This window comes from Phoenix dactylifera, unplaced genomic scaffold (genome assembly GCF_009389715.1).
Source record: "Phoenix dactylifera cultivar Barhee BC4 unplaced genomic scaffold, palm_55x_up_171113_PBpolish2nd_filt_p 000424F, whole genome shotgun sequence".
NCBI classification, from domain to species: domain Eukaryota; kingdom Viridiplantae; phylum Streptophyta; class Magnoliopsida; order Arecales; family Arecaceae; genus Phoenix; species Phoenix dactylifera.
Window position 1 is genome coordinate 317,171 of NW_024067861.1, and position 72,089 is coordinate 389,259.

The following is a 72,089-nucleotide window of genomic DNA, read 5'->3' on the forward strand; positions in this document are numbered from 1 at the left end:
CTCTAGGTGCAGTTAACGTGTGATACAGTCCTACTATCGTGGATCCCTACAGGGCGGAGGTCATGGACAACTCGTCAAACCCCATCGTCTGTCATATGTCAAGATTTATTCGACTTGAGTTCGCTAATGGAAAACTCTTTTTCCACTTTATATTACTGCCCTGGCCAAGGTCTTAGAACTCAGTCTAACAAATCACATAGGATCACTCCTCTTCTATCAAGGTCAATAGATTCCTTATAGGTGCATACCCTACTCCTACAGTAAACTTACTGCAGCCAATCTACACTGCATGGACCCATATGGCTAGAGACCATGTATGTGTGCAGTCAAACTACAATAACCTCACTGTGAGTAGCCGAAGCACCGCAGGTCAAAGGATCAGTCACACTACTGCAACATCAAGCAAGTCACTGACGAGTGGATAGACATCCAAGTGACTTCTTGTCTTGGTCACGCTCAGTACCCTTGTTCTCTAACAAGCACCTACACTATCACTTCAGTGTCCCTACACTGTGGACTCAAGTCTCGTCCATCCAGAAGGAAAGTGATCTGTGCACTGATCGGATCGATCACCGTCCTCGTGATGATCCATTGATCAGGAGCATTTAGAAATTAATCACCAATGATACATGCCTTAAATTCTCAACTCTTGAGAATATGTATCATCATCTTATTAATTCCTTGGACGATTCATAGACACATAAATAATATGAATGAAAAGATGCCTTTTATTTATTCAATAATAAATAGTCAAGTACAAAATTATGTCCCTAGAATCAACAATGTGTCAGCCAAATTGGCTTCTAGGGCATACATCTAACAATCTCCCACTTGCACTAAAGCCAATTGGTCATATATCTTAGGCCCATCTTCTCAAGGTGGGCTTCAGTCTTTTGCTGACTCAGCTGCTTAGTGAACGGGTCTGCCACGTTATCCGCGGAGTCTACTCTCTGCACCTCTACATCATAGTCGCGTATGAAATAGAAGCGCCGCTCTATGTGCTTGGACTTCTGATGAGACCATGGCTCCATAGCTAGTGCTATGGTGCCAATGTTATCGCAGTATAGTGTTATGGCATCTAATGACATTACACCTAACTCTGCAATTAACTTTTAATCAGAAGGTTTCCACTGCACCCTTAGATACGGCTTAACATTCAGCTTCTAAGGTAGAATCTATAATGATCGGTTGTTTGGAACTCTTCCAATTTACTGAACCACAATTGCACATATTCTGATGTAGACTTTCTATCATCAATATGTGTGCATCCTTCTACCTTCAACTCTAATCTTCTCCCAAAGACCAAGAACATGTCCTTAGTTCTTCTCAAGTACTTAAGACTGTTCTTCACAGCTATCCAGTGCTTCTTGCCTGGATCCGACTGATATTTGCTTGTGACACTCACAGTAAGAGCTATATCAGGTCGCGTACACAGCATGGCATACATGAGGCTTCCTATTGCCGATGCATAGGGAATCTTGCTCATGCGTTGAATCTCTTCAGATGTGTTGGGGCACATCTTCTTGGAGAGATGAATTCCATGTCTTAGGGGTAAGAGACCCCTCTTGGAGTTTTCCATGCTGAACCTCTTCAGCACCTCCTCTGTGTACATTTTCTGTGAAAGGCCAAACATCCTTTTAGATCTATCTCTATAGACCTTTATTCCCAAAATATAGGATGCTTCCCCAAGGTCTTTCATGGAGAATTCTTTTGACAACCAGACCTTGACCGAGGTTAGCATGGAAATATCATTCCCAATCAGGAGAATGTCATCTACGTACAACACGAGAAAAACGACAGAACTCCCACTAACCTTTTTGTAAACACACGGTTCCTCTTCGTTTTTGATGAAATCAAACGTTTTGATTGCGTCATCGAACCGAGTGTTCCAACTCCGAGATGCTTGTTTTAGTCCATAGATGGACCTTTGCAGCTTGCAGACCTTGTGATCTCCATCACTGGAAGTGAAACCCAAAGGCTGTTCCATATAGATATCTTCATCAAGATATCCATTCAGGAAAGCAGTTTTCACATCCATCTGCCAGATTTCATAATCATGAAATGCTGCAATGGCAAGCAATGTTCGGATGGATTTTAGCATGGCTACAGGTGAAAAGGTCTCCTGATAGTCAATGCCTTCGCGCTGACTATACCCTTTCGCCACAAGCCTTGCCTTATAGGTCTCTACCTCTCCATCCGAACCTATCTTCCTTTTGTAGATCCATTTGCATCCAATAGGTACAATACCTTCTGGTGGGTCTACTAAGGTCCAGACTTGGTTGGAATGCATGGAGTCTAACTCTGATTTCATAGCTTCCAGACATTTCTCGGAATCGATATCAGATATCGCCTCGTTGTAGGTTTTGGGATCCTGTATGTGATCCCTATCTCCCACTAGGAACATTTCCTCGGTATCCTCTTCTAGTATACCTAAGTATCTATCGGGAGGATGGGAGACCCTACTTGATCTGCGAGGTGGTTGAGGGACATCGTGTACTGGCTCTGTATTAATGGGTTCGATAGGATCCATGACTCGTTGCTTTTCAGAGACTTTCTCTTCAAGCTCAATTTTCCTCCCACTGCCTCTATCAAGGATAAACTGTTTTTCCAAGAAGATGGCATGACGGGTCACAAACACATTGTGATCCTCTGAGACGTAAAAATTGTATCCTAATGACTCTTTAGGATATCATATAAAACGAGCACTTATGATCCTAGCCTCTAGCTTGTCCGCCTGTAGTCTCTTGACGTGGGCCGGACATCCCCAAATCTTGAGATGACCCAGACTTGGTTTCTTACCATGCCATATCTCATACGGTGTGGTAGGAATGGATTTAGAGGGAACTCTATTCAATAAATAAATCGCTGAAAATAGGGCATCTATCTAAAGAGAGAAGGGTAAATCAGTGAAGCTCATCATGGATCGGACCATATCCAATAGAGTCCGATTCCTCCTCTCCGACACTCCGTTGAACTGAGGTGTACCAGGAGGAGTCCAATATAAAACTATACCATTCTCCTTGAGATAATCATGGAACTCTCAACTAAGGTATTTACCTCTTGGATCTGATCGAAGAACCTTAGTGAGTTTTTCTATATGTTTTTCTACTTCATATTTAAACTCTTTGAACCTTTCAAAAGTTTCATATTGTGTCTCATACACATATCCATACCGTGAATAATCATCGGTAAAATGAAGTAAAAAATTACAACCCCTAGCCTGCACATCGAATGGGCCACACACATCAGTGTGTACTAGGGTAAGTATTTCAGTGGACCTCCCTGTGTCCTACAAAGGATAATTTGGCCATCTTTCCTTGAAGGCAAAATTCACAAATCAAATATGACTCGAAAGTCAATGAGCCCAAAAGCTCATGTTTCTCCAATTTGTTTATTCTGTCTTCTCCTATATGGCCAAGCCTGAGGTACCTTAAATACTTTAGATTTATCTCATTTTTGGATCTATTAGATCCTATGGTATTCACTGTTTGCTCAGATATATTCACAGATACATCCATATGTATGTGATAGAGACTGTCAATCTTAAAATCATGTTAAATCAATTTAATTTTTCAAAATAAATAAAAATCTTTCTATGCTAAATAAAATACAGAAATCAAATTTCTGCTAGCAATAGGTCACAGTCCCTAAGTATCCTGAGCATATCTGAAAAACCTTCTGAAGGTCTGTCACCCTTCATGTACTTTTATGCTTCCCATGTATGTAGGACAGTTCCTCTTCAATGGGCCGTCCATGATGCAATTGAAACACTTTTCCTTTGCAATTGGCTTTTTTCTTGGAACTTCCTTACTTGGTGTTTTCTTAGTCTTCTGCTTCTTCGCAGGCTTCTTCTTCTTCCAAATAGACCTCTCTCTTGAAAAGTAGAAACCAACTTGACAGCGAAAACGATGCCCCTTGAACTTCTTCAAGGTTCCTAAGGTAGTTACCAATTTATTTAACAATTTCTATTTTAGTGCATACAACCTTGTTCATATGGTAGTTTACTATAAACTATTCATATGAAGCTGGAAGGGATGCGAGGATCAAATCGTTTGCAATTCCTTGTGCATGGTCATTGCCAAGCTTCTCAAGCTTCCTAAGTCTTTATCATCGGTCAAAACCATGATCATGGACAGACTGCCCATCGTTCATCTTGGCTTTGAAGAGCCTCTTGGGACACTTCAAACGGAGTGCGGTGACTCTGATCACCATACAACTTTTGCAGGTATTTTAATATGTCCCTGGCAATCTTTATGTTCTCATGCTGGCATTGTAACGCATTTGGACATGGGATGCCTTTGTGCAGCACCTAACTTTATTGTTATTGTTTTCCACTTAACAAGCGTCTTACGCTGATCAGTGATCGGACGGATTGGTAACATGGGGATTCCATGGTCTAGCATATATCCAAATTTCTCACAATTGCAAAACTATTTTTGAATTTGCTGAGCCAATCTTATAATTGGGTTTGGTCAAACGGTTTTTCTATAGGATTATGAGTTAAGAGTCTAGAAGCTGACTTTATAATCCTCAGAGAGTAAAGATTCTAGTTAGACTTTTTGTACTTGATCCTAATCTGTTCTAAGGTCTTTTAGAACAAATGTAACTCCCACTATTTTCTCGAATCCCTCACACTCCCCTGGTAGGGGAAACGGAAATCCCACACGACTAGAGGTTTCTAGTGGGTACTGCGGTCCACCGATTTACATGCCCACCTCACCTAACAGTTATTGGGTGACACATAGATGGATGAGTGTACAACTCTTGTACAATGCTTCTCAAGCATGTAGCAGTGTAACTTGGTCTCTAGCATGAAAAAACCTCACCTAACAGTTATTGGTCCCATTTCTTAGTTAAGTCAGACCCACCGTATAACCGTAGGAATAAAGTCGTCATTGGATCCTCACCTAAACAGTTATTGTGCCCAACCCCCACCTTTATCCTACAACATCTCATGTCTATAGAGAGGTCAGCCCCCCGATGCAACTTGACCACTGTGTCCAGCCGAGACAAATCACATCAGAAAAGGCCTTAGCAGCTCTAACTACAGTGGAAGACCTATTGACTTAATATTGGGTTAATCAGGTCTTAGTGTTTGCAACTTGAGCCCTTCATAAGAGGTAATCGAACAATTGACCAGGTAAGCAGGTGGGAGCTCCCCTTACTCAGAGGAGTAAGGTCCTAATAAGGTAAACCACCTTTCATGCTTCCTAGACACCAATTAGATCAATTAATCTAATATGACTTGCTCATGTCGTTCACTCTCGACTTGATTGAGGAGGTTTTGATTTAGGTCTCAATTGGGTTTGCTACATCATATGTAAACCTATCTACCCGACTCGCATTCACATCACATGTAAACGCACATCACAGGCAGTTATAATCGCAGCATCAAATTAAAGCTAAACTTTAAATAGGTGATGATCATGGATTCTAATTAGGTCGTATTACAAGCACATGCACATCAATCGATCAAGTGGTCTTCAACTCTTGAATTGGTTCCAAGCCTCCTTGATTCGATCCTTGATCAACTCTTGATCCCATCGCCATCAACCGCTTAGATCACCTTTCATCTCATGCTTTGCTTCAGCTGATCGTCGATGTACATCACATTACCAGAAATACAACTAGATGTAAAATAAAAATAAAAATAAATTACATCCCCTTTCAGGAGGCACGCAGGCCTCTCAAAACATCAACATAAGATGCATGCAAGCATCTAAAAAATTACATGACATCACAGATCAATCGCAGGTCATTACATTTGATACCAAAAGGGTTTGAATCCTATGATCATCACCGTATGCAACAATTATAATTTTCAGATCTGAAAACTAACTGATTATATCATGGCATAGGTCGCTGATCATGCTAATCATGATTCTAAACTTTGTAATCCCATTAACAATGTAATTAGAATCATCTTTTATCACATAAAAATCAGCATGCAAAAATCAGCACCCCTGAAAAATCTGCATGCAGATTTTTTTCAGCATGCATGATCATTCAATTTTCAGATCTAATAAGCCTTTAGATATTTTAATTCTTACCTTAATCTACGAAGCCTAGGCTCTGATACCACTGTTGGGAACCCGCCCACGCCGCTGATATTTTAAAAATTTTTCAGATGGCAGCGGAATCGGCATGCACGGGATCTACGTTCATCGCATGAACGTTGTTTCGAGACCTTTCGTAATTAGGTAAGAATTAAAACTTTTAAAACTATTAGGAAGATCAGATCTTCACCTTGCGCGGGTAGATGATCACCGCAAATCTGAATTCGTGGTTTTTGGAAGAGGGTTCGCTTGAAGCCGTTCAAACGTCCGGCCTCTACGGGTATCCACACGAAGCAGGATCCGATCCAAGCTTTCTATCTCACCGGGGTGCTAGCTCCCTTGCAGAGATAACTTTTGATGGCTGATCTCCTCTCTTTCTTTCAACTCATGAATGTACTTGAGAGGAGGAAGAAGAAGGAAGAAGAAGAGGAAGAAGCAAGGCCCCTGCAGCCTACTTTCTTTTTCCTGCGTTGGAAGGAGGAAAGGAGGAAGAGGAGGGCGCCATGGCTTCTTTTTCCCTTCTTCTTGCTGGCGGCTGAACCAAGGGAGGGAGAGGGTGGCCACGTGATGGAGAGGAGGGGGATTCCTATATTTATTAGGTCAGCCCCCAAGAGTCCTCCTTTTATAACATCTAGGGCTCCTACAAGTTAGGAGCCCTTGATGTATTACCAAGAGGGGCGCCGGCCCCTCTTGTTGCCGCACCAAGAGATCCAAGGAGGAGGGGCGTGAGCCCCTCCCTCTCATGTTGCCCTAATCCTCATCTAATGAGGATTGGGAGGCCCTAATGTGGTTTAGCCTTAATCCAATTAGGCTTAGCCCAAGGGTGAACCCAATTTGGATCCAATCTAGGCTAGTCCTAATCCAATTAGGACTTGAATGAACCATGACTCAATTGAACTCTTCAATCCTAATCCAATTAGGAGTCATGTTGATTCATTAGATTAATAATTAATTTAGACTTAAGGAATCCTAATCCAATTAGGATGTATTTAATTTTAGTCCTAATCCAATTAAGACTCTATTTGAATCCGAAGTCCTAATCCAATTAGGATTTCTAGGAATCCTACTCCAAGTAGGAATCCAATTTTAATTCAAAATTCCTAATCTCATTAGGATTGTAGGAATCCTATTCCAAGTAGGAATCCCAGTCCTACTCCAACTAGGATTCCCGGTCCTAATCCAATTAGGACTCTAGGTATCCTACTCAAAGTAGGACTCTTGTTTCAAGTCCAATTAATTAATTCCCTTTGTTCCTTCTTCAACTTCTTATCAATCAAATTGATTGCTTGTGATTCCTAATCACGATTTCAACCATCGGATCGGTCAATACTTCTAGTGTGTGTGACCCCATAGGTTCTATTCTGACTGGTAGTGAGATATATTGTGATCTCTATCTCAATATCATTGAAAACTCCTTTCAATGGGTTGGAACGATTCCAACTCAACTCATTAGGATTTATCGATCATCAAGATAATCCCTATGAGTCCCACCATCCACCAGTGACACCTAGCAGCATGTAGTGGCTACCCAGCAGAATGGAATGATGAACCTCTAGGTGCAGTTAACGTGTGATACAGTCCTACTATCGTGGATCCCTACAGGGCGGAGGTCATGGACAACTCGTCAAACCCCATCGTCTGTCATATGTCAAGATTTATTCGACTTGAGTTCGCTAATGGAAAACTCTTTTTCCACTTTATATTACTGCCCTGGCCAAGGTCTTAGAACTCAGTCTAACAAATCACATAGGATCACTCCTCTTCTATCAAGGTCGATAGATTCCTTATAGGTGCATACCCTACTCCTACAGTGAACTTACTGCAGCCAATCTACACTGCATGGACCCATATGGCTAGAGACCATGTATGTGTGCAGTCAAACTACAATAACATCACTGTGAGTAGCCGAAGCACCGCAGGTCAAAGGACCAGTCACACTACTGCAACATCAAGCAAGTCACTGACGAGTGGATAGACATCCAAGTGACTTCTTGTCTTGGTCACGCTCAGTACCCTTGTTCTCTAACAAGCATCTACACTATCACTTCAGTGTCCCTACACTGTGGACTCAAGTCTCGTCCATCCAGAAGGAAAGTGATCTGTGCACTGATCGGATCGATCACCGTCCTCGTGATGATCCATTGATTAGGAGCATTTAGAAATTAATCACCAATGATACATGCCTTAAATTCTCAACTCTTGAGAATATGTATCATCATCTTATTAATTCCTTGGACGATTCATAGACACATAAATAATATGAATGAAAAGATGCCTTTTATTTATTCAATAATAAAAAGTCAAGTACAAAATTATGTCCCTAGAATCAACAATGTGTCAGCCAAATTGGCTTCTAGGGCATACATCTAACAATTACTCCGTAAGGAGTCCCAATAGAGGTATGATAACCTCGGAGGATTGCACCCTATCAATTACTAGCAAAAATAATAATTTTCTTTTGATTTAATTAATTTTTTTTCTTTCTTTTTAAATTTCAAATTTCGAATCTCAGAATTCAAATTTTGAATTTTAATTTTTTTGAATTTCTTTTTGGAATTATTTTTTTTAATTTTAATTTTTTTTTGAATTTTAAATTTCAAAATTTAATAACTACGAAATTATTAAAAAAATAATCAAAATAAGAAAAATTAATAAAAATAAAAATAGAAACTAACTATCGGAGTGCGTTCACTCCGGGCATCCAAAATCCGATTTGATCTTCGTGATCGTTCTTACTTCTCGATTTGCCTCTCCGGCAACGGCGCCAAAATTCTGTTGTGCGATTCCTGTTTACTTAAAAATATGCTAAACAGATCGTTGTTAGAACCGACAAATAAAGTTTAAATTAATTTAACTATTACCTGTTCTACTCGAAGAATAGTGGTCGTAAGAGGTCGATCTACAGGGAGGCGATTGGAGTTGCATTAAAAAAAAAGTTCACTCGGATTCAAAATCATTTTTTTTTTTGAATATCAAAATAAAAACATTACGTCGGGGATGTTGAATATTTTCTAATTGAAAATAAACAAAAGAAAAACTTTGCAGTTGAAATTGGATGTAGTTTAAATTAATTTCAGAGTTATCTTAAAACTAAAAATTTCAGAATACATAAAATAAATTGCGGAGATTAAACTAAACCTAGAGCATGGATAGCATAAAAGAAAATTAATAGATTGTATATGAAGCAAACATTAAACTAAACCTAAAACACGGATTTCATAAAAGAAAATTGATTACAAGAACATAAAAGAAAATCCTTGAAATAAAAGGAACCAACAATTCGGTTGAACACTTAAAAAAATTAAAATAGTATTTTCTTCTTTCTTCTTCTCGGAAAATAGGGCTTCTCCTCTGTTTCTTTGCCTCCACCCAACAGAACTCTCCTATGTTTCTTGGCCTCCACCCCAACCGAGCACACCCTCCTTCTTCTTTTCCCCTCCCTTTTATAGGTCCCCACCAGAGATCAGCCACATGGAGAGGAGGAAGAACGGGTGCCTGGGATCTCGGGAACGTTGATCACGGACTGCTGGGAGGATGCGGCTTCCGTGATGAACGCAGACGGGTGAAAGAAATGGCATGAGGGGCTGCTGGGAGGAGCCGATCACGGATAACTTGGAGGCCGCCGCGGGATCGACGGGAGATTGCGGACGTGATGCTGTGATTTGGGGGAGAATCACGGCCGGCTGGAAATGGAAGAAGTTGGTGGGATGGATCGCAGAGGAGGGGCTGGCCGCTGGATTGATGCTTGGGCTTACTTGCGGAAGGTGGGGACGCAGATCCGGGCGCTAGGGCGCTGCGGGATCTTTGCTGGGGAGGTGAATCGTCCGGGATCGCACGCGGAAGAGGAAGGATGCTGGGGCTTCCTTCACAGATGCAGGATCGCTGGGAGCGTGATCGACGGGGTGACTTGCTGGCTGGCACGGACGCGGGACCGCCAGGATCACGAAAGAGGGGGCTGGGATTTCAAATCCGGCTCGGACGCGATGCTGGGAGCTGAAGCGGAAGGTGGGGACGCGGGCTTCCTTCTTCGGGCGCTTCATGATGGGGTTTGACTCGTGCTCCACTTTCATGATGGGATTTGACTCTTTATATGAACTCGAACTAGTGGAAACGGTGAAAGCATTAAACTTTTTACTTAAATTGTTCACTCCAATCACCAGATTGGACATGACATTTTTGATATCTGGATCTACTTTTATTTCATAATTACCTGGTTTTCTAGATTTGAACTCATCTCTATTTACTTCCTCACCATAGCTACTCCAATTTTGGGCATTCTCGGCTAAGTCAACAAGAAATTCATAGGCTTGATCCAGTGTTTGGTTCATGAACCTACCCTTGTGCATGGACTCGATAATGTTTCTATGTGCCGGAAGTAGTCCTTTATAAAAGAAGTAGACCAGATCAGCCTTATCAAGCCCATGATGTGGGCATTTGACCAACAAGTTATGGAATCGTTTCCAAGTTTGGAAAAATTCCTCTTCAGATTTTTCTCTGAAAGTTCTTATGGCATCCTTAATTTTTTCTATTTTAATCATGGGGTAAAATTTTGCCATGAACTTCCTAGATAGTTGTTCCCATATTGTGATGGAATTTGGGGCCAGAGAATATAGCCATGCCGCGGCTCAATCCTCTAAGGTCATTGAGAACAATCTCAATTTTACACTTTCTTCATCTAAATTTTGATTTTTGAAAGTTTGACAAATTGTCATGAATTTATTTAGATGAATGTAGGGTTGCTCACTTTCAAACCCATGAAATTTGGGTAGCATATTTATTATCGCAGCCCGAATTTCAAATTGGGCTGCGTTATTTATTGGCAACACTATACATGTAGGTGGACTAGCGGATACAAGAGCGAATAATTCATTCAGGATTCTAATATGATCACCCATTGTAGAGATTGATGGTTGATCAATAATTCGTTGGATGTGACGATAATTTTTTCCAACCTCTAGGTTGAATGGTGTTGACTTACCCCTCAATAACCTTCTACCATGCATACATTATCCACAACTAATTAGACTCGACTTCTAAACGAAATCCTAAAAGAGAAGAAGAAGGGCTAGACCAAGATGACCACAATCAACACCACACAAAGGATTGGCTCTTTAATCTTGAGATTAAAGAAGGTTTCGTAGCTTTTAATATAGTTGCACAAAGATTTATCAGGTTAAAAAGTTTCTGAAATTCTCTCCTAGATTAGACATCTCTAATCTCCCTTCTAGATTAAGCTTGAGCTTACCAGTTAAGCGATCCAGAAACCAGTGACCAGAAAAGTTCCGGGGTGTGTGGTGGTGCCAGAAGGGATACATCAGTACCACAATACCCGTAACAGTTCTTACTGTTGTAAAACTTTTCTAGACATCACCAATTACTAAATTCTTACTAGAGTGGCGTTCAGCTACTTCTTTCCAAAAGCCTAATTGAGCTCGAAAATCTTAAGGCCAACGTCTAATTGATTTTAATTTAATTTGGCTTAGGATATGTATGCAAGGTGGTGATTTTTGGGCTAAGAACAGATAATGACTTCCCGACCTTATCTTTTTAATAGGTTTTGCCTTTAAATTATTTTATGCAAATGCTTAATACTAAATGCAGCAAATACTCAATGATTTTTTTTTTAAAGTTTATGGAATGTCATTAGGTTGTACTGATTAAATGAGCAAGCAAAAATTTTTTCTTTTTTTTGTCTTTTTTTTTTTAAATTTCAAATTTCGAATTTCAGAATTCAAATTTTGAATTTAAATTTTTAAATTTTAGAATTTTGGAAAAAAAATTGAATTTTAAATTTTTTTTCAAAATTTTAAATTTTGAATTTCAAATTTAAGAATTTAATAACTATGAAATTATTAACTAAAAATAATCAAAACAAGAAAAATTAATAAAAATAAAAAAAACTTACTACCGGAGTGCGTTCACTTCGGACATCCAAAATTCGATTTGATCTTCGTGATCGTTCTTACTTCTCGATTTGCCTCTCCGGCAACGGCGCCAAAATTTTGTTGTCGAGTTTCTGTTTACTTGAAAATGCACTAAACAGATCATTGTTAGAATCGACAAACAAAATTTTAAATTAATTATACTCCCATTTTTCTACTCGAAGAATAGTGGTCGTAAGAGGTCGATCCATAGGAAGGCGATTGGAGTTGCATAAAAATCAAAATGTTCACTCGGATTCAAAGCCGATTTTTGAATAAATAAGAAAAAAAATATTACTTCGGGGATGTTGAATGATTCTCTAGTCTTCCAGAGAATATGTTCTATTTGAAAATAATGAAAAGACAGATACTTGGAATTGAAGAGCATTTATAAATTTAATGAAATATTTAACTATTCAAAGAAAAACTTTGGTATGGATGAAAACAGTGCTTAAGAAGATTGAAACTTGGAACATATATTGCATGAAGGAAAATTAAAAGATTGCATAAAAAGTAGAAATTAAACTGAACCTAGAACAAGAATTGCATGAAAGAAAAAATTTAATAGATTTTATAAAAAGAAAAATGCTTACAAAAGTGAGAAGGAAAAAAAATAAAAACAAGGAACAAGTCCTCTCGGTGGAACACTCAAAATAAAATATTTTTTTTCTCCTTTCCAAGAACAGAGCATCCCCTGTTCTTGGTTTTTCTCCCCCTCTTTGGACCAGCCGAGCACTCCACTCCTCTCTATTGAAACAAAGCTCCTTTCTTCCCTCTCTTCCCTCCAGCCGATGGCCCTCTCATCTTCTCCTTTTGAACCCAAGCTCCCCCTCCCAGCCGATGGCCTCTCCCCTTTATAGATCAACCCCCTGGAAGGAGGGGGAGGATGCTTGGGATCACGGAAGGAAGAAATCGGACGCGTAATTGGATGCTTGATCAAGGAAGAGGCAGACTCGGAGGCTTGACTGCAGCGTGATCCGTGGAGCTCGAACGCGGAGGAGGCTGGATCGTCCGGTGACTGCGAGGAAGAACACGGGATCGCTGGATCAAGGGCTCCTTGTAGCTGCTGGGATCACGCATGGAAGAGGTAATGGACGCGATGCAGGCGGAAGAAGAGGTGGAGGAGTTTCGGGAATGGCTGGATGAAGGAGACTAATCCAGATTGGATCGGGGAACGGGATGCTTCACGGCTGGCCACGGGATCACTGGGAGGAGCCGATCGTGGAAGAGATCCGGTGCGGATGCAGCTGGAACGGGCGGAAGAAGACGCGGAGGAGGGGGTCTCGAATCCGAAGGGGGAGACGGCTGGCTGCTTCGTGGGTTTCCCTCTTTGGACCATAGGAGGATAGGCACACCGGATGTGAACTGCGGGATGCTGGAACTCGGATGATTGCTCGGGATGAGATGCAATGGCTAGGATGCTGAAACAGGGAAGGAAATGGCCGTGATGCGGACGGGGTCCTTGATGAAGGGCGCTGCAGAGGATCTAAAAGAAAAGGCTCCCTTCATTATTTGGTGAAATCGAGTGAAGTGCAGAAGGAGGTGGCTGCATGTTGGTGCGGCTCTGCTGGAAATTTATTGTTTGGGTGCGAACCACTGCTGTGCTATGCTGGGACGTAGCTGGACTCGGTGCGGCTACTTTGTCAGCTGGAAATGGGTGCTTGGATTACTTGCACTCAAACACAAATAAAATATTTAATTAATTAATTTTATTATTAATAATTAGCTATGGTACTAATTAAAATAGTATGAAGATTGCACTTTTGTGCTCTTATCATGATGGGTGAACTCAACTTCTTCCTTGGACTCCAAATCAAGCAAACAAGAGATGGAATCTTCATCTGCCGAAGCAAATACACAAAGAAAATCATAAAAAAGTTTGATATGGAGGATTCAAAATCATTAGGTACTTCTATAAGCCTCTCTTGTAAATTAGAAAAAAATTAGCATGGTAAATCTTTGATTCAAAGCTGTATAGAGAAATGATTGGATCTTTACTTTATCTTACAGCAAGTAGACCTGATATAATGCATAGTATTGTATGTGTGTAAGATATCAAGTAAATCCTAAAGAATCACACTTAATTACTGTTAAAAGGATATTAAGATACTTAAAAGGAACACAACAATTAAGTTTATGGTATTCTAGACATCTACAATTGACTTAATTGGATATTCAGATGCTGATTTTGCTGGTTGTAGATTAGACAGAAAAAAGTACAAGTAGAACTTCTCAATTCTTTGAAACAAACTTAATCTCTTGGTTTAGCAAGAAGCAAAATTCGTAGCACTATCTACAGCTGAGGCTGAATATATTGCTGCAGAAAGTTGCTGTGCCCAAAATTCTATAGTTTAAGCAACAACTTGAGGACTATGGAATAAAACAAAATAAAATTCCTATAAGGTGTGACAACACTAGTGCGATAAATCTGACTAAAAATCTCATACAATACTCAAGATCTAAACAATAGAGATCAAACATCATTTCATAAGAGATCATGCTCAAAATGGAGATATAAAAATGGAATTTATAAATACAGATAAACAAATTGCAGATATTTTCACTAACCTCTTAATGAAGAAGTGTTTTATAAATTTAGAGGTGAATTATGCATTTGTGATCCATTTTGATGACTGATTATGAATATTAAATTGTATATTTTGATTGACTATTATTGGTTGAATTTTAGTTGATCTAATATATGGTTTGCAATCATTTTTTAAATCTTATTTAAAAATATTTTGTCTCTTGAATTGTTTGAGGAGACGACTTATATGAATGAGGAGTCGATGTTGGGAATTGTATCCTAAATGTCAATCGTCAGCATATTGATGATTGAATTTTGTAAATGAATTGACAAATTAATAAAGTATTATTTGGTATTATTCATCATTTCATCTTCAAATGAACTCTTATATGATGAAGTCCTTAGGACTTATGTTATGATAAAGGAGGATTTATCTTTGAGTCCTTAAACTTGTTCGCGACCAAATGATATGTTGTTACTAGGACGACAACATTATCGAGATTAGGTCGTTGTGTGACATATACGTTGGTTATCCTCTTAACCAAGGAGTGTGGAGACACTGGTATGCCATACAGGTGAAGTGTAGGAGTACATTTCACTGAACGTGACCAATTCCGGAATGCTCTACTGTCGAGAGATGTTTCGAGTGGATATGGGTATAAGTTTGGCCCTCTGACTTGAGACCGCAACCTGTGACTAGCAAGCAACTCACTGTACTTTGGTACCGGACTACCTGAATTTCTAATTCAGTGATGGAAGGTCACTGGGTGCAGTCAAGTACTTGCGTAGTCAGTTGTGAGTTAAGATGGAATTGACCCCTCCTGAAAATAGGAGATAATGTCTTGTGATTAATTTAGCAAAACCTTGGCCATGGTAATCTCAGTGAGGAGTCACGGGATATCTAAAGTTAATCACATAATGGATGTATTAATTATAGGATTGACAGTGAGCTCTAAGTCATCTTGGCATTAGGAGTCAAAGGGATTGAATTATACAGTAACCATAGTCCAGGGTTTCAGAATATTTGCTTCGCATATATTCGGCCTATCCGGACGTCGGGTACCATTGCTAGATGGTCACATCGATTAGTATAGGAAGACGTTTCTATACTACTGGCTTAGGTTCGAACCTATGAGGTCACACGCATAGAAGTTTCTAGGTTGATCAAATGGCTGATTGATGATTAAGAATCATTCAGGGGTAATTTGGTCAATTCGATTGACAAATTATCCTAAGCAAAAGTTGCATTAAAATAATTATTGAATTATTTGAGAATTAATTAGCAATTAGATTGCTAATGAACTTAATTTGATTGAGTAAATTGGGCTTAGGTTGAGCCAAATTGAATAGGATTCAATTTGGGCTGCATCAGGGTTTGACCTAATTGGATTGGGTTCAACCCAAGTAGATTGAGCTTGACCCAATTGATGGGACTTGACCCAATTGGATTGGGCTTGATCCAAATCAATTAGAAGACCTTATTTGATGAGGATTATGAGTCCAAATAATCAGAATTGGATAAGGAGAAGAATCCCTAAATTTTAGGAACCCATCCTTATCTTCTTGGAGAAGAATGACACCTTAATTTATTCCCAATATTTTATACGCCTATCCTCTTTATTTTTGGCCAAAAATTGGTGTGAGAATAGAGGAGGCGTGGGGCTATAATTTCTATAAAAATGGCGCCTTAAATCTTTCTAGAAAGATTTAGATGAATTTCCTAATTTGTAGGGATTGCATGGTGCATGAAATAGGGTGGTCTGCGACTGAACTTTGGATGCATGAATTCCTATCTTTTAGGGATCCAAAATGCACGAAATTTGTATATGTTTATCTCCTCTTAGCTTCCAAACCACCAGAATTTTTTGGAAATTTTATCAGCCAAATTAGTTAGCTAAATTAGGTGTGATACGTGGGGGATCTTTTGGCTATAAAAGACCCCCATGCCTTGGGTTCAAGATATACCATATTTAGAGGTTTCAAAAAATTCTGAAAAAATTTCCTGAGGGCCTCCATCCCTTCTTCTCCTTCTTCCTCACGTCCATCCTCCATCTCCTTGAAGAACAATTAAAGGTTGAGTGTTTAGAAGGAGAAAGCTTCAGCCATTGCTGCATTCCTGCGCGAGTTAGCACTTCCGCGGAAGACGATCTACCTAGGGCTTCGCGTGTACTTCTCATAGAGGCCATTCGTGTGCGTGGCTGCGAAGTCAAGGATCAGATCCATAAGTTTCTTCCATCATAAAAGGTATTAATCCCACATCAATATTTTATTTTGGAGTCAGGGTCTAGGTCTGATTCTCCGAGGTTTTACCCTCCTTTGGGGCTCCTCAAGGAGTTATCTCCAGAATCCATTCGATGGATATTCGAAGATTAATCGGAATAGAGTTCTTAAGTTTCAGATCTGATAGTTAATCATGCATGAAAGTTTTAGCATAATTGTTTAAACGATTCTGGCATAATCCTATGTGTTCTTAAGGTGCTGATTTCTAGATTTGATCTTGTAAGCATGCATGAATTAAATTGTTTGATTCGATTTTTTCACTGCGTTTTAAAACTTAAAAGAACTACGTATGGCTTGATCCCCTTATGAAGAGGTACGTAGGCAACCCGATCAGGTTCAGCCATGGTTTTAAAAAAAATGAAAAAAAAATCAGCATGCTTAACACCGAAGAACCTAGGATTCCCTTTCAGTGGTATCAGAGCAAAGGTCCAAGAGTTGTGACGATCTCCGGAAACTCTCACGCGTGATCGTGTGACGAAGCGTGGCTCTCCATCCGGAGGCGTATAGAGATGCGTGCTCTGATAGGTATACATGGGTGTCACCCTATTTTTAATAGGACCGAACCCATGTAGGAGTGGAGACTCCCCCTTTCAGTGGTATCAGAGCCAGGTTCATGTTTAAACTTTTATGTTTTAATTCTTGTAATTAAATCTGAAATCATGAGCATGCTTAGATTAGATCTAAAGTATTTTTTATGATTGATTTAATTGCTGATTATGCATGATTAACTAGATCTGAAATTTTGAATGCATATGATGCATGTTTGTGTTAAGATTTGTAACATAAATAAATCTGAAATCATAATATTGTTTAGATTAGATCTAAATAAAATTTATGATTCATATGATCTCTGATTTTAATAAACAAATCAGATCTGAAAATAAAAGTGAAAAAAAAATACATAAGATGTATGTTGTTTGTATTAATTCATGTTGTTATGTATATGTGATGCATGAACATTAAATATAATGACTTAAACATGAATTAAATCTGATTACATGTGATTAATTATAAAAACTTAGATCTGAAAATATGTTTTAAGAACTGAAAGATTGTAATTAATATGTAATTAAAAAAAATATGCAATGATCAAAACTTGCATAAGTCTAAACTTAATTGAGAATTAAGTGTTATGAAATAGAATTGTAACTCAATTAATTGACATTGCATAATTCTTTGGGCATATGGGTTAGCTTGAATCAAGTTTCTAGGATTGGGTTAGACCTAAGGTTAGAATCATACATGGACAAATAGAATTAATTGATCAAATCTAATTAAGTAGTAACTAGATTAGGTTAAGAAAATTCTAGATCAATTTACAATAGTTGTAGATGGATCAAGTCCATGTCTTTGATTAGACCAAGATGGAACTTGATTTAGACTCAGAGGTATAGCCCGAGTCATTTGAGTAATCAAATCGAAATTGATTAACCTGTCGGTGTCTAAGGTAAGTTTGGCAGTTTTGACCGTGGTTTTTAATTGGGAGCTACTCGCACTGATTCGTCTTTGTCGAGTTAATGATATATCCCTTCCACCGATCTCACTTACCTGGCCGACATGGTCAATCAAATTTTGATTGGATCACTTAATGATTCGAGTTAGCCCATGCCTATAAGAAAATCAGTTTGACTGATTTAGGTGCCTCCTTAACCGGTTTGAGTCTAATCTGATTTGGTGAAGTCAGTGGGAGAAATTAGACTAACCGGATCTTCTTATCTATCCTAATTAAAAATCCTCTAAAATTATTAGGTCCTTAAAATGAAATGGTTATGGGATAACTAGGTCATAGCCTCCCATTAAGTTGGGTGATAATGGGTCCAATGTTTTGATAATTATTGGAGGCGCGACACGCCTGGTACTTATCAAGCATTGGAATTGTCATTCAATATATGATGAGTTAAGTGTACCTTCAATAGGCGGTCAGGTGAGCCGAGCCACACTCGGGCTTGGTCGTCTATTAGTTGATTAGACTTAACCCTATCATTTAATGGTTGGACCTGACTAGGGTATTCGGTGGAGGCGCCACACGCCTGCCGAAGAACCTAGGGCAAAATTATCACTAGAAGTTGCTTGGTGAAGCAACTGGTTAGAACCTACCAATAGGTGCATATGGGTTAGCCGAGCCACACTCGGGCCTATATGCGATCTATTGGGTTCTAGTGCCCACTAAAGAATTAGGAGTAATTTTTCGAATTGGAGGTAGAGGCTACCAATTTGTATAAAATAGTGGGAGTACTTTAGACTAAAGTCCAAGTCTATGTGTTTAGTCAATTCATATACTAATAGCCAAATTTTCTTTTATGCAGAAATGGCCACTAATTTGTCACTTCGCTCATTGTTGGACAATGACAAGTTGACTGGTCCAAATTTTAATAATTGGCATAGGAAACTGAAAATAGTGCTAGAGCATGAAGGATCCTTTATGTGATAACGGATCCGCACCTGAGCAGCCCGCTGCTAATGCATCAGTCAGAGACACTTATCAGAAGTGGCTCAGTGACATCACTGTTCGATGCATCATGTTGCTGCAATGAATGATGAGTTTAGTAGGCGTTTTGAGAATGCAGCCGGAAGATATCATTCAAGTGTTGAATGAATCATTCGGTATTCCTGATGACGTTGAAGGCACAAACTAGTTGTGCCATTTCAGCGCCGATGAAGATGGGCTCGGTAACTGATCATGTACTGTACATGATTGAGTTGATCGAGCGCTAGCTCTTTGGTCTCCCCTTCATGATCAATTGGGGAAGGATGCCATACTAATCATTGCCTGGATTCATACTCCTTTTCTCACTCATTTCGTATGACGAAACCTGTAGTGAATTATCACCAATTGTTGGGTTACTACAACTTTGAGAAGATCACCAACTCTTAAAAGACGGTGAATTTAGTGGGAGGTTCATCCAAGGTCGCCTTTAAGAAAGGAAAAAGAAAAATAAAATCCAAAAGAAAAAGGTGCAATGCTAGCCTAGTCAGAAAAAAGATAAAAAGGCTGATCACAATCGGCAGTGCTTCTTTGCAAGAAGCAAGGACATTGGAAGAGGAATGTCCTCTACATTACCTCACTTGACCGGCTAAGAAGAAAAGGGGCAATCAGTTGCCATCAAGGTATTATATGATAACACCTTGCAATTTTCTATTGTGATAATTCGACCTGGGTATTGATACTGGAGTCCTTTTAATATTTGCAATTCGTTGCAGGACTACAGTCAATGAGAGATTTGAAAAGGAGAGGTTCCTGAATGTTGGAGATGGAAGATCAGTTCCAGTTCTAGCTTTAGGAAATTCTTAAACTTGTTTCAATTCTCATGTAAATTGTCCTTAGTGATTGTCACTATTGTCCAAGTTTTATTGAATGTATTTCTGTAGGCCTTTTGGCCAAAAATGGTTATGAAATTCAATAAAAAAATTTTTGTGATATCATTTGAATGGTGTTCTGTGTAATGAATGGACATTGAGTAATGGCATTTACTTGTTATCACAGCCTGTTATGTAATGTACAAGTCAATAAGCGCCCTAAATAGATAATGTCACGGATGTCTACCTTTGGCATCATAGGCTAGGTCATATTAACAAGAACAGGATGAACAGGTTAAGTAAAGAGGGAATCCTCGATGTTAATGATTGTGAATCATTGACAACCTGTGAATCATGTCTTCTTGGTAAAATGACCAAATCACCTTTTACCGGAAAAGGTGAACGAGCCAGTGATTATTGACCCTTGTACATTCTGATGTATGTGGGCCAATGAGCACAAATGCTAGAGGTGGGTATTCATATTTCATTACGTTTACAGACGACCTTTCTAGGTATGGTTATGTCTATTTAATGAGACATAAATCTGAATCATTTGAAATGTTCAAATTATATCGTAATGAAGTAGAAAAACAAATGGAAAGAGTATTAAAACTCTTCGATCAGATCGAGGAGGTGAATACCTCACCAGTGAGTTTTTGACATATCTAGGAGAAAATGGGATTCTCTCTCAATGGACTCCTCCTGGTACACCACAGTATAACGGTGTATCAAAAAGGAGAAATCAAACTCTGTTAGACATGGTTCGATCCATGATGGGATTTGCTGATCTGCCCATATCCTTTTGGGGATATGCTCTTGAGTCAGCCTGCTACATTCTAAATAAGGTTCCAAGTAAGTCTGTAAATAAAACACCACATGAGATGTGGACTGGACGTAAGCCGATGCTCTCTCACCTTAGGGTTTGGGGGTGTCTAGCGTACGTCAAACGTTTGAAGACAGACAAACTTGAACCCAAGTCTGACAAATGTTTCTTTGTTGGTTATCCTAAAGAAACTAAAGGATATTACTTCTACTGTGCTAAAGAACAAAGTTGTTCGTAAGCAATAGAGCTGTTTTTTTAGAGAAGAATTCCTTAGTGAAGGAACTAAAAGCTCTAATGTTGAGCTTAGGGAAGTTCAACATGTAGAAGATCCGACACCATCTATTGAACTAGTTGAGTCAAATTTGATTAGATTAGATCCAGAACCCCATATTAGATGCACCATTAAGGCGATCGGATAGAGTACCACGTCAGCCGGACAGATACTATGGTTTCTTTGGTCCGGGACGGGGATCCTGTCGAACTTTGAATGAAAACGATGAGGATCCGATCACCTATATGGATGCTATGCAGAGGCATGACTCTGATGCATGGCTTGGAGCCATGCAATCCGAAATGGAATCCATGAAGGTCAATGATGTATGGACATTAGTTGACGCACCCGAAGGGATTAAACCCATAGGGTGTAAGTGGATTTTTCATAAGAAAACGGGGGCGCAGACGAAAGTAGAGACCTATAAAGCCCGTCTGGTTGCCAAGGGATATCGTCAACGTTATGGTATTGACTATGACGAGACGTTTTCTCCTGTGGCAATGCTCAAATCCATTCGGATTATGCTTGCGATAGCAGCACACTTAGATTATGAGATCTGGCAGATGGATGTTAAAACCGCTTTTCTAAATGGAGATTTAGAAGAGGAGGTGTATATGATGCAACCTGAAGGTTTTATATCTGCAGATGAGTCTAAGGTGTGCAAGCTTCAAAAATCCATTTATGGATTAAAGCAAGCTTCACGAAGTTGGAACATACGATTTGATAAGGTGTCAAATCATATGGCTTCATTAAGAATGAGAGGAACCTTGCATTTATAAATGGGCAAATGGTTTCAGTTATTATATTTCTTGTTTTGTATGTGGATGACATTCTTTTAATCGGGAATGACATTCCTGCATTACAAGGAATAAAGGTTTGGCTATCATCTCAATTTGCCATGAAGGATTTGGAGAAGGCATCTTACATCCTAAGATGAAGATCTATAGGGATAGATCTAGAAGATTGCTTGGATTATCCCAATCCACATACATTGATACTATACTGAAAAGGTTCAGTATGATTAATTCCAAGAAAGGCTATCTTCCAATGGGCCATGGAATTAACCTCTCTAAAAGGGATTGTCCGACAACCTCTCAAGAAAGAGAGAGTATGGATAGAATTCCATATGCTTCGACAATGGGATCTATAATGTATGCCATGACATGTACTAGACCAGATGTGGCATACTCACTAGGAGTAGTGAGCAGATACCAGTCTGATCCAGGTAGCAACCACTGGAAGGTTGTAAAAACCATCCTTAAGTATTTAGAAATACTAAAGATCAGTGGCTTGTCTACGGTGATTCTGACTTAAAACTTGAGGGATATACCGATTCAAGTTTTCAGTCAGATCAAGATGATAGCAAGAGCGTGTCGGGATATATCTTTACTCTTAAGGGTGGGACCATCTGCTGGAAGAGTTCCAAGCAGCATACAGTGGCAGTATCTACATGTGAAGCAGAATACATCCAAGCATCTGATGCAGCCAAGGAAGCCGTATGGTTGCGCAAGTTCATCACCGAGCTGGGAGTGGCACCTTCCATTGATGGTCCAGTTCCTATATTTTGTGATAACACTGGAGCCATAGCTCAGGCAAAGGAATTTAAAGCACATCAGCGGACCAAGCATATTCTGCGACGCTATCACCTGGTTCGAGAGATTATAGAACGAGGTGATATTGATCTTCAGAAGATTGATACAAAAGAAAATCTGGCTGACCCCATTTACCAAAAGTCCTCAGCATCAAAGAGTTCAACGAACACAAGTCGAAGATGCGGTATTAGATACTGTGCCGATTGGCTTTAGGCTAAGTGGGAGTTGTTGGAAAATTATATCCTAAATGTCAATCGTCAGCATATTGATGATTGAATTTTGTAAATGAATTGACAAATTAATAAAGTATTATTTGGCATTATTCATCATTTCATCTTCAAATGAACTCTTATATGATGAAGTCCTTAGGACTTATGTTATGATAAAGGAGGATTTATCTTTGAGTCCTTAAACTTGTTCGCGACCAAATGATATGTTGTTACTAGGACGACAACATTATCGAGATTAGGTCGTTGTGTGACATATACGTTGGTTGTCCTCTTAACCAAGGAGTGTGGAGACACTGGTATGCCATACAGGTGAAGTATAGGAGTACATTTCACTGAACGTGACCAATTCCGGAATGCTCTACTGTCGAGAGATGTTTCGAGTGGATATGGGTATAAGTTTGGCCCTCTGACCTGAGATCGCAACCTATGAGTAGCAAGCAACTCACTGTACTTTGGTACCGGACTACCTGAATTTCTAATTCAGTGACGGAAGGTCACTGGGTGCAGTCAAGTACTTGCGTAGTCAGTTGTGAGTTAAGATGGAATTGACCCCTCCTGAAAATAGGAGATAATGTCTTGTGATTAATTTAGCAAAACCTTGGCCATGGTAATCTCAGTGAGGAGTCACAGGATATCTAAAGTTAATCACATAATGGATGTATTAATTATAGGGTTGACAGTGAGCTCTAAGTCATCTTGGCATTAGGAGTCAAAGGGATTGAATTATACAGTAACCATAGTCCAGGGTTCCAGAATATTTGCTTCGCATATATTCGGCCTATCCGGACGTCGGGTACCATTGCTAGATGGTCACATCGATTAGTATAGAAAGACGTTTCTATACTACCGGCTTAGGTTCGAACCTATGAGGTCACACGCATAGAAGTTTCTAGGTTGATCAAATGGCTGATTGATGATTAAGAATCATTCAGGGGTAATTTGGTCAATTCGATTGACAAATTATCCTAAGCAAAAGTTGCATTAAAATAATTATTGAATTATTTGAGGATTAATTAGCAATTAGATTGCTAATGAACTTAATTTGATTGAGTAAATTGGGCTTAGGTTGAGCCAAATTGAATAGGATTCAATTTGGGCTGCATCAGGGTTTGACCTAATTGGATTGGGTTCAACCCAAGTAGATTGAGCTTGACCCAATTGATGGGACTTGACCCAATTGGATTGGGCTTGATCCAAATCAATTAGAAGACCTTATTTGATGAGGATTATGAGTCCAAATAATCAGAATTGGATAAGGAGAAGAATCCCTAAATTTTAGGAACCCATCCTTATCTTCTTGGAGAAGAATGATACCTTAATTTATTCCCAATATTTTATACACCTATCATCTTTATTTTTGGCCAAAAATTGGCGTGAGAATAGAGGAGGCGTGGGGCTATAATTTCTATAAAAATGGCGCCTTAAATCTTTCTAGAAAGATTTAGATGAATTTCCTAATTTGTAGGGATTGCATGGTGCATGAAATAGGGTGGTCTGTGGCTGAACTTTGGATGCATGAATTCCTATCTTTTAGGGATCCAAAATGCACAAAATTTGTATATGTTTATCTCCTCTTAGCTGCCAAACCACCAGAATTTTTTGGAAATTTTATCAGCCAAATTAGTTGGCTAAATTAGGTGTGATACGTGGGGGGATCTTTTGGCTATAAAAGACCCCCATCCCTTGGGTTCAAGATATACCATATTTAGAGGTTTCAAAAAATTCTGAAAAAATTCCCTGAGGGCCTCCATCCCTTCTTCTCCTTCTTCCTCACGTCCATCCTCCATCTCCTTGAAGAACAATCAAAGGTTGAGTGTTTAGAAGGAGAAAGCTTCAGCCATTGCTGCGTTCCTGCGCGAGTTAACACTTCCGCGGAAGACGATCTACCTACGGCTTCACGTGTACTTCTCATAGAGGCCATTCGTGTGCGTGGCTGCGAAGTCAAGAATCAGATCCATAAGTTTCTTCCATCATAAAAGGTATTAATCCCACATCAATATTTTATTTTGGAGTCAGGGTCTAGGTCTGATTCCCCGAGGTTTTACCCTCCTTTGGGGCTCCTCACGGAGTTATCTCCAGAATCCATTCGATGAATATTCGGAGATTAATCGGAATAGAGTTCTTAAGTTTCAAATCTGATAGTTAATCATGCATGAAAGTTTTAGCATAATTGTTTGAACGATTCCGGCATAATCCTATGTGTTCTTAAGGTGCTGATTTATAGATTTGATCTTGTAAGCATGCATGAATTAAATTGTTTGATTCGATTTTTCCACTGCATTTTAAAACTTAAAAGAACTACGTATGGCTTGATCCCCCTTATGAAGGGGTACGTAGGCAACCCGATCAGGTTCAGCCATGGTTTTAAAAAAAATAAAAAAAAAATCAGCATGCTTAACACCGAAGAACCTAGGATTCACTTTCAGTCGACTCATATAGTAAGGGACGACTCTTAAGTTAAAAGAGTCGACCCCTAATCTACAGGAGACGACTCATAAGTTAAATGAGTCGACTAAACTAAAACTATTTTGAAACGGATTCTAAGGACTCTCTCTCTTTGAAACGTTGAACCTGAAACATTTCATACCCCTTAGAGCATTTTCAGTCTTCAAACACTCTTTCAAACAAAAACCTCCAAAACCCTAGAAAACCTTTTCGAGGTCTCGATTAATCTTCCAATGGTGAGAAGAAAGCAACTTACATCCGGGCCAAAGAGAAAGAATACTACTTCACAAACAGAGAGGAGAACGAAGGCTAGGGTAGAGAAAGCCATGAATCCACAAAGACAAGAAACGCCGCCACCTCAACCCGTTACGGCCCCTCTGTCACCTCCGTCCTCGGTCTCAAAGCAACGTCCTCTCTCCATAAGAAATGTCTCCACCGAAAGAAGAGTGGATTTCGAGTTTTTAGAGAAGGAGAACTTTCCATTAGGGTAGAATCTAAAGGAGATGGGTTGGGAATATCTTTGCTCACTGAATGTGCCGACCTACCCAAACTCGGTACAAGAGTTCTACAACAATGCCAGATTTGGACAAGGACAAATCTCATCCAAGTTTAAAGATATCCCTATCTTGATTACAGAAGAGATTCTTAGAGAAGCTCTTCGGATTCCAAATGATGGAGAGAATGGAGATCACCTAGAGAATAGGAACGAAGGAATAAACACTATTCTCAATAGAAAAATCACAGAAGATTGGACTGAAATCAGTGCCAATCAACTGAATGCTGAGATGCATCTGCTACATCACATGATCAACAAGATGTTTTTTTTCGAAGACAGAAAAATTTGATCATGTCTCAGAGAGAGACATATTAGTTATGCGTCATGTGATTCAAGGATTGCCACTGAATCTATCTTGCTTAATGATCAGATACATGGAAGCTCAAGGATAGAGAAAAGGAGCTTCACTTCCCTATGGTATGGTTCTGACATTAGTCTTCACTTATATAAATTTGAATCTAGAAGGGGAGACCAAGAAAAAATTACTGTCTTCAGATGTCTACAATGACAAATCACTGAAGAGAATGGGATTTGTCAAAACTGAGGATAAATGGATTCATAAAGAGAAAGGAATTCAGGATGAAAGTGGTCAAGACACTCCAACACCACTTAAAGGCAAAAGAATTCCTACTGAAGCACCTCCAAAAGAGCCTCCAGTCAGTCAACCTCCTCCAATCCAAAGACCATCGGATCCTCCACTCAGACTTGAGAAGTGACAATTAAAATTTTTTGGAGATAACATCATAAAAGCACTATTCAATTCTGAAGTCTGCTGGAATTCAGTTATTGATCTCACTGACTTGGTAAAAGAAGTAAAATCTAAACGGCAAGGATTGAGGCAACTAGCAGCTAATCAGCAAAAAAGAATTGCTGCAATTGAAGAGCAATTGAAATCTCAAAAAAATTCAGTTCAAGGCTATATTCAAGAACTGAAGGAAGAACACACTCAGCTTACTGGCTCTATCTCTGCACTAAACAACAAGATTGAAAAGCTAATGGAAGAGCCAAAGGAAGATCAGTCTGGACCTTCATTTTCAAAACCTTAAACCTAGACTGAACCTAGACTGAACCTAACCTGAACTTAGACCGAAACCCACGTTTTCAAAACATAACTTTGTATTGAGCTATGTTTCATGTCTATTTGGCACACTTGTATACTAACTGATACCAATTGATACCAATTGTATCTTTTTGATTTATCAAGTGTACTTCATTTATTAATTGCAATGAATACTTACCTTTCTCGAAATATATATATTTTTGGATTGTATGCTGCTCTGATATATATATTGAGTCTAATACCCTCTCTCCTTAACATAACTATTAATTAATCCTTAATGTTTATGCTTACAAATAGAGGGAAATTGAAATTATTTTTCTTTTCCTTCCTTTTGTTGATGACAAAAAAGGGGAGAAATAATGTGAAAAGAATTTCAATCTGAGAAATGATAAATAAGAAATATGAAAAGAATTCAGAATACCAATCTCTATACTAAAGATGATATATAGAGGGAGATTTAAATTATAATATACAAATATGGAATGGGAATGGTACTGTGGTACTGCACTATTAACAAACTTAAGAAAAGAAGAAGAAAAAGAACTCTGCATAATTTAAATGTTCGTAACAGATAGGGGAAGATTTTTTTTCTCAACTTGTTGAAATTATGCATATATCTCTGAATGTCATATTTGCTCTAAACTTCATTACAAAATTCTTATAATTGCTATGAAATTTATTACAAAATTCTTTTAGACTCAATAGTTTTGTCATCATAAAAAAGGGAGAGATTGTCAACTCTAAAGGATGAATTTTGATGATTACAAAATATTTGAGATGATGTTGTGTACTAATGATGTTGTCTTAATTGTGAAGTTTTATAAGTCAAAAAAAAATCAGAAGAAATGAAGCACTGCAAAATCATTAGTTCTTCACAAACACTTTATTGGATATGTTCTAAAAGCAAAATGATCTTAATCTAATCCATGGAGATCAAAGATAAAGTCTAAAGTTTTCTGTTTGAAAAACTTGAGTCAACCCCTAAGCAAAAAGGACAAATTTGAGTTGACTCTGGCATGTTTTCTTCAAGTGGCATAGTCAATGAGTCGACCTTCGCAAAACATGAGTCGATCCTTGTGTAGTTCAAATTAAACAGAGAGCTTTTACTGCCTGAGACAAAGTTTGAAGAATCGACCCTTGTTCCAAATGAGTCGATCCCTGAAATTGAAGAGTCGACCATTGTTCCAAATGAGTTGACCCCCGAAATGAAGAGCCGACCCTTGCGTTTGAAGAGTCGACCCCAGTTCAGTCTCAGTGACAGCTAGAAAAATTAGTGCATGAGTCAATCCTTGTGTTTAAAGAGGCAACTTCTGAAGAAGATAGTCGACCCTTAAGGTTAAAGAGTCGATCCTTTGAAGTTATCACAGCAAGAGCCGTCTCGATATCTTGAAGTGCCGATCCAGGATAAACATGAGTCCACCCCTGAGTTACATGAGTCGACCCTTGTACTGCTGGGACCATAACAGAAAGCTTGCAACAACTTTTGTCTTCTTCTGTAACAGAAAAGATTCTCATCAAAACAGAGGAATTCAAATTTCTCTGAAGAACTCATCTATAAATTTAAGGGAACCTTAGAAGAAAAACAACAAGGAAAGAGAGAAATATTCTGTCAAGTAAGAAAAGTTTCCATAAAAGAAAAGAGAAGGAAAAAGCTAAAAAGTTCATCATCCTCACTGACATTCATCTGAAACTTACTCCTATGAGGAAATCAGTCGAAGCTTCTCGTTGCATCGAGAAGAGCTATTGTTCAAGCATTGGGATATTCTTCCACAGTCAACTTCTTCATCGGCTTCAGCTTTTATTTTTATTGATTCATTCCATATATTCTGAAGCTTTAAGTTTTCTAGTTACAACATTCCTTTATGTGGATTATTTGTTGCTGTAATAGTTTCATTGTCTGAAACTTGTAAAAGCTCTTCCAAACTTTGATTAGAAGTTGCTGAATCGGGAGTATTCAGTAAGAAAAATAGTTTCTGGTTGGTTTGTCTAAAAACCAACTGGTTGTTTGTGAGCCCGAAAAAACAAACGGTGTAAAATTTTTGGTTGGTTTGTCTGAAAACCAACTAGGTTGTTTGTGAGCCCGAAAAACAAACGGTGATAGGTTTTCAATTGGTTGCTTGGAAAAACCTGTTGGGTACCCGCCCATGCCGTAGAAAATTAAAAAAAAAAATTCAGATGCAGCGGAAGTGGCATGCGCGGGATCATACATTCATCGCATGAACGTTGTTCAAAAACCGTTCGTAGATAGATTAGAATTAAAAACTTTTAAAACATTTATGAAGATTAGATCTTCACCTTGTGCGGGTAAATGATCACCACAAACTGAAATTCATGGTTTAGGATGAAGGTTCGCTTGAAGCCGTTCACGTGTCTGGCCTCTACGGGTATCCACACGAAGTAGAGATCCGATCAAAGCTTCCTTGTCTCCCCGGGGTGCTAGCTCCCTTGCAGAGATGACTTTGATGGCTGATCTCCTCCCTTTTGATCAACCCTTGATTGTGCTTGGGAGGAGGAAGAATAAGGATGAAGATTGAAGAAGAATCAAAGCACCTTTGAAACCCTTTTCTTTTCCCTTGCGTTGGATGAAGCAAAAGAGGAGGGAGGAGGCCGCCAAGGCTTCTTCTTTTGCTTCCTTTGCTTGCGGCTGAATACCAAGGAGAAGAAGGGGGCCACGGCACAAGGGAGAAGAGGACTTCCAATGCCCTAGGTGCCGCCAAGCCTTCTCCTTTTAATGCATGTAGGGCTCCTACAAGTTAGGAGCCCTTGATCAATTTCCAAGAGGGGCGTCGGCCCCTCTTGTGTTGCCGCACCAAGCCGGGAAGAGGAGGAGGGGCGTGAGCCCCTCTTCATATGTTGCCCTAGTCCTCCTCTAAGGAGGATTGGGAGGGCCCTATTAGGTTTAGTCATAATCACATTAGGCTTTAACCAAATCATGAACTATTTGGGTTTAATCTAGGTAAGTCCTAATCCAATTAGAACTCAAATCAATTATAACTCAATTGAACTCTTCAATCCTAATCCAATTAGGAGTCTTGTTGATTCATTAGATTAATAATTAATTAGAACTTAGGAGATCCTAATCGAATTAGGACTTATTTAATTTTAGTCCAAATCCAATTAGGACTCTTATTTGAATTCGAAATCCTAATCTAATTAGGACTTCTAGGAATCCTATTCTAAGTAGGAATCCACATTGAATTCAAAATCCTAATCTAATTAGGATTGTAGGAATCCTACTCCAAGTAGGAATCCTAGTCCTACTCCAAGTAGGACTCCCAATTCTAATCCAATTAGGACTTCTGGAATCCTACTCCAAGTAGGATTCGTGTTTAAGTCCAATTAATTAATTCCCATTGTTCCTTCTTCAATTTATTATCAATCGAATTGATTACTTGTGATTCATAATCACGTTTCAACCATCGGATCGGTCAATACTTCTAGTGTGTGACCTCATAGGTTCTATTCTGGCTGGTAGTGAGACATATTGCGATCTCTATCATAATATCATTGAAAACTCCTTTCAATGGGTTGGAACAGTTCCAACTCAACTCATTAGGGTTTATCGATCATCGAGATATTTCCTGTGAGTCTCACCATCCACCAGTGACACCTAGCAGCATGTAGTGGCCACCCAGCAGAATGGAATGATGAACCTCTAGGTGCAGTTATCGTATGATACAGTCCTATTATCGTGGATCCCTACAGGATAGAGGTCATGGACAACTCGTCAAACCCCATCGTCCGTCATATGTCAAGATTTATTCGACTTGAGCTCGAGAGTGGAAAACTCTTTCTCCACTGTACAATCTGCCCTGGCCGAGGTCTTACGAACTCAGTCTTATAAATCACATAGAATCTTTTCTTATCTATCAAGGTCGATAGATTCCTTATAGGTGCATACCCTACTCCTACAGTGAACCTACTGCAGCCAATCTACACTGCATGGACCCATATGGCTAGAGACCATGTATACGTGCAGTCAAACTACAATAACCTCACTGTGAGTAGCCGAAGCACCGCAGGTCAAAGAACCAATCACACTACTGCAACATCAAGCAAGTCACTGACGAGTGGATAGACATCCAAGTGACTTCTTGTCTTGGTCACGCTCAGTACCCTTGTTCTCTAACAAGCACTTGCACAATTGCTCCAGTGTCCCTACACTGTGGACTCAAGACTCGTCCATCAAAGAAAGTAATATGTGCACTAATCTCAGCGGATCAATCACCATCCTCGTGATGATCCATCGATTAGGAGCAATTCAGAAATTAATCACCAATGACACATGCCTCAAATTCTCTTCTCTTGAGAATATGCGTCATCATCTTATTAATTTTTTGGACAATTCATGGACACATAAGAACATGAATGAAAAGAATGCCCAACTTAATTAGGTCAAGTACAAATTTATGTTCCAGAATAAAATAATGCGTCAGCCAAATTGGCTTCTAGGGCATACTTCTAACAAAACCAACAGAATTTTTGATTGTGAGCTCGGAAAACAATCAGGCTGTAATCTGCTGGGTTATGGTGAAATCTCAAGCTAGGCTTAAGGAGTGGATATAGATGCTGGGAGTACACCGAACCACTATAAATTCTGATATTTGCGTGTGTGGTTTATTTCTCTTCCTCCACTGCATATCTTTAACTGCTTTCCTCATATTATTCACTGCTTTATTTGTACAACTTTAATTCCACTGCTAAATCTATAAGTGATTAGAGGATTATTGTAACTCATTCACTCCACGCTATTAATTTTTAAAAGACCCAATTCACCCCCCCTCTTGGGCTTCACCTCTGGGCAACAAGTTAGTACTTAGATAGTGGCTGCTCAAGGCATATGACGGGTGACAAAGAACATTTCTTCACCCTTGAAGCAAAAGAAGAAGGTGTAGTAACTTTCGGTGATAATAACCAAGGTTGTGTGATAGGCATTGGTAAAATTCAAATCATCCCTTCTACCTATATTGATAATATATTGTATGTTGATGGTCTTAAGCATAATTTAATTAGTATCGGCCAATTATGTGATAAAAGATTCGATGTTTCATTTAAATCATCATTGTGCATAGTAACAAATCCAATTGACAATAGCATAATATTCAAAGGACTTAGACATGGCAACGTATACATGGTAGATCTAGATGATCTCACTAAAAATAGCCACTGTTTAGTAGCTAATAATGACAAAGTCAATGAGGCAAGTTGGTTATGGCATCGTAGGTTAGGTCATACTAGCATGGATACATTATCTAAACTAATCAAAAAGAAATTAGTAGTTGGTTTACCAAAACTTAAATTTGAGAAAGATAAAGTTTGCAATGCATGCCAATTTGGTAAACAAACAAGAATTCTTTTAAAACTAAAAATGCAATCTCAACTGCTAGACCATTAGAATTACTCTACATGGATCTCTTTGAGCCAACTAGAACTACTGTCAAGGTGGAAAGAGATATAGTCTTGTGATAATAGATGACTACTCTAGGTTCATATGGGTTTTGTTTTTGGCACATAAAGATGAAGCATTTAACTTATTCAAGAAATTCTATAAGAAAATAACAAACGAAAAGAATACCACTATTATTGTAATAAGAAGTGATCATGGCACGAAATTTGGAAATCAATATTTTGAAAATTTCTATAGTAAAAAGGGAATAGAACATAATTTTTCTGCACCTAAAACTCCACAACGGAGTGGTAGAAAAAAAATAGAACTTTGGAAGAAATGATAAGAACTATGCTATGTGAAAATAATCTTCCAAAGTACTTTTAGGCTGAAGCAATTAACACTTCATGTCATATCCTAAATAGGGTTTTGCTAAGTCCAATTTTAAAGAAAACTCCTTATGAGCTTGGGAAAGAAAGAAAACCAAAATTAAATTACTTTCATGTATTTGGTTGTAGATGCTTTATTCATAATAATGGAAAAGACAACCTAGAAAAATTTGATGCCAAATCAGATGAAGGGATCCTTTTAGGATACTCTTGGTCTAGTAGTGTTAGGATCCCGCCTATGCCGCTGATATTTCAAAAAAAAAAAAAAAACAGATGGCAGCGGAAGAGGCATGTGCGGGATCGACGTTCATCGCATGAACGTTGTTTCATGAACCGTTCGTAGTTGGCAAGGATTAAAAACTTTTAAAAATATTGGAAGATCAGATCTTCACCTTGTGCGGGTAGATGATCACCGCAAATCTGAGTTTGTGGTTTTAGGAAGAGGGTTCGCTTGAAGCCGTTCAAGTGTCCGGCCTCTACGGGTATCCACACGAAGCAGATATCCGATCAAAGCTCTCTAGTCTTTTCGGGGTGCTAGCTCCCTTGCAAAGACTTCTTTTGATGGCTGATTTCCTCCCTTTCAATCAACCCTTGATTGTGCTTGGGAGGAGGAAGAAGAAGAATGAAACTTGAAAATGAATCAAAGCTCTTGCGGCCTACTTCCTTTTCCCTGCGTTGGAAGGAGGAAGAGAGGAGGAGGAGGCCGCCAATGGCTTCTTCTTTTCTTCCTTTGCTTGCGGCTGAACCAAGGAGGGGTGAGAGGTGGCCACGGCTTGGAGGAAGAGGGCTTCAATTCACCTTAGGGCGCCGGCCCTTGTTCCTATTTTAAACCCATCTAGGGCTCCTACAATTTAGGAGCCCTAGAGTTATTTCCTAAGAGGGGGCCCCGGCCCCCTCTCTTCATGCCGCACCAAGGAAGCAAAAAGGGGAGGGGCTTGCGCCCCTCCCTCTTGGTAAACCCTAATCCACATTTAGTAGGATTTGGAATGCCCTAATGTGGTCAAGCCCTAATCCAATTAGGCTTAGCCCAAGGGTGAACCAATTTGGATCCAATCTAGGTAAGTCCTAATCTAATTAGAACTTAAATCAATTTTGACTCAATTGAACTCTTCAATCCTAATCCAATTAGGAGTCTCATTGATTCATTAGATTAATAATTAATTATGACTTAAGAAACCCTAATCCAAATTAGGACATTTTTAATTTTAGTCCTAATCCAATTAGGACTCTTATTTGAATTCGAAGTCCTAATCCAATTAGGACTTCTAGGAATCCTATTCCAAGTAGGAATTCAATTTTAATTCAAAACTCCTAATCTAATTAGGATTGTAGGAATCCTACTCCAAGTAGGAATCCCAGTCCTACTCCAATTAGGATTCCTAGTCCTAATCCAATTAGGACTCTAGGAATCCTACTCCAAGTAGGATTTGTGTTTTAAGTCCAATTAATCAATTCCCATTCCTTCTTCAACTTCTTATCAATCGAATTGATTACTCGTGATTCATAATCACTTTTCAACCATCGGATCGGTCAATACTTCTAGTGTGTGTGACCCTATAGGTTCTATTCTGACTGGTAGTGAGATATATTGCGATCTCTATCACAATATCATTGAAAACTTCTTTCAATGGGTTGGAACGATTCTAACTCAACTCATTAGGGTTTATCGATCATCGAGACAATCCCTATGAGTCCCACCATCCACCAGTGACACCTAGCAGCATGTAGTGGCTACCCAGCAGAATAGAATGGTGAACCTCTATTGCCCAGAGATGGTCACCCAAGAGGGGGGTGAATTGGGTGTTTTAAAACTTTTTGACTAATTAAAACAAAACACACAAGTGTATGTGCAAAGGTAAAACTAAAGTAGCAATCACAGTCAAACGCAAACACACAAAGATTTATAGTGGTTCGGAGCTTCCACTGCTCTTACATCCACTCCCCAAACACCTTTGGGAATTTCCACTATAATCAGCGATTACAGTACGGTAGTTTTGCGAGTTCACTACCCAACTCGTTGTTTTACCCCGGACTAACAACGAACCCTACAATCCTCCAATTTAACCTAGGCTTGGGACGCCTATCCCTTGTTCCAAGTCCCTTGACTGGAACAAGCACAATAAACAAAGGTTTTACAAAGATTTAAAAGCTCTTAATGAAGCAAATATAACAATGAGAAATAATAAAACTCGGAAGAACCCTTTTAGCCGTTGGAAGTGTGGGTAATGGTGGTTCTTCCGATGTGGATCGCGTTGGCTTGAATGTGAGCTTTGAATGCCGAGTGGGAGTGAGTAGTTGAGCACGAAATCAGATGGAAAAGCTTGAATGCACTTGATTTCTCCTCTTGAAAGTTCTAACTCCCTTGAACCTCTTTTTCTTTCTTCTCTCTTGAATGATCTTGTGTTGGGTTGGTGAGAAGTTGTTGGAAGGCACTTAAAAGCTCCCTTTTATAGCCCAAAAAGCAATAGATCCGTTAGACACAAAAATATGACCGTTTGAAATTCAAATTTACCTAAAAAAGTGTGTCAGTCGCGTTCCAGGCGCTCCGGAGACGTCTCCGCTTCGACGCGAGATGTCTCGGCTGTATAAAATTTCTCTTGACGGTGTTTGGAGTCGACTCGGCACTTTTACGGGGACGACTCTGAAGAAGAATGACTTGAATGCTTGTTCTTCTGTTTTTCTGAGAGAGTCGGCTCGGTACTTTACGGGGACGTCTCGGGATTTTTGCGCTTTTTGCATGGGGACGACTCCGCGACGTCGGGGACGACTCCGTAGTTGTATCACCAAAAAACACGTCCTCTGGAATCCCCTGAGAGAGTCGACTCGGCGCTCTCTGGGGACGTCTCGGGAAGTCCGCTTTTTACTCGTGGGGACGACTCCGCGTCCTTCGGAGACGACTCGCGCGCATCCCTTGAAATCGGCCTTTCTGCCGCCTCTGAGAGAGTCGACTCCGTAGAGTCAGGAGTCGACTCCGACCCTGCGAGATGCCTCGCCAGGTGCCGGGGACGTCTCCAGACGTGCCAATTCTTCCTGTTCGTGCCAGAGACGTCTCTGGGACAAACCGGAGACGTCTCGGCTGTCCCTGATCTGTTTTCTTCATCTCAAAAATTCTTCAATAAATCCTTGAAAAATATGGGAACATGCCTAGACATTTCTTACCAATATTTTTAGATAAACACCTGAAATCCTCAAATAAATTGTTAATACACAGGGAATTATACTCTAGTGTTTTGTATTCATCAAAATCCATTAGGGGGTCAACAATCTCCCCCTTTTTGATGATGACAAAACACTGAGTATATGCAAAATTCGAAATTTAAACATATACACAGTATTTGATCAGATGTACAAGTATTGTGTTTTGGTTAGAGCTAGATACAGTGTGCATAATTCAAAATAGTCAACTTTCAGTTCTATCTTTATGCATAAGTATTGATCTTAGTAGCTCTTGAGCAATTTTAGCATATCAACTGAATTTGAATCAAGTTAAGATGTAAATTGATGAAATATTGATGCTGAAAATAATTGAAAGCTAAGTACTTTTTGACTCCCCCTTTCTTTTCCAGAAGGGCAATTGTCTTAAAGCCAATATTCTTCAATTTTATCTTTTCTAATTCAACTTTTAAGTATGAGTGTAAATTTTGTATTTTGCATTCCATATATTTGTTCTAGGTTCTACTTCATGTACGCTATATATTGGTTCTACTCCATATACTCCATATATTGATTCTATTCCCCCTTTTTGTCATCAACAATGAAGGGGACAAATTTTCCTTAGGTACCTAAAACACAATTTCTAGTAGAATTCAGCATATTACCATGAATCACTCAAGGATATTCAAGTTATGCTCCCTCTGTCCAAGTTATTTTTATTAATGAATTCAGCATTCATTTCACTCCCCCTTTGTTTTGGAATTCATTTCAGACCTTTTAAAAGTAGTTATCACAAGTTGTGCTCCTCCTGTTTCATATGCGTTGATAAGTTGTGTCAAATTTGAGCACTTAAGGTATGTTATGAGATTTTTATGGCACATCACAGAATTACATACACAAAGTTTGATTCCACAGAATTAGAAACATACAAAGTTTCAAAAGGAATTGTATGACATTCATATATCATTGCAATCATTTGAAGTCATTACAGGGTTAAAAAGGAAATCATTACAAGTATTGATTCCTAATACAAAAGAAGTTTCAAATAAGCCTAGGGTTTTACAAAAGATGAGCCCTAGATTTTTACAAAATGTCCTTCACCGGCGACGTTGCTCAATAGCCCTAGCCGCTGCCTCTATAAATCCATTTATTGAATCCAGTAGAGTTCTAAACTGATCTCCCTGAGATTGATGAAAGGCTGCCACTAGTGCTTCAAACTCAAGACTTGCCCTTTCAATTTTTTCTCTAAGTTGGGCAACCACGGTGCCCACATTGCCTCCAGGGCTCGTCAACTCTTGAAGACCATCTGATATGATCTTCAATTTCTCCTGTAGCTCAATTGATTTTAAAGTTTGGATGGTACCCATATGAACCAATTCTGATGCTGTAGCTTCTACCTGAGCTTTGATTTCCTTCAATTCTTGTAGGAGAGCTTCATGTGAGGTACGGATGGGGGCCAACTCAGTAGAGACTATCGATCTCATCTCTTCCCTCATCTGCTAGCATATCACAGATGCTAGAGTGTGCATCTGTTCATCTGATAGGAAGAGAGATCCACTGACTGGAGGAGGAGGAGGCATAGAGGTGGATGGTCCAGCCGAGCTGGAAGGTATATCAGGAAAAGCCATAGGACTATGTGGAGGTGAGAGGTGGTCAGGCTCCTGATGTGGGATCTCGGGCTCTAAGGTTTGGGATTTTGTTTTAGGGACCTTAACCCAAGACCCATCTTTCTTGTGAAACTCCATTCTATGCAATGTGCTCTCATTATAGTAATCGGTGTTTCGCAAAGGTTTTGCCGGCTCATTTTCTGGAATTGGAACCTTGAAATGTTTGAACAGTAGGGTAAAGATCATCCCATATGGTATGCTAAACCTAGAATACCTATGACATGTGGAGATGTAGTTCAACATAAGTCTAGGGAGGTTTAGGGAAATCCCTAGCAAGATGTGGTGCATGATGGCTAAATCTCGCTCCGAAACGAAATCGAAGCGACCGGTTTTTGGAAACAAGACCCGGTTAGCAATGCTCAAAAGCAATCTCATCTCGATATTGAGGTCTTGGGAGTTAACTACGTCAAAAGGGCCGCAGTCCTCTCTTCCTAGAAGTAGGTTTAGGGCAATCTCCCTTTGGGGATGTGAGGTCGGAGCCTCACCGTATTTAGGAATTTGTAATAGGCTAGATAGAATATCCTCATTGATTTCTATCAATGTCCCTCGGACATATCCAGTGTACTCCGAGTCCCCTAAGGCCATATTGCTAAACATTTCTCTAACTAGGCCGGGATAGGTTGAAATATTTAGGGTACATAGGTATTCCCAACCTTGGGCTTGGAGTCTCTCTTCAATAGAGAACCCCTCACTAGCTAAAAATTGGAAATCAATGTACCTACCCGTGGTTACTGTGCGATTTGCACAGGAAAGAGTCACGGTTGGCGGAGCAACCGAAGGAGACGGCGCGGAGGGCTCTTCCCTCCGTTCCTTGTCGTCGTTTGCTACTCTAGGACGCCTCCCACCCGTTCGCCTAGCTCTCTTAGGTGCCATGGATTGGTAATCTTAGGGAAATGGGAAGATTTTGGTTCGATTTGTGGTGGAGAGAAAATGGAGGCTAGGGTTTTGTATTTTTGTTGGGGACGAAAGAGGATAGCTCGGGTCGGCTCGAGCTGTTTCGACCTAATTTAAAAACTTTCGTTCGGTCCCCGAGACGTCTCTGTGACTAATGCGAGACGTCTCGCCGGGGGGACGTCTCTATGATTTGCCAGAGACGTCTCCGGCACTAAAAAATTTCAGACTGATTTTTATCTTTCCCCAATTTATTTTATTCAACCATAATAATCAACGTGATTTCTTTTGGTGAATATAGAGTGAGTTTGCTTGTGATCCTTCCCTTCAATAATACATCCTACAAAAGTTTTTATAATGATTTTTGAATTCATCAATATTGAAATGAGGAATGTTTGACCAAGTTTCGAATGCCTATGAAATAGGCTCTGAAAATATCTCCATGAAGAGTCCAAGGGAGGGTAACCATCCTCCGGAAAGTCAAACAATTCATCATCTAACTTTGATAGATTCATGTTTTCACTTATTAGATACTAGGTTTGCTATTTGTCACCTTGAAGTGGATTATTAGTTTGAGTAGCAAGGCATTGCATTACAAGTTCAATTTATTTGCTAGGATCATACAAGCACAAAGCATTCCTTAAAAAGTTGAACCTATCTTTACTAAGGGGCTTTGTAAAGATATCGGCCAATTGATTTTCAGTACATACATACTCAATCATCACATCATTTTTCAGCACATGATCCCTTATAAAGTGATGCCTAATCTCTATATGTTTTGATTTAGAGTATTGGACAGGATTTTTTGTTAAATTAATTGCACTTGTATTATCACATCTAATTGGTATGTTGTCCATTTTGATACCGAAGTCTTCAAGTTGTTGCTTAATCCAAAGAACTTGGGCACAGCAGCTTCCAGCTGTAATGTACTCAGCCTCAGCTGTGGATAAGGCAACTGAATTCTGTTTCTTGCTAAACCAAGAAACCAAATTAGCACCCAAGAATTGACATGTGCCACTTGTGCTTTTTCTGTCGAGTTTGCACCCGGCAAAATCAGCATCGGAATAAGCAATTAAATTTATATCAGATTGTTTAGAATACCATAAGTCTACATTAGATGTCCCTACTAGATATCTGAAAATTCTTTTAATAGTTTGCAAGTGTGATTCCTTGGGACATGCTTGGTATCTAGCACACATGCAAACACTGAATAATATGTCTGGTCTACTAGCAGTAAGGTAAAGTAAAGAGCCTATCATACCTCTGTACAATTTGCAGTCTATACTTTTACCTTTTTCATCTTTGTCAAGCTTGCAACTTGAGCCCATGGGTGTGCTGATTTCCTTTGCATCCTTCATCTTGAATTTTTCCAACATTTCCTTGATATATTTGGACTGACTGATGAAGATGCCTTCCTCTGATTGTTTTATTTGTAGCCCAAGGAAGAAGTTGAGCTCACCCATCATGCTCATTTCAAATTCTCCCTGCATAAGCTTGGCAAACTCTTGACAAAGACTATCATTAGTAGCACCAAAAATTATATCATCCACATAAATTTGCACAAGCAATAAGTCATTTCCTTTTCTTTTAATGAAGAGGGTTTTGTCTACATTTCCTCTTTTAAATTTATTTTCAATTAGGAAATTACTTAATCTTTCATACCATGCCCTAGGGGCTTGCTTAAGTCCATACAATGCTTTATGCAATTTATAAACATAATCTGGATGTAAGTGGTTTTCAAAACCTGGAAGTTGTCCTACATAAACTTCCTCCATTATATAACCATTTAAAAAGGCACTTTTTACATCCATTTGATAGAGTTTGAAATCCATGAAGCATGCGTATGCCAAAAGTAGTCTAATAGCCTCTAACCTAGCAACAGGAGCAAAAGTTTCATCAAAATCTATTCCTTCCTCCTGATTATAGCCTTTGGCAACTAGTCTAGCTTTGTTTCTTATTACTATTCCATCTTCATCTAGTTTATTTCTATATACCCACTTGGTACCTATAATTGAAACATTAGGGGGTCTTTTCATTAGAGTCCAAACTTGATTTCTTTCAAATTGATTTAATTCCTCTTGCATAGCATTTATCCAATTTTCATCCTTTTCGGCTTCCTCTAGTGATTTGGGCTCTATTTGTGAAACGAATGCAAGATAATTACTAGTATTTCTTAGAGAGGATCTTGTCCTTACCCCTTGTGAAGGATCACCAAGGATTAGATCCCTTGGATGACCATGTGCATACCTCCATTCCCTCGGAAGATCTTGATTTCTCGCTTGGGGTTGATCTTCTTCATCTTGCTGAATCGTATCTTCCTTGACTTCATCCTCAAGTTGTTTGTCTTGTATGGAGAACTCCTTCATTTTGTCTTCAAGTATACCTGCATCACTATCTTCTTCTTTTCTAGAAGAATCTCCATTAGCTTCATCAAAAACAACATGAATGGATTCTTCAACAATGAGAGTTCTCTTGTTGAAGACCCTGTATGCTCTACTAGATGAGGAATAACCTAAGAAGATCCCCTCATCTGATTTAGCACTAAATTTACTTAGATTGTCCTTTCCATTGTTTAAAATAAAGCAACGACAACCGAAAACATGAAAATAACATATATTTGGCTGCTTATTTTTCAGCAACTCATAAGGTGTTTTCTTTAAAATAGATCTGACTAATGCACGGTTTAAAATATGACATGCAGTATTTATTGCTTCAGCCCAAAAATATTTTAGTAGATCCGATTCGCACAACATGGTACGAGCCATATCTGCTAGTGTGCGATTCTTCCTTTCTATCACCCCATTTTGTTGGGGTGTCCTAGGGGCCGAGAAATTGTGATTTATACCGTTTTCTTCACAAAATTTTTTCAAAGTGCTGATTTTCAAACTCGGTACCATGATCACTCCTAATTGCTTTTAGTTTAAGATTAAGTTCATTCGAAATCCTATTATGAAACTTGATAAAAGCGGAAAAGGACTCATCTTTATGTGCAAGAAATGAAACCCATGTAAAACATGAAAAATCATCAACAATCACAAGACCAAATTTCTTACTGTTGGGAATTGTGTCCCAAAGCCAATTTTTAATTGTAAGAAATTGGATTATGTATATATTTTATTAAAATGAATAAAAATTTATTCTGGCAATTTTCTATTCATCACAAGTGTACATCTTCAAATTGAACTCCTGTGTATTGTGATGAAGTCCTTAGGACTAATTTAGTGGATAAAAGAGGTTTTATCATTTAGTCCTTAAACCAGTTCGCGACCAAATGATGAGCTGTCAATTGGACAATAGCTATGTCAAGTATAGGTCGTTGTGTGTCATTTAGTTGGTTGTCCTCTTAAACCAAGAAGTGTGGAGACACTGTATGGCATACAGGTGAGATGTAGGAGTACATCATCACTGAACAGTGACTCACCTGCGTAGCACTCTACTGTCGGGAGTTAGCTCGCAAAGCGTATGGGCATAAGTACCCCTTAGACCTGAGACTGTCACGGTGACTTGCAAGCAACTCACTGTACTTAGGCACTGGATGACCTGAATTTCTAATTCAGGGATCGGAAGGATGCTGGGTGCAGTCAAGTACTCGCGAAGTCTGTGTACGAGTCAAGATGGGATTGACCGCTCCAGATTATAGGAGTTGATGTCTCGCTGTATTTCAATTCAGTAAAACCTTGGCAAGGGTAAACCAAGTGATGGTCACTTGATTTGATTAATTGAAATACACTATGGATGACCGGACCCAGAGTTCGACAGTCCACTCTGAGGTCATCTTGAGCATCGATGGTCATAGGGATGAATTATGCAACAACCATACGTCTAGGTTCTTGAATGTTGCTTTGCATATTCGACCTATCCGGACGTCGGGTATCATTGCTAGATGGTCACCTCGATTAGTGCATGGAGTAGTCCATGTACTACCGGCTTAGTGTTCGAACCTATCGGAGTCACGCACATTAGTCAAACTAAGTAAGAAGGTCTTGACCCAATTTAATTAAGAATTAAATTGTGGGTCATTTGGAATTTGGTTCTGTCTATGTTCAGCTAGCACTGAACACGAGGTACATGCTAAATTTCATGGATGAACAACTAATTAAGTCTGTATTTCGGGTCAATCAAGTTTCAATTAATGTAATGGAACTTGATCAGGACTCAATTGTTGAGATTGGATTTGATTGGGTCTAAATTAGTGTAATTAGGCTCGATCATGATTTAAGTGGGATTTAATTTCGTATTTGTTCTGATCTAAGTCGGACTTGGATCGAGCCGAAACTGGACCCAATTGAATTCCCTATGAGTCGGACTCATGTGGAATTTTTTCCGAGTCAAAAATCATTTAAATCGGCTGTCAATTTGGATTAGAACCAAATAGGCTTGCTTTATTACAAAATGGGCTAACCCATTTCCTATTTGGCTAAAACCATTTCAATGGTTAACGGCTGACTTGGTTTTTAAATCCCATTTAAATACCTCCTGTGGACCCATGGACCCTTAAGCTCATGGACCCTTAAGAGATGCTTGTGAGCCGCGATGGAAAGGAAGCCTGGGAGCAAAAACAGAGTCTTCTCCGTCCTTGGTTCAACGCCACGACGTGCCACAATCCGGACTCCGTTCGGCCTGCCGTCTGGACCGGAATGTTCGGTTTTGAACCGGCTACATTCCGGTTCATTTAGATCTTTGAAATCTGGCACGTTTTCATCGATTCATTAGTTTTTTCCCACCGTTTGTTTTGAAACAAGCGTTATGAAATTCATCCATAAATGAATTCTTTAATGCTTGGTCAATAGCGCCTCTTAACTCCTCTTAGCGTTGGCCTATTTGAGGCCACCGTATCATCTTGAAGAAGAGAGGATGAGAATTTTCTTGAGAAGAAAATAGTCAGACAGAAGGAGTTTTTGATTCTGTGGAGAAGAAGAAGAAGAGAGAGGAAGGAGTCCTTTCTCTCTGGTGGTTTGGAGCTCGGCCCAGATCCGATGTCCTCTCCTCCCTTCTATTCCCTCTGTGATCAGGATCAAGAGACGGGCGTCTGTGGCTTAGGCGTGCTGTGAAGAAACGGGAGAAAAGAAACCGAAGAAAGAAAGAAAGAGAAGAAAGAAAGAAAGAAAAAAGGGAAGGTCCTTTTTCTGGATTTCTTTTCTTCCAAGGGTCCCTTTTGCAAAAGATTGTTTTGCACGAGTAAAGACATCATCCAACCTTCTTGCGAAGCTTGACGTGCGTGCGAAGTAGAGGGCTTGCAGATCCAGGCCTTGCAGAGCTACCTTCAGGGATCCAGATCCAGATCCAGATTCAAATTACCTCGACCAACTTCCGCTACGGGCTTGAGGTAATTTTATATAAAATTTAAATTTAATATTTATAATTGTTATAAATAAAATAAAAAAAATTTTAAAACTGATTTTTCATGCCTGGCATTCGATTTTATCGGACAACTCGGGAAATTTTCCCTTCAACTGGTATCAGAGCCAGGTTGGCCGATGGAATTGGCCTATAATATCTAGAATTATGCATGATTTAATTTTTAAATTTAGATTAGATCTAGATTTATTGATAAAATATCAATCTTGTGCTGAATTATAAGGTTGTCCTGCTATAAGGTTAACCCCTTATAGTGAAAAGGTTGTCCTAGCGCAAAATTGAGATTAATTTGTATCATAAAATAAATAGTTTATTTTTGTAAAATTATGCATAATTGATGTTTATGAAATTTCAGTTTTAAATTTATTATGACCACAAAATTTAAATATAAATTGTTTATATGGAATAAATTGACACCTTGAATCCATGATCATAATGCATTTAATAAAGAATTAATTGTTGAATTTAAAATTTAAAATTTGAATTTCAAATAAAGATTTAAAATTCAAAATTTGAAATTCGAATTAAAATTTAAATTTGAACATGGGATTTGGGGATGGGTTAGCACAATCAGATTAGTTGACTAGGTTAGACCTAATCATGAAATCAAATTGAAATGGACTAACTTAAGAAACATGATTTAATCTAATCAATAGTTGAACTAGACTAAATCAAGGTTTATAAAATGATCAAACTCAATAGTTGTAGTTTATCATATCCAAACATTTCAATTGGATCTGATTGTGGCTTAGTGGTCGAGCCCGAGTTCCCAAGGATAACCTAAATCAACTTGATAAACCAATTGGTGTCTAAGGTAAGTCGGCATTTGATCATGGTTTTTAATTGGGGCTACCTCTTACCTGGCCAACATAGTTGGTGTCTAGGAAAGATGTTAATGGCGTAACCCTCCCATGATCTCTCTTACCTGGCCAATTTGGTCGATCAAGTTTTGATTAAGGTACCTTGATACTTGGCACTCACCCATGCCATTAAGAAAAATCAGTGTGACTGATTTAGGTGTCTAATAGACCAATAAGAGCTAGTCCTCTATATGATTTGGTGAAGTCAGTGGGAGGATTTAGAATTATCGGTCAGTGTTACATATCATTTAAAATCCTCTAAATTATTAGGTCCTTAAAATGATAAAGTTATATAGATAACTAGATCATAGCCTCCCATTAAGGTGAATGATAATAGGTCCAATATTACAGTTGAACATGCAGGACGCTTCCGTCTGGTGTTCCTCTAAATACTGGAATTATCCTTCATTATATGATAGCTTTTTGAGCTATCTAATTATGATTAGGTTGGCCGAGCCTTCCTCGGGCCTGATCATACATTAGGTAGTATCATCGAGTTAGTTCATTAATGGTTGGACCTAACCAGGATTTTCAGTGGAGGCCTCCGCCTACTGATTACCACTTGGGGCAAAATTGATTGCTAGAAATTGTTTAGAGAAATAATTGGTAATGTACCTACCCTTAGATGCACATGGGTTGGTCGAGCCTTCCTCGGGCCCGTATGCAGTCTATGCGGATTCTAGTACCCACTAGGGAATTAAAGTAATTCCTCGAATTAAAGGTAGAGGCTATTAATTCGATTAAAATAGTGGGAGAAAACTTTAGACTAAAGTCCAAGTCTTTAGGATTAAATAAATCATATACTGATTAGTTGGGTTTTTCCTTTATTTTTCAGATATGGCTAACTCATTGTCCCTCCGAACACTATTAGACAATGATAAGCTTAATGGACCTAACTTCGATAGCTGGTATCGAAAGATGAAAATAGTATTAGAGCATGAGCGGATCCTATATGTGATATCGGATCCTGCACCTGAGGAACCTGCAGCCAATGCACCACGTGCAATCAGAGACGCTTATCAGAAGTGGCTCAACGATCGCACTACAGTGCGTTGCATCATGAGGGCCTCGATGAATGATGAGTTTAGTCGTAAATTCGAGGAAGCGCAGCCAGTGGAAATCCTTCAAATGTTGAAGGAGTCTTTCGGCACACCTGATGATGTTGAACGACATAAAACCTCCTGCGCTATATTCAATGCCCGCATGAGGGAAGGAGCATCGGTCACCGATCATGTATTGTACATGGTCGAACAAATCGATCGCCTAAGTAAACTTGGCTTTCCTTTGCACGAGCAATTGGGCAAGGACGCCATTTTAAACTCACTTCCCAAGTCCTACCTGACCTTCCTTAGTCATTATAGAATGACTAAACCTGAAGTATCCTATCATTGTTTGCTAGGTTTACTGCAGACCTATGAGAAGGATCACCAACTCAAAAAGGAGTCGGTGAATGTGGTAGGTGGGACTTCTGCAGGACTTTCTTTCTTTAAGAAAGGAAAGAAGAAGAAGGTGCAGAAAGCTCGTGCTGGGGTCTCTAAGCCCAGCCAGACTAAGAAGCATAAAGCCGATAAGAGCAAGGCAGAGTGCTTCTTCTGTAAGAAGATGGGTCATTGGAAGCGGAACTGTCCGGCTTACATAGCGTCCCTTGATCCAAACAGGCCTAAGAAGAAAAAGCAGCAAACAGTTGCTGCACAAGGTAATTATATGATAACACCTTGTAATTTTTTAATTTATGATTCTACCACTTGGGTATTGGATACCGGAAGTCCAATTAATATTTGCAATTCGTTGCAGGGACTTCAAGTTAGTAGAAGATTCAAGAATGACGAGAGATTCCTGAACGTTGGAGATGGAAGATCAGTTCCAGTCCTAGCTTTAGGAGTCATTCAGCTTGTTTTTGAATCTAGATTAGTCATATTAGATGATTGTCATTATTGTCCAATATTTTTAATGAATATCATCTCTGTAGGCCTTTTGGCCAAAAATGGTTATTGTTTATCAATAAAAGAAAATTTTTGTGATATCATTTTGAATGGTATTAAAATTTTTCGTGGACAATTGAAATATGGCATTTATACTCTATCACTGCCTGTGAATGTAATGTACACCTCTAATAAACGCCCTAAGTTAGATAATGTCAATGAAGCCTATTTGTGGCATTGCCGGTTAGGTCACATAAATAAAAACAGGATAAACAGGTTAGCCCAACAGGGCATTTTAGAAATCAATGATTGTGAATCATTGCCAACTTGTGAATCCTGTCTTCTGGGTAAGATGACCAAGTCACCTTTTTCTGGAAAGGGTGAACGAGCCAGCGATGTTCTTGGCCTCATACATACTGATGTATGTGGACCTATGAACGTAAGTGCCAAAGGTGGTTATGCCTACTTCATAACCTTCACAGATGACCTATCCAGGTATGGGTATGTCTATCTGATGAAGCACAAGTCGGAATCATTTGAAATGTTCAAACAATTTCGTAATGAAGTAGAAAAACAGACTGGAAAGAGTATTAAGATCCTTCGGTCAGACCGAGGAGGAGAATACCTTTCTGGTGATTTCTTGACTTATCTAGAGGAGAATGGGATTCTCTCACAATGGACCCCTCCAGGAACACCTCAGCACAATGGTGTATCCGAAAGGAGGAATCGAACTCTGTTAGACATGGTTCGATCCATGATGGGGTTTACTAGTCTGCCTGTATCTTTTTGGGGTTATGCTTTAGAGTCTGCGTGTATAATACTAAATAAGGTTCCAAGTAAGTCTGTTGAGAAGACTCCATATGAGATATGGACTGGGCGTAAGCCGACACTTTCATACCTTAGGGTTTGGGGATGTCCGGCTTATGTTAAACGTTCTCAAACTGACAAACTTGGTCCTAGGTCCGATAAGTGTTATTTTGTAGGGTACCCCAAGGAAACTAGGGGTTATTACTTCTACCTTCCTAATGAACAAAAGGTGTTCGTAGGACTTAAGGCAACCTTTTTGGAAAAAGAATTCCTTAGTGAAGGAATTATTGCCTCTAAGGTTGAACTTAATGAAGCTCAGCAGATGGAAGATTTAACACAAACTACTGAACCCACAGAACCGGATTCGATTAGATCAAACCCGGAGCCCAATGTAGAAGCACCATTAAGGCGATCAGGTAGAGTACCGCGTCAAGTGGACAGATACTACGGTTTCTTGGTCCAAGATGCAGATCCTATTGAGCTTGATGAGAACAATGAGGATCCGATTACCTATATGGATGCTATGCAAAGGTCCGACTCTGAGTTATGGCTTAACGCCATGAGATCCGAAATGGAATCCATGGAAATCAATAGTGTATGGACACTAGTTGATCCACCCGAAGGGATAAAACCCTGATGACCCAAAGATTGATTCATAGATTGATTTTGATGATCACAAAACCTTGAAGTATAGATACTAATGTTTATGTTGCAAGGAGAAAGATATTTATTTTGCAAGGAACATAGCAAGTTGGAAGAACACAAGAAGGCCTCCAAAAGCTCTCAAGAAAAGTTAGAAGAAAGCTACAATTCATTGGCCCAAGTTTAAAGTTCAAAAGGTTCAAATTGGAGGAGTAAAATCAAAGGAAAAATTCGAAAGAATAGTCTTCGAGTCGACTCCTGAGGAATTCGAGTCGACTCCAATGTTTACCAAGTCGACTCCGGGGAAGTATGAGTCGACTCCTAGGAGTCACAGGCAGAAAAGTCAGAGAGCAGTTTTCGGGTCTGAAATTCGAGTCGACTCCAGTGGAACGCGAGTCGACTCCGATGGTTGGCAGGTCGACTCCAAAGAAAGCAAGAGTCGACTCTCAGCGGTACATAAAGAAAAAGTCAGAGAGCATTTCATGGACTCTGAGATTCGAGTCGACTCCCGCAATACACGAGTCGACTCCGAGACTGCGCGACCATCAACAGACAGAAGATCAAGTTACTGCCTCTGAGATTCGAGTCGACTCCCAGACAGCTCGAGTCGACTCCACGATAGCTTCACGTCAAAAGGGAGAAGACCAACTTTCAGAAACTGAGAGCCGAGTCGACTCCGAGGAAGTTCGAGTCGACTCCAAGACTGGACGAGCCAAAAGACAGAGGATCGGGAGTTCGGGCTCTGAGATTCGAGTCGACTCCCAGGACAGTCGAGTCGACTCGAGAGGACAAAATTCAAAATTGGATCCACGGACTTCAGTGGATGAGCCGACTCCGAAATTGCCAAGTCAGCTCCAGAAGTTGGCGAGTCGACTCCAGGTTAAGACGAGTCGACTCCCAGTCGAGGCAAGCACATTAATTCAAATTTGGAACAGTGGCCGAGTCGTCTCCGGTAAAACACGAGCCGACTCCTGCAACAGGCGAGCCGACTCCTGATCGCGCGAGTCGACTCCGATCCCAACGGTCATATTGTCAGGAGGTGCAGACTGGTTCCAACGGCTCTATTTTTGTCTCTAACGGCTATATTCTTGTTTCCACGTTATCAAAAGCTATAAAAACAAGAAGAGAGCTAGGAGAGAACTGATGGAAGTGGGAGAGATCATCTAGGAAAGAGATCTCAAAGAGATTACAAAGGAAATCTCCCACAAGCACAAAAGGGCCATCCAAAACGAAATAGAGAGAAGAAGAGCATCCAAGTGAATCCGAAAGCTTCCTCTCCATCCGTGTGCTGCCTCAGTGATCCTCTACCTCGTGCCAAATCAGAAGAGGGTCAAGTAAAGAAGAAGCCGAGCTCCTCCATCTTCAAAACTCGTTTGAGGGCTTCTCTTTACTCTATTTGTTTATATTGTTATATTTGCTTGCTTAAGAAGCTTTGATTTGTTTTTATTCTTTGTTTTAATATCTTGTAACTTGATTCAATCAAGGGATTGAATCAAGGGGTTAAAGGTTTGTTGGTGAGCCAAAGGGAAAACCAACGGTGTAAGGTTTGTTGGTGAGCCAAAGGGAAAACCAACGGGGTTTAGGTTTGTTGGTGAGCCGAGGGTAAAACCAACGTGTAAGGGTTCGATTGTGATCCCGGGAAAACAATCGGGGGTGGTTCTAGTCGGTGAGCCTGGGAAAACCGACCGAGTTCGTTGTTATCTCGCAAAACAACAAGTTGGGTTGTGAGCTTGTAAAACAACCGGCTGTAATCGGTAGGATTATAGTGAAATTCCCAAGAGGTCTTGGGGAGTGGATGTAGGTGCTGGGGTGCACCGAACCACTATATGTTTGTTGTGTTTGTGATGCTTTTTGTCATTGTCTATCTTGCTCACTTACTTACCTAGATAAATTGCATGCTTAACTCTTATCCGCGCATCCTTTAGTTGCAAGCATATTAAATTTACTTAATCAAGTCTCATTCGATAAATCAACCTATTGCTAAGTTTAAATTCCACTGTGCAACTATACAACTTAGCATAATTAATTGAAAAGTGTTAGAAGTGGCTTAAAAGTTTTATAAAACCCAATTCACCCCCCCTCTTGGGTTGTATCTACTGGGCAACAAACCCATAGGGTGCAAATGGATCTTCAAAAGAAAGAGAGGCGCAGACGGAAAGGTGGAAACCTATAAAGCCCGTCTGGTTGCCAAGGGGTATCGTCAACGTTATGGTATCGATTATGACGAGACTTTTTCCCCTGTGGCAATGCTAAAATCTATTCGGATCATGCTAGCTATAGCAGCATATATGAATTATGAAATCTGGCAAATGGATGTGAAAACAGCTTTTCTAAATGGAGAGCTGGAAGAAGAGGTGTATATGATACAACCTGAGGGTTTCACATCCATAGACGAGTCCAAAGTATGCAAGCTACAAAAGTCCATTTATGGACTTAAGCAAGCTTCTCGAAGTTGGAACATACGTTTCGATAAAACTATCAAAACATATGGCTTCGTTAAGAACGAAGAAGAACCTTGTGTCTACAAGTGGGTTAACGGTTCAGTGATCACATTTCTTGTGTTGTATGTGGATGACATTCTCTTAATTGGGAATGACATTCCTGCATTACAAAATGTGAAACTTTGGCTGTCATCACAATTCTCCATGAAGGATTTGGGAGAAGCATCCTACATCTTAGGGATGAAGATCTATAGAGATAGATCTAAGAAGTTGCTTGGATTGTCCCAATCCACGTACATCGACACTATGTTGAAGCGGTTCAACATGGAGAATTCCAAGAAGGGCTATCTTCCGATAGGCCAAGGAATTTCTCTCTCTAAGAAAGATTGTCCGACAACTTCCGAAGAGAGAGAGCGTATGAGTAGAATCCCATATGCTTCTGCAATAGGTTCTATCATGTACGCCATGACATGTACAAGACCGGATGTTGCTTACTCACTAGCAGTAGCGAGTAGGTATCAGTCTGATCCGGGTGAGAACCATTGGAAGGTGGTGAAAACCATCCTTAAGTATTTAAGAAATACTAAGGACCAATGGTTAATCTATGGAGAATCTGACTTAAAACTTGTGGGGTTTACAGACTCTAGTTTTCAGTTAGACCATGATGACAGTAAGAGTATGTCAGGATTTGTGTTTACCCTGAATGGAGGAGCAGTCTGCTGGAAAAGTTCCAAGCAGCATTCAGTAGCCGATTCCGTATGCGAAGCAGAGTATGTTGCTGCATCAGATGCGGCAAAGGAAGCTGTTTGGATCAAGAAGTTTGTAAATCAACTTGGTGTTGCTCCCTCAATCAATGGTCCAGTTCTTTTGTATTGTGACAATACTGGAGCCATTGCACAAGCAAAGGAGCCAAAGTCTCACCATAGAACCAAGCACATTCTGCGTCGCTACCACCTTGTACGAGAGATTGTGGAACGAGGTGACGTCAATCTTCAGAAGATCGATGGAAAGGAGAACCTAGCTGACCCATTCACTAAAGCCCTTTCTGTAAAGGAGTTCGATTATCACAAATCGAAGATGGGTATAAGATACTGTACAAATTGGCTTTAGTCCAAGTGGGAGTTGTTGGGAATTGTGTCCCAAAGCCAATTTTTAATTGTAAGAAATTGGATTATGTATATATTTTATTAAAATGAATAAAAATTTATGCTGGCAATTTTCTATTCATCACAAGTGTACATCTTCAAATTGAACTCCTGTGTATTGTGATGAAGTCCTTAGGACTAATTTAGTGGATAAAAGAGGTTTTATCATTTAGTCCTTAAACCAGTTCGCGACCAAATGATGAGCTGTCAATTGGACAATAGCTATGTCAAGTATAGGTCGTTGTGTGTCATTTAGTTGGTTGTCCTCTTAAACCAAGAAGTGTGGAGACACTGTATGGCATACAGGTGAGATGTAGGAGTACATCATCACTGAACAGTGACTCACCTGCGTAGCACTCTACTGTCGGGAGTTAGCTCGCAAAGCGTATGGGCATAAGTACCCCTTAGACCTGAGACTGTCACGGTGACTTACAAGCAACTCACTGTACTTAGGCACTGGATGACCTGAATTTCTAATTCAGGGATCGGAAGGATGCTGGGTGCAGTCAAGTACTCGCGAAGTCTGTGTACGAGTCAAGATGGGATTGACCGCTCCAGATTATAGGAGTTGATGTCTCGCTGTATTTCAATTCAGTAAAACCTTGGCCAGGGTAAACCAAGTGATGGTCACTTGATTTGATTAATTGAAATATACTATGGATGACCGGACCCAGAGTTCGACAGTCCACTCTGAGGTCATCTTGAGCATCGATGGTCATAGGGATGAATTATGCAACAACCATACGTCTAGGTTCTTGAATGTTGCTTTGCATATTCGACCTATCCGGACGTCGGGTATCATTGCTAGATGGTCACCTCGATTAGTGCATGGAGTAGTCCATGTACTACCGGCTTAGTGTTCGAACCTATCGGAGTCACGCACATTAGTCAAACTAAGTAAGAAGGTCTTGACCCAATTTAATTAAGAATTAAATTGTGGGTCATTTGGAATTTGGTTCTGTCTATGTTCAGCTAGCACTGAACATGAGGTACATGCTAAATTTCATGGATGAACAACTAATTAAGTCTGTATTTCGGGTCAATCAAGTTTCAATTAATGTAATGGAACTTGATCAGGACTCAATTGTTGAGATTGGATTTGATTGGGTCTAAATTAGTGTAATTGGGCTCGATCATGATTTAAGTGGGATTTAATTTCGTATTTGTTCTGATCTAAGTCGGACTTGGATCGAGCCGAAACTGGACCCAATTGAATTCCCCATGAGTCGGACTCATGTGGAATTTTTTCCGAGTCAAAAATCATTTAAATCGGCTGTCAATTTGGATTAGAACCAAATAGGCTTGCTTTATTACAAAATGGGCTAACCCATTTCCTATTTGGCTAAAACCATTTCAATGGTTAACGGCTGACTTGGTTTTTAAATCCCATTTAAATACCTCCTGTGGACCCATGGACCCTTAAGCTCATGGACCCTTAAGAGATGCTTGTGAGCCGCGATGGAAAGGAAGCCTGGGAGCAAAAACAGAGTCTTCTCCGTCCTTGGTTCAACGCCACGACGTGCCACAATCCGGACTCCGTTCGGCCTGCCGTCTGGACCGGAATGTTCGGTTTTGAACCGGCTACATTCCGGTTCATTTAGATCTTTGAAATCTGGCACGTTTTCATCGATTCATTAGTTTTTTCCCACCGTTTGTTTTGAAACAAGCGTTATGAAATTCATCCATAAATGAATTCTTTAATGCTTGGTCAATAGCGCCTCTTAACTCCTCTTAGCGTTGGCCTATTTGAGGCCACCGTATCATCTTGAAGAAGAGAGGATGAGAATTTTCTTGAGAAGAAAATAGTCAGACAGAAGGAGTTTTTGATTCTACGGAGAAGAAGAAGAAGAGAGAGGAAGGAGTCCTTTCTCTCTGGTGGTTTGGAGCTCGGCCCAGATCCGATGTCCTCTCCTCCCTTCTATTCCCTCTGTGATCAGGATCAAGAGACGGGCGTCTGTGGCTTAGGCGTGCTGTGAAGAAACGGGAGAAAAGAAACCGAAGAAAGAAAGAAAGAGAAGAAAGAAAGAAAGAGAAAAGGGAAGGTCCTTTTTCTGGATTTCTTTTCTTCCAAGGGTCCCTTTTGCAAAAGATTGTTTTGCACGAGTAAAGACATCATCCAACCTTCTTGCGAAGCTTGACGTGCGTGCGAAGTAGAGGGCTTGCAGATCCAGGCCTTGCAGAGCTACCTTCAGGGATCCAGATCCAGATCCAGATTCAAATTACCTCGACCAACTTCCGCTACGGGCTTGAGGTAATTTTATATAAAATTTAAATTTAATATTTATAATTGTTATAAATAAAATAAAAAAAAATTTAAAACTGATTTTTCATGCCTGGCGTTCGATTTTATCGGACAACTCGGGAAATTTTCCCTTCACTTACCCCCTAGACTAGCAGTTCTAGTAGGTCCAAATAAATCCATGTGAATTAGTTCTAAGGGTTTTGATGTCGAGACTATATTCTTAGACTTAAAGAAACTTCTTGTTTGTTTCCCTAGTTGACATGCAGCACAGATTTTGTTCTTTTCAAAGTCTATTTTTGGTAATCCTTTGACTAGATCTTTTGTAATCAATTTAGAAATTAAATCCATGCTAGCATGCCCTAACCTACGATGCCATAACCAGCTAGTCTCATTGACTTTGGCATCCATGGCTACAAGACATTGGCCATCCTTCATGGTGAGATCATCAAGATCTACCATGTAAACATTTCCACGCCTATGTCCCGTAAGTATGATTTCATTGTCAATTGGACTACTAATTATGCATAGTGAAGATTCAAAAGACACTTTAAAGCCTTTGTCACAAAATTGACTTATACTTAATAAATTATGTTTTAATCCATTAACTAACAATACATTGTCAATAAATGAGGAGGGTGATATGGAGATTTTACCAACGCCAATGATTTGACCTTTAGCATTGTCTCCAAATGTGACTACTCCTCCTTCTTTCGATTTCAAGGTCACGAAAAGGCTCTTGTCACCGGTCATATGCCTTGAGCAACCACTATCAAGATACCACATTCTCTTTTTACTTCCGGCTGCAAGGCATACCTGCAAAATAATCATGTGAAGCTCTTAGGTACCCAAGTTTTCTTGGGTCCTTCTTGGTTAGTGTAGTTGGTCCCCTTAGGCACCCACACTTTAGTTGTGTTTTTACCTTTTACAAATGTATTCTTGTTAGATTGAATCTTTCTTTGAATGCAAGAATAGGCTTTATGTCCACTTTTCCCACAATGAAAGCATGTAGGTTCTTCAGTTTTGGTATCTTTTGCTTTCACAAAAAAGTTCTTTAGATATTTTTGTTGTTTGCTAGTTTTGTATCCTAATCCGGCTTTATTAAAAACAGCTCTTTGATTGGATAGAATATGATTTAATTTTTCAGAACTAAGTGTAAATTTCTCCACAATTGGTTTGTACTTATGTACCTCATTTTTAAGAACCAAATTTTCTTTAGCCAATTCTTCCTTATCATTTTTAAGGGATTCGACATTTTGCGTAAGTGAGGTATTACTATTGAGTAGGGATTTAACTTTTAGATTTAATTTCTTAATTAGTGTTTTTGCCGTTTCGTTTTCAATGCTAAGCTTTGAATTTTTATTTTCTAGGTCAATGGTGTTAACATTTTCAACGCTCTCCTTCTCAATCAATAGGTTTTTAATGTCATCCTTTAGTTTTTGATTGGAGGCCTTTAATTCTTTATTCTTTGCTCCTAACATACTACAATCACTCATGAGCTCTTGGAAAGCTTCATATAATTCTTCTAAAGTAAAATTTGTGGTTGAGCTTTGACATACCTCATCGTCTTCGAATGCCATGAAGCACAAGTTGGCGGTCTCTTCCTTCTCTTCCTCGGAGGATGATGTGTCACTATCATCCCAAGTTGCTTTCAACGCCTTCTTCTTCTTTTTTCCAAAGTGCTTCTTCTGTTGAGGGCATTCGGAACGGATGTGCCCCGGTCTCTTGCAATCATAACATATGATTGGGTCTCTTTCTTTTTCTTTTTTCTTTTTCCAATCATTTCTCCCTCCAAACTTCTTTCTTGGGAAGGGTTTCTTTCTTCTCATGAATTTCTTGAACTTCCTTACTATTAAGCCCAAGTCCTCATCTTCACTTTCTTCTTCACTCTCACTACTTTCTTCTTCACAAACACTCGAAGTAGCCTTGAGTGCGATTGTCTTCTTCTTTGGCAAATCTTCTTCATGTTGCTTCATTGTGAGCTCATGCGTCATCAATGAGCCCAATAGTTGTTCAAGTCCCAATGTGTTGAGGTCTTTAGCTTCTACGATCGCCGTGACCTTCGCTTCCCATGCTTTTGGCAAGGACCTGAGAATTTTACTCACAAGTTCTGGGTTAGTGTAAGATTTACCCAAATTCTTTAGACCATTTATTATATCAGTGAAACGTGTGAACATGCATGAAATGGTTTCGTTGGGTTCCATCTTAAATAATTCATATTTGTGAACCAGAATGTTCACTTTAGATTCTTTGACTTGATTGGTACCCTCATGGGTAACTTCAAGCCTATCCCATATTTTCTTGGCGGAACTACATGTGGAGACTCTATTAAACTCATTCACATCTAGAGCACAAAATAATGAGTTCATGGCTCTAGCGTTGAGTTGAACCATCCTATTATCATTCTCATCCCAATCCTCCTCAGGTTTGGAAACTTGAATGCCATTAACCATGTGAGATGGTTCGTGTGGTCCCTTGATTATAACCCTCCACAAGGCATAATCTTGTGCTTGAATAAAAATCCTCATTCTAGCCTTCCAATAGGAATAATTTGTCCCATTGAAGAGTGGAGGTCTATTGGTTGCCTGCCCCTCAGCAGGAACATTGTTGAAGGGTGTTGCCATCTAGATCTTTGGCTAAGATGGTTAGGTCTTCAAGAAATATACAGAGCACCCGCTCTGATACCACTTGTTGCCCAGAGATGGTCACCCAAGAGGGGGGTGAATTGGGTGTTTTAAAACTTTTTGACTAATTAAAACAAAACACACAAGTGTATGTGCAAAGGTAAAACTAAAGTAGCAATCACAGTCAAACGCAAACACACAAAGATTTATAGTGGTTCGGAGCTTCCACTGCTCCTACATCCACTCCCCAAACACCTTTGGGAATTTCCACTATAATCAGCGATTACAGTACGGTAGTTTTGCGAGTTCACTACCCAACACGTTGTTTTACCCCGGGCTAACAACGAACCCTACAATCCCCCAATTTAACCTAGGCTTGGGACGCCTATCCCTTGTTCCAAGTCCTTTGACTGGAACAAGCACAATAAACAAAGGTTTTACAAAGATTTAAAAGCTCTTAATAAAGCGAATATAACAATGAGAAATAATAAAACCCGGAAGAACCTTTTTAGCCGTTGGAAGCGTGGGTAATGGTGGTTCTTCCGATGTGGATCGCGTTGGCTTGAATGTGAGCTTTGAATGCCGAGTGGGAGTGAGTAGTTGAGCACGAAATCAGATGGAAAAGCTTGAATGCACTTGATTTCTCCTCTTGAAAGCTCTAACTCCCTTGAACCTCTTTTTCTTTCTTCTCTCTTGAATGATCTTGTGTTGGGTTGGTGAGAAGTTGTTGGAAGGCACTTAAAAGCTCCCTTTTATAGCCCAAAAAGCAATAGATCCGTTAGACACAAAAAATATGACCGTTTGAAATTCAAATTTACCTGAAAAAGTGTGTCAGTCGCGTTCCAGGCGCTCCGGAGACGTCTCCGCTTCGACGCGAGACGTCTCGGCTGTATAAAATTTCTCTTGACGACTCTGAAGAAGAATGACTTGAATGCTTGTTCTTCTGTTTTTCTGAGAGAGTCGGCTCGGTACTTTAAGGGGACGTCTCGGGATTTTTGCACTTTTTGCATGGGGACGACTCCGCGACGTCGGGGACGACTCTGTAGTTGTATCACCGAAAAACACGTCCTCTGGAATCCCCTGAGAGAGTCGACTCGGCGCTCTCTGGGGACGTCTCGGAAAGTCCGCTTTTTACTCGTGGGGACGACTCCGCGTCCTTCGGAGACGACTCGCGCGCATCCCTTGAAATCGGCCTTTCTGCCGCCTCTGAGAGAGTCGACTCCGCAGAGTCAGGAGTCGACTCCGACCCTGCGAGACGCCTCGCCAGGTGCCGGGGACGTCTCCAGACGTGCCAATTCTTCCTGTTCGTGCCAGAGACGTCTCTAGGACAAACCGGAGACGTCTCGGCTGTCCCTGATCTGTTTTCTTCATCTCAAAAATTCTTCAATAAATTCTTGAAAAATATGGGAACATGCCTAGACATTTCTTACCAATATTTTTAGATAAACACATGAAATCCTCAAATAAATTGTTAATACACAGGGAATTATACTCTAGTGTTTTGTATTCATCAAAATCCATTAGGGGGTCAACAACCTCTAGGTGCAGTTGTTATGTGATACAGTCCTTCTATCATGGATCCCTACAGGACGGAGGTCATGAACAACTCGTCAAACCCCATCGTCTGTCATATGTCAAGATTTATTCGACTTAAGTTCGAGAGTGGAGAACTCTTTCTCCACTGTGCAATCTGCCCCGGCCGAGGTCTTACGAACTCAGTCTTATAAATCACATAGGATCTCTTCTTTTCTATCAAGGTCGATAGATTCCTTGTAGATGCATACCCTACTCCTACAGTGAACCTACTGCAGCCAATCTATACTGCATGGACCCATATGGCTAGAGACCATGTATTTGTGCAGTCAAACTACAATAACCTCACTGTGAGTAGCCAAAGCGTCGCAGGTCAAAGGACCAGTCATACTACTGCAACATCAAGCAAGTCACTGACGAGTGGATAGACATCCAAGTGACTTCTTGTATTGGTCACGCTCAGTACCCTTGTTCTTAACAAGCACCTGCACTATTACTTCAGTGTCGCCACACTGTGGACTCGAGTCTCGTCCATCCATAAGGAAAGTAATCTGTGCACTGATCTCATCGGATCGATCACCGTCCTCGTAATGATCCATTGATCAGGAGCGTTCAGAAATTAATCACTAATGATACATGGCTCAAATTCTCAACTCTTGAGAATATACATCATCATCTTATTAATTCCTTGGACGATTCATAGACACAATAATAATATGAATGAAAAAGATGCCTTTCATTTATTCAATAATAATAAAGTCAAGTACAAATTATGTCCTAGAATTAATAATGTGTCAGCCAAAATTGGCTTCTAGGGCATACATCTAACAAGTAGGGCATATAGAGTATTCAACAAAAGAACTCTTGTGGTTGAAGAATCTATATGTTCGTCTAATTCCTGTCTACCTAAAAATATGCTAGACAGATCGTTGTTAGAATCGACGAACAAAAGTTAAATTAATTTTACTCTTACCTTTCCTACTCGAAGAATAGTGGTTGTAAGAGGTCGATCCACAAGGAGGCGATTGGAGTTGCATAAAAATTAGAGCATTCACTTGGATTCAAAATCGATTTTTGAATAACAAAAGAAAAACATGATGTCGGGGATGATGATAGATTCTCTAATTTACCAGAGAATTTTCTTTATTTAAAAATAATAAAAAGACAAGTACTTAGAAATCAAAGAGCATTTATAAATTCATGAAATGTTTAACTATTCAAAGAAAAATTTTGGCATAAATTAAAATGGATGAAAGCAAGTGCTAAGAAGATCAAAACCTTAGAACATAAATTGCATAAAAGAAAATTTAATATATTGCATCAAAGAAGAATTAAAAAATTGCATAAAAAAATAAAAATTAACTTAAACCTAGAACAAGTATTGCATGAAAAAGAAATGATAGATTTGATAAAAAGAAAATTCATTACAAATAAAAGTGGAGATTAGAAACCTAATGTTTCTTCTCTTTTACAAATAACATAAAAAAATATAAAACAAATAAGCTTCTCCCTCAACATAAAATAACAATTTTTTTATTTCTTTCTTCTTCCCAAGAGAAACAGAGCAATGCTCTATTTCTTCTTTCTCCTTTCTTTGGGCTCGCCGACCACCCGCCTTGGACCCACCGGCCACTCGCCGAGAGCTCCCCGCCTCCTCTTCTTCTTCTTCCGATGGCCTCCTATTTATAGGTCAAGTGAGGATGCTTGAGATTCCAAAAGGGGCGGACTCGGAGGCTTGACTGCGGGATCGTTGCTGGGACCGCTGCTGGCATCACAGGAGGCTTGGATTCCGGGAGCTGATGCACGCGGGATCTCGGGAGGACACCATTCATGGTCGCGTGATGCTGGGAGGAGCTGGGATGCTTGAAATCGGAAGGGAGGAGATGCAGTGGGCGGACGGGATGCTTGGGGGATCCGATTTCTGGGAGTCCGATCACGGCTTGGATGGGGCGGAGGGCGTCAATCCGTGCTAGATCATGGGCTGGAGGTTGAATGCCGCGCATTTTTCGGCTGGTTGTGGGATGTCCGGACACGGAGGCTGCCATGGAATGAAGCTGGGACATTGCGGGATCACCAGAGATGCCATTCACGGACGCGTGATGCTGGGACTCTCGGTTCCGGAAGAGGGGGGCGCGGTGCGGGATCGCCGGATCACGGGCTGAAGGAGGCGCGGGCTGAGGCGGAGGAGTTGTGGCGTTGATCACGGAAGAGCTGCGAGCGCGAGATCGATCACGGAATGAAGGAGGAGATGCGCGTGGGCAGACGGGATGGCTGGGCGTTGTGCGATCTTTGGCCCTCCTGATATGGGAGCTGGGAGACACCAAGTTCAGTCATATAGATAAAAAAAAAAACAAATAGTGTGATGTGAAATTTGGTTTGTAAACGGACAAACTCAGTTCGTCACGGATCATTTGTTCTGACTGGAGGTCTATTGCAAGTCTTTCAAGTCATGGGTTACCCAGCACCTCATAATTATGATATGGCCAAATTAAATTTGCCCAAAATTCTTTCTCAATAAGCCTAAAAAAATTGGACCCGACTCGGACCCGAACCCGACTCGGATCCGACCCGATCTTCAACTGGGTCGGATCTGGGACGGGATCACTCTTTAGTCAAATTTGTACTCAATGTGCATTTTATCTCTAATTTATGAAAATCTGTGTCAAACCCAAATATAATATTAATCCAGTGAATTTATCATTATCAGTTAGCAATAATACTAATTTAGGTGATATGTAGGTCGCACTTTTGTGCTCTCATCACACCCCCCAACTAGCTTATTGCTAGTCTCTAGCAATTAACAAGCAAACGTTAAAATGAGGGCATAAAAAGATGTAGTCTAACTTATGATTTTTTTTTCTTTTTTTTTATTGAAGCTAAATACACAAACTAAGATATGTACCCATTTTCATAGGGAGTCACGATTGCACTTAGCACGTGCAACAAGCCTTTAAACCCTAGGTTACCCTAGTGGACGAGTGTTGTCTCGTGAGGGTTTGCAGTGAAGTTACCCACAAACTTCATTAGTCAGGGATTTCTAATGTTTAACTCAAAATTTGAGCAAGTATTATTGTATGAACTTAGAATTGCAAGGACAATAAAGACTTATTGCTATCATATTCAAGCAGACTCTAACTCAAGTTTCATTACACCCCATCTATCTGCTAACAAGTCAAGAATGTAGTGAGGTGCAAGATAATATCATATAAATGAGTGGCTTTCACTTACTTCCAACATGATCACTCCAATTTTCAAGACTTTCTAGAGTTAAATGATAATGAACACCCCAATTTTTATTTATTATTATTATTATTATTATTATTTTTTATCAGACTGAATGCTAAGAAGAATGACTTGTGCAATATCTAGCCTTATTAAGCTTTCTAGCTGACCCATGTAGCGTAGAGATGGGCACTGGGCTGGGCCGCCCACGGCCCGGCACGGCACGGCACGAAGCGGGCCGTGCCTGGCACGGCCCGCCAGCTACAGTGCCGGGCCGTGCCTGGCACGGCCCCTTTGAGAGGGCCGTGCTGGGCTAGAGGGTCCTAGCCAGCGGGCCGTGCCTGGCACGACCCGCTTCGGGCCTGGGCCGGCACGGCCCGGTCTAGGCCCGCGGGCCAAGCACGGCACGGCCCGCGGGCCAGCCTGGCACGGCCCATAAGGGCCTGGGCCGGGCTGGCACGTGGGCCTGGCACGGTCCGGGCCTGGGCCCGGCTCGGCCCGATAAAAATTAATGCTTCATAAATTTTTTTAATAAATTAATAAATATTGAACACTAAGAATTTATGATTTATGAATATAAAGCCACCTTAATGGTGGGGGGTTTGGCATAGACCCCTACCAGTTTATTAATTTAAATCAAAATGGTACATGAAGGGAGGTTTGGACTTTGGTCTGACCTCTAGAATACAATAAGAAACTAAGAAAGGGCCGAGGTTTGGACCTTAGTCTGACCTCCAGAATACAATAAAAATGTACAATTATAAAAAATTAAGAAATCTTACTAATCATCAGTGATTCAGTGAATCAGTATTCACTCTTCAGTCTTCAGTCTTCAGTAGTGTTTGTATCACCATCATCAGAGGATGTTGTATTATGTCCACCTTTATCTTGAAGTCTTGCCTCAGCATCCAGCCAATCCTTGAAGCAGAGAAGCATCTCCACCGTTTCGCCCGTCATCCTACTTCTCTTTTCGTCAAGAACACGCCGACCTGCACTAAAAGCGGATTCCGATGCTACCGTGGACATCGGCACAGCTAAAATATTGCGTGCAATTGCAGACATAACAGGATATTGATTTCTAACATTCTTCCACCAAGATAATACATCTAGATTCTCTATTTGATTTTCATCATATGCAGAATGAAGATCATTTCGTAAATAAAATTCTAGTTCACTACTTAAAGATGAAGAAGATGAAGAGGAACTTGAAGCATGTGTGTGTCTTCTCTGTGCAATGAATGAAAAAATAGATGACGAACGAGAACTACTAGAAGGAGAAATAGAGGTTTGTATTTGTGTTCTAGATCCACGAATTTTTTCATCATATATAGCATAAATATCATAAAGAAGTTTTTTTACCTCATCTTTAGCAGATTCAGCATCTTGATTCATATTTTTAGAGTATGCATCAAGTAAAATTAGCACGCCATTTAATTTAACTCTAGGATCAAATACAGCAGCTAAGTTATGCATAGGACATATCCTGTCCCAATACTCATTCCATTTAGATTCCATTAGGTCAATAATAGGCATTAAAACATCATCATATCTATGTTCTGCAAATTTTTGACTAATTATATATGCTTGTTGTAAAAATGAACATGAAGTAGGGTAATAAATACCAGAAAGAACATTGGTAGCATTATAAAAACTAAGCAAAAAATCTTCCAAAATTTTTCTTTTATTCCAATCAGTTTCAGTCAATGTAAATCCTAATCCACGATCATTAATATATGCACTTAATAAATTTTTATATGGGTATGCATCATGTATCATGCTATATGTGGAGTTCCAACGAGTAATTACATCAAGTTTAAATTTTTTAAAACATTTACCATGATTTATGCATAATTCCTTAAATTCTTGAAGTCTTGATCTAAAAGCATGAATAAAAGAAACTGCATTTCTAATTTTTGAAATCACATCTTGAATCATGCCCATGCCAGCTTGAACAGAAAGATTTAAGATATGACATGCACATCTAATATGCAGTAAATTTCCATCTAATATGGGATGCAATGAGTCTTTTAATAATACAACAGCAGAATTATTATTAGATGCATTATCAAAAGTAATAGACATAATTTTATCATTAATATTATATGAACATGCAGTTTGATAAATTATATTTGAAATTTGTTGCCCAGAATGTGGAAAATCAAAAGCACGAAAAGCAAGAATACGTTTATTTAATTGCCAATCATTATCAATATAATGAGCAGTAATGGCAATAAGACAATTACTACCTACAGATGCTGACCAAATATCAGAAGTTAATGAAATTTTTACATTTAAAGTAGAAAGTGTTTCAATTAAATTTTGTTTCATTGCTAAAAAATTGGTCATAGCTACTCTTCTAAATGTACGCCTACTAGTTCTTTTGTAAGCAGATTGTAGGTTTAATTGAACATATTCTTCAAAATTAAAAGATTCACATAAACTAAAAGGTAATTTATCCTTAACTATCCATTTTACAAGTGCTTTTCTTTGATTTTCATGATTATATGCAAAATTACCTACAAGTAATCCCCCTTGTATATTAAGGGTACTTTGAGTTTGAGCATGAGAATCATGCATCCTATGACTCTCTTGATGTCTTTTTAAATGCCCTGTTCCCCCACTACTACTACAACTATAAAGTTTGGCACATTTTTTACATTTAGCTTTCCAGACTCCCTCAACCATAACTCTATCAAATTCATTCCATACAGTACTAGTCCTCTTACGAGAAGAGGTTTGACCTTCACTCGGTTCACCAGTTCTAGAGGAACTAGGAACAGGGGGTTGGGGATTAGTTTCTTCTCCCTCAGAAACAGGAATGCCAAACTGACTTTCCTCAAAAGATGACATATCTATGATTAATTCAAAAAATAAAAACTAACCGCAAGGAGGAATTGAGTGGAGGGTCGGAGGGCAGAGGCAGAGCCGAGATTCCGAGCTTCCTCTTGTGCTCTCAACAGAAGCGACCTTCTCTTCTCAACAGGAACCTCCTCTTGTGTAGCACTTGAACAAACTAAAAATTAAATTGCTAGAAGAGCACTTTAGAAGAGAGAAATAATAGCAGTAGAGAAGGAGAGAATGAGAGGTTTGGTGTGGTGAGAATGAGGGAGGAATGGGCTATTTATAGAAGCTCAAAAAAAAAATTTTCCCAAAATACCCCTCAATTCAGCCGTTATTGGACTGTTGGGAGAGGTAAAAGGGTCATTTTCACGAAAATAGCCGTTGGAAACGGCTATTTTCCTCCCCCCTCTCCAGACGGGCCGTGCCTGGCACGGCCCGTCTGGAGCCGTTACGGGCCGTGCCAGGCACGGCCCGTTTGCGCCCGTTACGGGCCGTGCCTGGCACGGCCCGTGGCGTGCCGTGCCCGGCCCGGCCCACCAATAGAGGGGCCTGGGGCCGGGCCGGGCTGGCCTTCCGTGCTGGACGGGCCGTGCCAGGCACGGCCCGCTTCATAAGCGGGCCGTGCCAGGCATGGCCCGTTTAGTTTTTGGGCCCGGGGGGCCTGGGCCGGGCCGGCCCGGCACGGCCCGTTGCCCATCTCTATTGTAGCGAGTGTTAGGCCAATGACTCCCGATCTAGATGGCTCAGGGCACTAGGTGTAGAGACACCCTAACAAGCTTAATAACTCAAGTTAACTAGGCTTCAAGGCCAAATTAGTCACTCAGAGTTTAATCTAAATCATCCTCACCTTTTTACGCGAACACTCGCTGCTTGCCAGGCAAGAGGCTCGGTTACTCAGTGAGAAGACTTAAAATAAACTCATTATTTTTATTTTATTTTATTTTTCTTTTTTTTATTAGGGTATTCATCACACATATAACTTTAAATTATCTCGAAGATTAAAAGTATTCATATTAGTTGCAAGTATACATACCCCACTATTCATGTGCTTACGTGTTGGTGCTAAATCATTTTGTATCATGTTAGCAGAAGATAGGTGAGATGAAACTCAAGCTAGAACTGCTATCATATTCCTTAACTCAAATCTATTGTCAAAGCAATTCCTAGTTTGTACAGCCAAAAAGATTAGAGTTTGAGTTAAAAATTTGAACTCCTTTTTTTTAAAAATTTTAATTTTAATTTTTTTTGGGCATAAAAAAAATCAAAAATATTCTCACCTCCATACCTAAATCTAACATTGTCCTCAATGTTAAAGAAGATTTAAAGCAGTAATAGGACAGAGGAGAAGTTACCTGATATATGTGGGTAAAGTGACAATTGGGGCCAAAAACCTCCAAACCTGCATGTTAGCAAATTTTTTATTATTATTATCATTAGTATTTTTTTATTTATTTATTATTATTATTATTATTTTTGATTTTTTATAATATTTATATGTTGGGTTGCCTTCCAAGAGCACTAAGTTTTATATCTTCAGCCGGACAAAATGTAAATCCTCCCTTTTTTTCAACCATTATCTAAGAATGATTTTGGAAGAGTCTGATGAAGAACAGTCGGCTGATGACGATCTATGCTCATAAGGGGGACAGAACTAAGGGGCGCATGCTTGACCCCTTCCTCGGAATGGGCAAGGTAAGCTTCTAAAGGGTCCTTATTATAAGTTTGTAAGAAAGTTTCCTGAACCAGACTTTCAATCATGTCAACTTCATTGATTTGGATGTCGTCTGGTGGTTGTTTACTTATGTTGAAGACATTAAGCTCGACTTTCATGTTGCCAAAAGATAACTTCAGCATCCCATTTCGACAGTTGATCACAGCATTTGCTGTGGCTAAGAAAGGTCTACCTAAAATTATAGGTGTGTGACTGTCTGGATGTATTGCAGATTCAGTCTCAAGGATAACGAAGTCCACAGGATAGTAAAACTCATTTACTTTCACTATTACATCCTCTACAATCCCCTTGGGGTACTTCACTGTCCTATCTGCTAAGGAAAGGGTAATATTTGTAGGCTTTAATTCCTCCAAACCTAATTTTTGGTACACATAGTAGGGAAGTAGGTTTACACTGGCTCCTAAATCTAATAGAGCTCTCTGGATGATCGTCTCTCCTATTTTTATTTCAATAGTTGGGCAACCAGGGTCTTTGAATTTCGGGGCAATCTGTTGTTGAATGAGAGATGAGGCTTGTGCAGCCATAACAGCTTGCCTAGGAATACTGGTTTTTCTTTTGACCGTGGTGAGGTCTTTCAAGAATTTTGTATAGGAGGGAATTTGTCGTATGGCATCGAGGAAAGGTATATGTATTTGAACAGTTTTAAAGAATTCCATGATTTCATCAAAGTTAGATTGTTTCTTTGAGTCCTGAAGTCTACTGGGGAAGAGAATGATGCGATCCGATAGAATTTGATCCGTATCCCAAGATTCTTGACTCTTCTTGATTTCTGGAAGGATAGCTCCGACCTGATTGCAGACACGATTTCTGAAGATCCGTCCGTCAGATCGATCTCAATTTTGGATATGTTGTAGATCTCTGTGTTAGCTTTCCAACGGTAGGTCGTGGGTCTAGAGATGATGTCAGGATCTTAAGATATCGGCCTCCGACTGATGACTGTGCAGGGAAGGACGGGCTGAAAATCCAACGGGATGGAGTTGTTTGTAGAAGGTGGAAGGGATCAAGGAGGAGAGGAAGAAGAGGGAGGAGGTGGCTGGCCTCTCGGGATAGAGTTGGTGCAGCCGGATGAAGGAGGGGGCGGCGGCCTTGGACGGCGGCCTAGGGAGAGGAGGAAGGCGTCACAAGAAGAGAAGAGAGAAGGGAAGAGAGTTAGGGCAAAAGCCTTTCAATCAATTTTTGCATACTGAAATAAGTGCTCACCACATCTATTTATAGGTGGCTACCGGATCCCTTAACTTGACTTGATCTAATTGAATTCAAGAAACAACTAAACCCAAAGCGACTCTAATAAAGGCCAAGTCGGCTAACCCGAGCAAGGCTATACTGAAATAAAATTAACATCAAGGACTCAAAAGCAAAAATAACCAAATGATTAAGTCCGAGGCGGAATAGTGGATCCAACCGCATCACTCCACCACGCTTCCCTTAACCTTGTCCTCAAGGTCGGAAGTCAGGGAAACGATCAAGTATCTCAGTCTCAAACTCCCATGTGGCCTGGTCTGCTGCTCTCCCCAGCCACTCCACTAGTATCTGGGTTTCCAGTCGTCCTTCTACTCGTATTCTACGCTTCGCCAGCACTCGAACCGGCTCCACTACCTCGTCCTCCGGTGGCTCATGTATGATTGGGCCGACAGATGTCTTGGGTCCAAGCCGGGCCCTCAGAAGCGACACGTGGAATACCGGGTAAACTCTTGATGTAGTCGGCAAGTCCAAGCGATACGCCACGGGTCCAATGTGCTCCATTATCTGAAAGGGCCCATGGAAGCGATGAGAGAGCTTCTGGTTCGCCATGGGCCGCAGTGTCAACTGTCGATAAGGCTGCACCTTGACGTATACCCAGTCGCCCACCTCGTATACTGGATCTCTGTGCTTCCGATCATGCAGCTGCTTCATCCTATTCTGCGCAGTCGTTATGTGGAACTTTAACCACCGTAAGGTAGCATCGCGGTCTAAGAGCTCAAAATCTGCCTCTGTCCGGTCCGCATGTGACAGTGGATCATAAACTCGCAGCGTCGGTGGTACTCGTCCATACACCGCCTCAAAGGGTGTCATCCCTATGGCTGAGTGGAAAGCGGTGTTGTACGAATACTCGGCCCAAGGTAAATAAGAAAGCCACTCTCGGGGCCGATCACCAATCATACAGCGCAAGTACTGCTCGATGCAGCGGTTTACCACCTCCGTCTGCCCATCAGTCTGAGGGTGGTAAGCCGAGCTCATGGCAAGCTTCGTCCCTTGTTGTTTAAAGTAAGCCTGCCAGAATGCGCTAACAAAAATGCGGTCACGATCAGAAACAATAGTCCGAGGCATACCATGTAATCGAGCAATGTCCCGTATGTAGACCTCTGCCACCCGTCGAGCAGAAAATGGATGTGCGAGCGCCGAAAAGTGGGCATACTTGCTGAGGCGGTCCACAACGACCATGATCACTGAGTACCCTCGAACTAATGGCAGCCCCTCAATGAAGTCCATCGACACATCCTCCCAAACCTGATCAGGAATCGGTAAAGGCTGAAGTAGACCCGCAGGTCGCAGTGAATCCGCCTTCGCCCTTTGGCACACATCGCATTGCTGTACATAAGCTCTGACCGCTGCCTTCATGCCTACCCACGTACAGCTCTGACTCAGCCTCTTGTAAGTCCTGAAAAATCCCTCATGTCCAGCAAAAGGAGTATCATGGAAGTGCTGGATCAATACCTGCCGCATGGCTGAATCGGTGGGCACGCGGATCAACCCATGGTCCAGAATCAACCCATCTCGGTCCTCCATCTCGGGATGACTGCTCGGATCTGCTGCCAACTCCCTCTGGATCTGTACTAGGTCCGGATCCCGGCATGTGGCGGTCCTCAAGTCTGAAATAAAAGGAAAAAACGGCGTAGTCAAAGCCGCCAACTCGCCGGACTCGGGATGGCGCGATAGTGCATCCGCTACTCGATTTTCTGCGCCCTTTTTGTACACCATCTCATAGTCGTAGCCGAGAAGCTTCGACACCCACCTCTGCTGGGCTGGAGTATGTATGCGCTGCTCAAGAAAAAATGGAAGGCTCTGCTGATCAGTCCGAACGATGAATCGGCGGCCGATAAGGTACGGCCTCCACTTTGTGACTGCATGGATGACCGCCATCATCTCCCTCTCATATGTGGACAGCGAGCGGGTCCTAGGGGACAACGCCTTGCTCATGAAAGCAATTGGCCGTCCCTCCTGCATCAAAACAGCACCAATACCGGCACCGGAAGCATCGCACTCGACTACAAATGGTTTGGCGAAATCGGGTAGTGCCAAAATCGGGGCCGTCGTCATGGCTTCCTTGAGCTTCTCGAATGCTTCCGTCGCTGCCTCGATCCATCTAAACTCGCCCTTTCGCAGCAACAGGGTCAGTGGCGCGGCGATCTTTCCATATCCCTCCACAAACCGGCGGTAATAACCGGTTAGGCCCAAAAATCCTCGCAGCTCCTTTTGGTTCTTGGGTAGCGGCCACTCGGTCATGCAATGTATCTTTGCTTGGTCCGGCTCCACACCTGCAGCAGAGATGACATGGCCTAGGTACTCGACCTTCGGCTCGGCCCATAGGCACTTGGATTGCTTTACCTTCAATTGATTTCCGCGCAGAATTTTCAGCACTTCTTCTAAGTGCTCTAGGTGCTCCTGCCATGAACGACTGTAAACCAGTATGTCATCGAAGAATACAAGGACATACCGTCGTAGTAATGGTCTGAATATGTCATTCATGAGCCCCTGGAACGTCGTTGGTGCATTGGTGAGGCCGAACGGCATCACCCTGAACTCATAATGGCCATCGTGTGTCCGAAACGCCGTCTTGTGCACATCTTCGGGCCTGACACGGATCTGGTGGTATCCGGCACGGAGATCAAGTTTGCTGAAGTATTCCGCACCAGCAAGCTCATCCAACAGCTCCTCGATGACTGGAATCAGATACCGGTCCTTAACGGTGATCGTGTTAAGTGCCCGGTAGTCGACGCAGAATCGCCACGTCCCGTCCTTCTTATGTACCAGCAGCACCGGCGTTGAATATGAGCTTCTACTGGGCTGAATGATGCCGCTCTCCAACATCTCTCGTACCATCTTTGAGATCTCCTCCTTCTGAACGTGCGGGTAGCGGTAAGGCCTCACATTCGCCGGTTCTGCTCCCGGTACAATCTCTATGTGATGATCGTGCTCCCTCTCGGGTGGAAGACCATGAGGCTCCTCAAATAAATCTGCGAACCCCTGTAAGAGAGCAGCCAAATCAGTAGGTATACCTGCCTCCGTCGTGGTCTCCGTCGACAGAGGTAAGAGCTGCATCAAGTAGCTGTGCGCGTCGGGTCCGGGCAAGCCGATTAGGGGCTGAAGTGCAGCCCTTGGGCTAGGCCGAATGCCATCCAATCTAACTCGCCGTCCGCTCCGTCTGAAAGTCACCCACATCTCGGCAAAGTCGAATGTAACCGGGCCAAGACTCTGCAGCCACTGCGTACCAAGGACCAAATCAGCTCCTCGTAATGCCAACGGATAGAGATCGAGCTTGAATTGGCTGCCCTGGATCGTCAAAGTGATGCCTCGGCATATGCCCTCCGCCCTCAACGTGGCTCCGTCACCCAATGCCACGTCGAAGCCCAATGTCGGCTCTGCTATGAGACCGATCTGTTTGACGAGCCTCTCATCCAAAAAATTGTGGGTGCTGCCCGTATCTATGAGGATACGCACCACACGTCTTTTGATCATGCCGTCCACGCGTAGCGTTTTCGGTGTCGCCGATCCAGAGTAGGCATGCAATGAAATCTGAGGTGGCACGTCCTCTTCCTTGGCCTCTAAATCTTGGAGCTCATCCTCAGCAACCTCATCACCATCTTCAGCCACGGCCTCGTCCTCCAATCCGTCGATCAACATCACCGCTCCGACGGGCCGCGCACACCGGTGTCCCGGTGTAAATTTCTCGTCGCAGCGAAAACATAGGCCTTTTGCTCGACGTTCCTCCACTTGTGCTGGTGTCAAGTTCCTCCCGGGTGGACGCTCAACCCTCTTGACGTCACCTGACAAGCGAAGAGGGGTCCTCGGCCCTGTGTTGGCTGCTGCAACCGTCGGCGCTCTCGGCTGGCCGATGGAGCCCCCTGCGGTTTGGCCGGCCCGGGGGTTGGTCCAGCTGCCCCGTGCCGCTGATCGAGTGGTCTTGATCTTCTCTTCCACCATTAGGGCCAAGGCAAAGGCATCCTCCAGAGATTGTGGCCGCAAAGTCCTCACCTCGGCTTGAATGTCGACACGAAGTCCTCCGAGGTATACGCTTTTCAGCGCGGAGTCGCTCCACCCCACCACTCGGTTGCTGATCCTCTCAAACTCCTCTTGAAAGGCTCTAACAGTAGTCTTTTGGGTGACCCTTGATAGCATAGACTGGAAGTCATCGTACTCGGTAGGGCCGAAACGCCGACAAATTGCTGCAGAAAAATCCTCCCAACCGTTGAAAGGTCGGGCTCGGTCGGCGATTTGAAACCATCGCAGGGCGGTCTCTTCTAGGTGAAAAGATGAGATCAATACCTTTTGGTCCTCCGCTGTGCCATGGTAGTGAAAGAACCGCTCAGCTCGATACACCCAATCGAGAGGATTGCCGTCTTTAAACTTGGAAAATTTCAGCCTAAGAGTCAGTCCGCGATTTCCTCCCTCTCGATCTCCATTACAGTCCCGATCTCGTTCATATCCTCGGCGTGGGTACTCCCCCACACGCTGGTTCCTCATCTGAAAATTCTGGATGGGATCATCCTCCATATCCGACCCGTCGTCGATGCCAATCGGGCTCATCCCCCGAGCCCTAGCACGTGCGCCAATCGGTATGAGCTCGGGTCGAGGTCTAGGTCGATCTTCTCCTTGGTCCAGCCGCATCTCCTCTGGTGGGTTGGGAAGGAGAGGCTCACGAGGAGGGGGTCCCCTCCGTCCTGGTCGTCCACGGGTAGGGGGCGGAGATTCCACCCGCGTCCGATGCGGAGCTCCCCCCGGTGGAGTTTCTTGCCGCTGATTTAGCAATAGTTGCAACATCATCTCAATATGGCGTTGCATGGTATCCATCTTCTCCATCAATTGTTGTTGGCTCTGCTGCATAGTTGTTTGATTCCCACGCAAGAACTCCAAGAGACGGTCGGTGGAATCAAGATCGGGTCTCAGGTCCGCCGGGGCCGCGGGTGATCGCGAGCCTTCTT